The sequence below is a fragment of the Ornithorhynchus anatinus genome, chromosome 4 (assembly GCF_004115215.2).
Source record: "Ornithorhynchus anatinus isolate Pmale09 chromosome 4, mOrnAna1.pri.v4, whole genome shotgun sequence".
Classification (NCBI taxonomy): Eukaryota; Metazoa; Chordata; class Mammalia; order Monotremata; family Ornithorhynchidae; genus Ornithorhynchus; species Ornithorhynchus anatinus.
This window is the reverse complement of record NC_041731.1, coordinates 98,489,737-98,561,825: the sequence shown is the minus strand read 5'-3', so window position 1 is coordinate 98,561,825 and position 72,089 is coordinate 98,489,737. Positions and strand designations below refer to the sequence as shown.

Genomic DNA, 72,089 nt, shown 5'->3' with positions numbered 1-72,089 from the left:
GTATGTTGAAGACTGAACTCTTCATTTTCCCTTTTTTCCTTTTTTCCACCTAAATTTCCCATCACAACTGACAACCCCACCATCCCCTCCCTGTTTCCAAATCCCGCAGCCTTGGCATAATTTTTCTTTGATTCCTTGCCTGCTTTCACCTCTCACATCCAGTCTGTGCTAAATCCTGTCATTTTTTCCTCCACAACATTTCCTGGCTCTCTCCTTTCCTCTTAATCCAAGCAGCCAGCACCACTCCTTATAGCCTGACATGACTACAAGTTTCAGTCTCCTCACTAATCTACTGCTAGCCTCTCCTCACTGTAGTCTATACTTAACTCTGTAGCTTGGATCATCTTTCTAAAATATTGTTCTGCACACATCTTTTCCCTTGTTAAAAATCTCCATTTATCTTCATAGAAAGCAGAATTCCTGACCACTGGCTTTCAAGTACTCTGTCCCTCTTTTGTCTTATGCTGTCGAGTTGTCTCTGACCCATAGTGACTCCTTGGACACATCTCTCCCAGAACGCTTCACCTCTATCTGCAGTCTTTCTGGTAGTGTATCCACAGAGTTGTCTTGGTTTACCATTGCCTTCTTCTCACAGTAAATTTGAGTCTCCACCTTCGACTCTCTCCCACGCTGCTGCTGCTGCCCAGCACAGGGGAGTTTTGACTTGTAGCAGATTGCCTTTCACTCGGTAGCCACTGCCCAAGCTAGGAATGGAATGAGTTTGCCTCTGCTTGAGTCTCCCTCCCTTAGTCAAGACTGATGGAGTACTGGAAACTCTCCAGGTGTGATCCTGAGAGGGTCTGTCCCTCTTACCTATACTCTGTCTTCTTAATCAAAAGTGCTTATACAATCTTCAGCTACTTTACTCCTGCTTGAACAGTCTGGTCTTCCCTATCTCACCATCTTTCACTGTGCCTCATTCTTGAATCTCCTGCCTATGACCCCTGGCTCAAGCCCTTCCTCTGGCCTGGTACCCTTTCCCCACTCAAATCCACCAGACCACAGGATTTGCCACCTTCAAAACCTTCTGGAATCCCACCTTCTCCAGGAAGTGTCCCCCAATTAATTTTCCTTCTCTCCAGATCAATCCTTCCTACTGACATCTCAGCACTCTTGCACCACCTCAGAACTTCTGAGTTCACTTCCTCTCATTGCATTTTTTTCATATTGTTTTAAGTTCTACACTATTTTAGCATTTTTTTCATTTTTATAATTTATTTAATGTTTACTTCCATAATTATATTGTAAGATCCTTGGAGCAGGGATAATAATAATAGTATGTGTTAAACACTTACTATGTGTCAAGCACTGGTCTAAGCACTGAATTAGAAACAAGCTAATCAGGTTGGACACAGTCCTTGTCCCACACGGTGCTCACAGTCTTAATCCCCATTATACAGAAGAAGAAACTGAGGCCCAGAGAAGTGACTTGCTCAAGTTCACACAGTGGACAAATGGAAAAGCTGGGATTAGAACCCAGGTCCTTCTGACTCTCAGGCTTATGCTGTATCCAGTAAGCCTTGCTGCCCTTGGGTTAGCTTGAGTTTCAGTGCAGTACATTAAACATTAAAGCAGTGACCAGATCACTGAAGCAGTAACAGATGAAATAGGTCCTACAGTTTCAGAGGTGCTTAATAAGGTAGGTCAGCAGGATTGGCACTGGTTGCAGAACACTGTGCTAAATCCTGTGAGGATTGCCAAGAAGGAAAAAGATACAGTCCCCTTCCTGGAAATCACTCTCCCTGATTAAAATCTAACCCAATAATCACAGCTGCCCATTAAAAACAATATCCACACCAAATAGGGCAGAAACCCAAAATACAGAAACAAATATATCTAATGACAAAATAAAGCAAAAAGAATCAATGAGTGGCATTTAGTAAGTGTTTCTTGGGCGTAGAGCAAAATACTAAGTCCTTGGGAGAGTGGGATACAAAAGTGTAAATATAAATGATGATTTCCCAAAAGAAACTTACAGTCTATAAGAGGAGACAAGTATTAAAATCCATTATGGATGGTTATGTAAACAAGTGCTCCGTTGCTAGACAAGAGGTGAATATCAAAGGGTTCAAGGGGAACAGAAGAGGTTTGAATGCAAAGATATATACAGTAACTGAGGATTCCTGGAATGATCGCTGTGACTAGAGTGTATGGAGGTTAATCAGAGGAGGATTTGTGGAGCCAGGTGGCCTTTTAGTAGAGTTTCAAGGAGGGAAGAGCCTTTTCGGGAAAGAAAATGATTCGTCAAAGGCAGCGAGGCTGTAGTTTTAGGAGTGGGAGATGGTGAGCTCCTTGTCTGGCCAGGCAGAAACAGGGGGAGAGAGAGCTGAGGCAATTTGAGCTATTTCAGGCGGGTATGTGGGAGAAGCAAGAAGGAAGTTAGTGCAGATCTTAAGGCCTATTGGTCAGGAGGTTTGATCTGATCTAAGAATAACAAAGGCACTGGAAGACTATGATAAATTAGAAACAGGAACAATTTTTTTTAACTTCATTTAATCCTTAAAGTCCATCTTTTGAAAGATATAATCAGATACAAAGATTTCAATCCCTGGGACCAAAACTTTTCTGTGGTGTTGTAATTATATTTGTATATATTAGAATCTTGACTCTTGGCTGTCAGCTTTTAAATGCACATTTTCACTTTAAATCATTTTTAATTAGTAGATGTTATAGACATTCCAAGCTATCCTTCAATGTTGGGTGACCATATGCAATTCTTAGCAAGGGCTAAATCCCATCATATAATGTGAAAATAGAAGGGAATAATTATTGATATGAAGAATTACTGTCAATTCCAAAGTTAAACTCCTCTCATATAAATCTGAATGATTTATGTGCATTCATTCATCCATTCAGTCATATTAATTGAACATTTATTATTGAGCACTTACCATGTGCAGAGCACTATACTAAACACTTGGGAGAATACAGTGTACAGCATTGACTTGTGTACATAATTATTGACATATGATAATAATAATAATGTTAGCATTTGCTAAGCACTTACTATGTGCCAAGCACTGTTCTAAGCACTGGAGTAGATGCAAGGTAATTAGGTTGTCCCACTTGGGGCTCACAGTCTTCATCCCCATTTTACAGATGAGGTAACTGAGGCACAGAGAAGTTAAGTGACTTTCCAAAGGTCACACAGCTAACAAATCGCGGCACCAGTATTAGAATCCAAGACCTCTGACTCCCAAGCCTGTTCTCTTTCCACTAAGTCGCTCTGCTTCTTAATAACAGTACTCATTAAGTGCTCACTTTATGCCAAGCACTGGGCTAAACACTGGAGTAATAATAATGATAATTGTGGTAGTCAAGTGCTTACTATAATGTTGGTATTTGTTAAGTGCTTATTATGTGCAGAACACTGTTCTAAGCGCTGGGGTAGATACATACAGGGTAATCAGGTTGTCCCACGTGAGGCTGACAGTTAATCCCCATTTTACAGATGATGCCTATGTGCCAAGCAGTGTATTAAGTGCTGGGGTAGTTACAAGATAATCAGGCCCCACATAGGGATTACAGTTTAAATAGGAAGGAGAACAGTTATTGAATCCCCATTTGGCAGAAAAGTTAAATGGCTCCCCAAAGGTCACACAGCAAGTAAGTGGGATTAGAACCCAGAGCCAATGATTCCCAGGCCCACGCTCTTTCCACTAGGCCTCTTGCTTCCTAATACGTCAATTTAAGGTAGAACCATAGATGCAAACTTTTCATTTTGATGGTAGGGGAGATATATCATTGTCAGGTCGGACACTGTTCCTGCCGTACTTGGGACTCACAGTTCAAGTAAGGCAGAACAGGTAATAATCTGCATTTTACAGACAAAGAAACTGAGGCACAGAGAAGTTAATAATAATAATTATGGTATTTGTAAGTGCCTACTATGTGCCAAGCACTGTTGTAAGTGCTGCAGTAGATATAAATTAATCCAGTTGGTCAGAGTCCCTGTCCCACATCAGGCTCATACTTTTATCCCCATTTTACAGATGAGGTAACTGAGGCACAGAGAAGTGAAGTGACTTGCCCAGGGTTACCCAGTCGACAAGTGGTGGAGCAGGGATTAGAACCAAGGTCCTTTTCACTCCCAGGCCCACGGTCACACAACAGTTAAGTGGCATAGCTGGAATAGAATCCAGGTCCTCTGACTCTCAGGCCTGTGCCCTTTCCCCTAGGCCATACAGCTTCAATCAATCAATGTATTTATTGAGCACTTACTATGTGCAGAGCACTGTACTAAGCACTCAGTAGAGCACAATACAACAGAATCAGCAGACACATTCCCTGCCCACAATGAGCTTACAATCTAGAGGGGGAGACGGACATTAACATGAATAAATAAGTCATTTATAATATACAATTTAAAGATATGTACATAAGTGCTGTAGGGATTGGGGTGGGGAGGCTGTCCAGAGGTTACAGATTGAGGTGCATAATCAACGCAGACGGGAGAGCGAGCCAGGAGTAAAGAGGACTTAATAGGGCAAGACCTCTTGGAGGAGATGTGACTTTATGCTTCCTAATAAAACATCAGTTTAAAGTAGTGCCAAAGATGCAAACTTTTCATTTTGGGAGGGAGGGATTTTCCGGGGAGTAGAAGGGAAATTTCAAAGAACAAATGGGCCCGAAAGCCACCCTTGTAGGTTTTCTTAACCCTGATTGGGAACTCAGGTGTTGTCAGAGACCCATTGGTCCCCATTATTTCCATCCTCCTCATCCCCCTCCTGTAGTGTGGGCACCTCCGATTAGGACTAAATTTCTCTCCCTACATCCTGATGCGGAGTTCAGTATCAGAGTTCATGTCTCATCTAGTGGGTTATGTATTATTTCCGTTCACCCAGGGTGATGCTAACCGGTTGATGAAAACCTCACGTGTAGTCTTCCCAGATCAGTCCGACGGAAGACTACAGAAAATCAACCAAGAGGAGTGACATGTTAAGCCAGTTTTCAGTAATCTCCGTAAATGGAAATTGTTATCATTAACATCAGGGTTTTTTGAGTTCCTACTGTGTGCAGAGCACTCTCCTGGGGACATTCACAACTTTCATTGGTTACCAATTCTTTTATGCAGCCATCCGGGCAGTTCACAGCATTTACTGAGCACACACTGAGGACAAATTCAGTGAACATTGTGTGTGTGTGTGTGTGTGTGTGTGTGTGTGTATATATTTATATAAATCAGTGGTATTTATTGAGTGCTCACTATGTGCAGAACACTGTACAAAGTGCTTGGGAGAGTACGATGCAAAAGAATTAGCAAAAATGTTTGCTGAACATAAAATGAGTTTACAGTCTAGAGGCATATTGACATATGTGTGTGTGTGTGTGTGTATACTATGTGTATATGTGTGTGTGTGTACTTAATACTGTTGTCTTAATTCTTAATATATAGACATATTGTGCAGTATAGTGTAGTGGATAGATCATGGGCCTGGGAGTCAGAAGGTCATGGGTTTTAATCCCGGCTCTGACACCTGCTGTGTCACCTTGGACCAGTCACTTCACTTCTCTGTACCTCAGTTCCCTCATCTGTAAAATGGGGATTGAGACTATAAGCCTCACATGGGACAGGGACTGTGTCCAACTCAATTTGCTTGTACCCACCCCAGTGCTTAATGCAGTGCCTGGCACATAGTAAGTGCTTAACAAATACCATCATTATTATTATTATTATGTACACTATATATGTCTTAATATATGGACATACTGTGTGTACTTGATGTATACTTAACACAAACACATATATGTGCAACAGTATTAAGTGTTTTCTGAGGACAGAGCACCATACAAAATACTCAAGGAGAATTCACAGGTGGAAATTAGAAACAGTACCTCTTGTTTCAGTTTCAATCCATTTCTTCTTGAGGAGCAGGAAAACAGCTAGTCAATCAATAATATTTATTGTGTTTACTGTAGGCAGAACATGGAACTAAACTTCCTTTAAAAAAATACATTTTCTCTTTTATATAATAACCATTTTTCTTCTCCAAAGCAAATGACTCCAACTCTTCCAACCTTTCCTCCCTGGTCCCATTTTTCAACATTTTCAACATGTTACTATACCTTGTGTTATTCTGTTTTCCAACTTGATCTGTCTTATTGGGCAGAGGATAATTGTATCTTTCTTGTTGCTGCTGGTGGTGGTGGTGGTGGCATTTGTTTTGTTTTAGATTTATTGTTTTTTCTTTTCCTTTGGGGTTATTTTTGAAAGAAAGTTGTGGGGCAGGGGGTTGCCCAGACCCCTATTAGGTCACAGTTAGGGCCATGCTCAGTGATGGCTAATAAAAATAATGGCTTTTGTTCAAAACTTACTATGTGCCAGGCTCAGTACTAAGTGTTGAAGGGAGTGGATTCAAGCAAATAGGGTTGCACACAGTACCTGTCCCATAACAGGCTCACAGTCTCTATCCCATTTTACAGATAAGATAACTGAGGCCCAGGGAAGTGATGTGACTTACCTAAGGTCACACAGCAGACAAGTGGCAGAACTGGGATTAGAATCTATATCCTTCTAACCACTAGGCCATGCTGCTTCTCTAATGAAGCTAATGTAATGAGTGTAGATTCGATACTGTTTGCTGCTGAGAGGGGCTGAGGGAGAGTCAGTTCTGGGACCACAGACTCCATCTCTTCCCCCTCCCAGCCATCAAGTGATGCACGCTGCAGAGCTTGGCAAAAGAGTGTGGATGGGTCAGAGCCAGTCATCACCACTACCGCAGAAACAATTCAAGAGCATGTCCCAATACCTTTTGCCTCTCTACCATTGGCAGCTGAGCAGGGTTCACTCTGAACGGCAAGGGACCGGGAAAGTTCCACCAGTCTAATTTCATGGACAGAGAGTGCAAGAGATCCTCTCACATTACCACTGACACTTCTGCGTAGAATCTCACCTTCAGAAGGACTGTGTTTTTACTCCATCCTACTCTTTTAGGCACACTCCATTTTCTCTCCCTCCAATACAAATCAAAGGTATTTATTGAGGGCTTACTGTTTACAGAGCACAGTACTAAGTGCTTGAAAGAGTGCAGTACAAAAGTCCAATGAGGATATAAGTGATGCCACATGGAGTGGAAAAATTACCTCTTTGGGTCATACAGGTTTCCTTTAATCAATACGTTCCAGTCTCACCATCATAATAGTAATAGTAATAACTGGTATTTGTCAAGCGCTTACTGTGTGCCAGGCACTGTTCTAAGTTCTGAGGAGGATACAAACTAATTCAGGTTGGACACAGTCCCTGTCCCGCATTGGGCTCACAGTCTTAATCCCTGTTTTACAGATGAGGGAACTGAGGCACAGAGAAGTAAAGTGACTTGCTCAGGGTCACAGAGTAGACAAGTGGTGGAGCCAAGATTAGAGCACGGGTCCTTCATACTCCCAGGGCCATGCTCTATCCACTAGTCCACCCTGCTTTCCATCATCACTTAGTAGGGTGCCTGGCACATAGTAAGCACTTAATAAATACCATTATTATTGGCATCAGTAACATTAAATAATGAATAAAGAGGGCCAAGAAACTTTTAAAAATTCATTTTATTAGGCTCTGAGAGGGATTAGAAGAGGAACAGTAGAAGATATGATTTTTGCTTTCAGGAAAATAGCTTGAAATTTAGTAATATACTGCATTGCTCAGTCATATTTCACTTCTGCTTCACTCTTTCAGGTCACTTTTTACCGTATTTCCATCCACCCAATCATTCCCCATCTTACTGATTCAGTAAGATGAGAAGTATAAAATGTGGAGACAAATAAAATCACATCCTCCTGAGGGGCATCCCTCTTCAAAACCTTACTTAAAAATCACCTCCTCCAAGAGGCCTTCCCAGACTGAGCTCCTCTTCCCCCTCTACTCCCTCTGCCATCCCCCCTTTACCTCTCCGCAGCTAAAGCCTCATTTTCCCCTTTTCCCTCTGCTCCTCCACCTCTCCCTTCCCATCCCCACAGCACTGTACCCGTCCGCTCAACTGTATATATTTTCGTTACCCTATTTATTTTGTTAATGAATTGTACATTGCCTTGATTCTATTTAGTTGCCATCGGTTTTTATGAGATGTTCTTCCCCTTGACGCTGTTTAGTGCCATTGTTCTTGTCTGTCCGTCTCCCCCGATTAGACTGTAAGCCCGTCAAACGGCAGGGACTGTCTCTATCTGTTGCCGACTTGTTCATCCCAAGCGCTTAGTACAGTGCTCTGCACATAGTAAGCGCTCAATAAATACAATAAAAAAAAAAAAAAAAGGGACAGAGACCATGTCTAATTCCCACCTCTATACTCTCTCGCAGTGTTTAATACAGTGTTCTGCACATGGTAAGCTCGTTGTGGGCAGGGAAGGTGTCTGCTTATTGTTGTATTGTACTCTCTTGTGCTTAGTACAGTGCTCTGCACACAGTAAGTGCTCAGTAAATACAATTGAATGAATGAATGAATAACTTCTGTGATTATTGCTCTTTGGTGGTTCAGGATCATATCCCTTTTTTGGTCTTCCACCTCCTGGCTTTTGTATATGTTCGAAAAATATCCATATTGTTTCTGGTATAATGAATGGTCAGAACTTTCATATCTCTACTGTCTTGGCAAAGCCCTTTCTTTGGTGTTTTTTTTGTGGAGGGGGTAAGTTTGGGGTCTTCAACCTTTTAGCTGAATAGCTGAGGTCTACTGTTTCAGTAGCGGCGGTCCTGAGACTGCGTTGGATCAGACAATTGACCCAAGCCACATGCTTCCACTTCTCCAAACTACCTATCTCCATCACTAACACTAAAGAAGCAGTGTGGCCTAATGGATAGAGCATGGGTCTGGGAGTCAGAGGGACCTGGGTTCCAATCCCGGCTCTGCCGCTCATCTGCTGTTTGACCTCGGGGAAAGCTGACACTTCACTTCTCTGTGGCTCAGTTACCTCATCTGTAAAGTAGGGATTAAGACAGTGAGCCCCACATGGGACAGGGACTGTGACCAACCTGACGATATTATATCTACCCCAGTGCTTAGTACAGTGTCCGGTACATAGTGCTTAACAAATAACACAGGAAAAGGAATTAGTGGTATTTATTGAGTGCTTATTGTGTACAGAGCCCTGAACTAGGCACTTGGGAGGGTACAAGACATGATCCCTCTCCACAAGGAGATTACAGTCCACAGTTTCACCCTCTTCTCTTTCCCAGAAGCCCGAAAACTCAGTATCATCCTTGCCTTCCCACTGTCTTGCAGTTCTCACATTCAGTCTACTGCCACATCTTGCTGGTTCTTCCTGCATACTCTATCCCGAATTCACCCTTCCCTCTCCACCCGAACAGCCAAACTATGATACTTGTTAAGCGCTTACTATGTGCCAGGAGCTGTACTACGCGCTGGGGTAGATACAAGCAAATTGGTTTGGACACAGTCCATGTCCCATATAGGGCTCACCATCTTAATCCCCATTTTACAAATGAAGTAACTGAGCCATAGAGCACACAGCAGACAAATGGCAGAGCTGGGATTCGAACTCAGGTCCTTCTGACTCCAAGCCCATGCTCCTTCCACGAATCCATGAGATTCTTGCAGTTAGAACCGACCGAGGCTAGTCACAACTACACTTGTCTCTTTCCATACCGATTGGGTTCCCAAACCTTGTCTACAACTCTCAGGCCACCCCTGCTCTTCTATTATTATTATGGTATTTCTTAAGCGCTTTTTATGTGCCAAGCACTAAGTGCTGGGGTAGATACAAGGTAATCAGGTTGTCCCACTTGAGGCTCACAGTGTTAATTCCCATTTTACAAATGATGCAATTGAGGCACAGAGAAGTTAAGTGACTTACCCAAGATCACACACATCCTTGCTTGTCTCCCTACTAATATGTTCATTGAATTGGTTCTGTGACATAGGATCCTTCCTCGCTAAAAACATGCAGCTCTCTTTTGTTTGTTTTGTTCAGCTCTGTTTTTTTTGTTTTGTTTTGTTTATTGGTCAAAGCATTTGAGGAATGTTCTCATTCATTCACTCTTTCATTTGTTCATTCATTGCTTCATTCACTCGGTGGTATTTTTTGAGCACACAATATGTGTGCAGAGCATTTTACAAAGTGAGTGGGAGAGTAAAATACAATTGAATTCTCCCACCCACTTAGATGGTGAGCCTTATGTGGGACAGGGATGCATCCAATATGATTATCTTGTACCTACCCCAGCACTTAGTTCAGTGCTTGGCACATAGTAATGTAATATACTACCATTATTATTATTATTATCACTAGAGTAATTGTATTGTTGTTGTTGTTATTATAGTTGGTAGACACTATCTCTGCCCTCAAGAAGTTTACAGTCTAGAGTGGGAGCCAGACATTAAAATAAATTATAGATAGGGGATATGGCAGAGTATAAAGATGTATGTAAGTGCTGTGGGGATGAGGGTGAATTGAATGAAAGGTACGCATCTAAATTCAAGGGCAATGCTGAAGGGAGAGGGAGTAGCCAAAATGAAAGCTTAGTCAGGGAAGGCCTCTTGGAGGAGATGTGATTTTAGGAAGGCTTTGAAGGTGGGGGACAGTCAGATTTGGAAGAGGAGGGAGTTCCAGGCCAGAGGCAGGATATGGGCAAGAGGCAATTTTCTACGTAGTGACGTGTTTGTCTGGGTGCCCTTTTTCAAAAGAACTGTTCCAATTCATGAGGGCTGAATGGCCACTTTCAGATAACTTAGAGCATTGATCTGGGGTTACTTTGTAGCCTTGGGCAACCCACGGTACAGTCCTCTTTACTGTAAGCTCCTTGTGAGCAGTCAACATGTCTACCATTTCTATTATATTGTGCTCTCCCAAATGTCTAAATGTCAGCACACAGTAAGTGCCCAATAAATATGATTGATTGATTGCTAGGTAGAAGCACTAATAAGAGAGGGATTCAGCTCTGACCCCTCATCTCTCACCCTTAGGTATTAACCTTATTTCTTCTCTTGACTTATGCCGTCGAGTCGTGACCGACCCATAGCGACACCCCAGACACATCTCTCCCAGAATGTGCCACCTTCATCAGCAATCTTTCTGGTAGCGTATCCATAGAATTTTTACCTCTGGGAAAAGAGCCCCTTTAATAATAGTTGTAATAGTAATAGTGTTGGTATTTAAGTGCTTAATATGTGCAGAGCACTGTTCTAAGTGCTGGGGGAGATACAGGGTAATCAGGTTGTCCCTTATGAGGCTCACAGTCTTAATCCCATTTTACAGATGAGGTAACTGAGGCACAGAGAAGTTAAGTGACTTGCCCACAGTCACACAGCTGACAAGTGGCAGAGCCGGGATTCGAACCTATGACCTCTGACTCCCAAGCCCATGCTCTTTCTACTGAGCCACGCAGTAGTGGTAGTATTTTTCAAGCACTATGTGCCAAGCACTGAACTAATCACTGAGTTAGATCAGTCAGTTGTATTTATTGAGCATTTACTGTGTGCAGAGCACTGTGCTAAGCGCTTGGAAGAGTACAACACAACAATATAACGGATGCATTCCCTGCAAACAACAAAATAATCAGGTCGGACACAGTCCCTATCCCACATGGGGCTCACAGTATAAGTGGGATGTCCCCTCGAAAGTCCATTTTCCCCTCTTCCCCCCACCCCATCTCATTTCTCCCTGCTCTGAAATGTTTGGCTTCCAAAGAATTCTTTTTTCTTAAGTGTTAGTTTAGCCTTTTCCAGGATGATAATCACATTTCACTTGAGAGTCCCATCTGGATTGCTGACCTCTTCCCGTAAACATTACATTTTCCAACAGCTGCAATGAATATTTATTTCCAGCGCATCTCAGTTAAAACATCTCCTGTCTTTGTTAACTATGTTTTCTCCTCCTCACTCACTTCCCCATCCCCCTCACTGTGATGAAGTCACGTAATCAACCCAGTCCAAACGGCAAACTTTAGGTCAACCGGACACCAGCCTGATGCTTGATCCGTTGATGTTTTTCATTATCTTGTCTTTTCAGCCACTCAGCCATTCTTTAATCCGCATGACGGTGCTTATAGCGAACCTAATCTGAATTAATGTTTTTAATAGTACTTCAGGAGGAATCTTCTCTTCTTTACTCAAATTACACAAACTACATTTTCATGATCCAGTTCTTTTATAATTCAGTTAAGGGAAAAATAATTATACTGCACTTTATTTCAGTAGCTCTGCTGTCTGCTGGGTACTTAAACTTTTCTGCCCATTTGTTCTGTAATTACAATTAAGCCCCCTGCCTCTCCTGCATGATGGTTTTTTTTAACCATCCAGAGAAAGCAGCGTGGCTCAGTGGAAAGAGCACAGGCTTGGGAGTCTGAGGTCATAGGTTCTAATGCCGACTTCACCACTTGTCAGCTGTGTGACTTTGGACAAGTCACTTAACTTCTCTGTCTCAGTTACCTCATCTGTAAAATGGAGATTAAGACTGTGAGCCCCAGGTGGGACAACCTGATTACCTTGTATTCCCCCCAACGCTTAGAACAGTGCTTGGCAAATAGTAAGCATTTAACAAATGCTATTATTGTTATTATTATTAATAATAAAGTATTTATTTTTAGAAAAGTTGTCATCCTCTTTTCCCATCATTTTTGTGTCCCTGATAATTTTGCAAAATTCACAGATATTTCAATCAGTTGTATTTATTGAGTGATTACCATGTGCCGAGCACTGCGCTGTATTGCAGCACAGTAATTGATAGACACTATTCCTGACCGAGGGAGAGACAGACATTAAAATAAATTTCAGATAGAGGAAATCAAGTGTAAGGATAGGTACATAGGTGCTGTGGCAGATATTTATATTAATGTTTATATGAATATCTGTCTCCCCCTCTAGACCATAAAGTCGTTGTGGGCAGGAAATGCATCTAGGAGTATTGTACTCTCTCAAGCACTTAGTGCAGTGTTCTGCACACAGTAAGAACTTAATAAATATGATTGACTGACAGGGTGACCATCAAGTGCTTAAAGGAGACAATTTCAAGTGAAAGGGGAAGGCAAAAGGAAGGGCATAATCAGGTAAGGCCTTTTTGGAGGAGTTTTAATAAGACTTTGAAGATAGGGAGAGTGATTTTCTGTCATAGAAAGAGGGAGGGAGTTCCAGGCCAGATTGGGGACATGGTCAAGGGATGAGCAGCGAGAAAGGTGAGATGGAGGTCCGGTGAGTACGTTGTTGTTAGAGGAGTGAAGTAAGCAGTCTGGGTTGTAGTAGGAAATCAGTGAGGTAAGATAGGAGGGAGCAAGCTAGTTGAATGCTTTAAATCCAGTGGTAAAGAGTTTCTATTTGATGAGGAGGTGGATGGATAACTACTGGAGGTTCTTGAGGAGGGGGGAAATGTGAACTGAATTTTCTTTTTTAAATGATCTGGTTAACAGAGTGAAGTATTGGGGAGGTCAGTGAGGAAGCTGGTGTATAGTCAAGGTAGGATATTATAGGGCTTGAATCAACTTGGTAGCAGTTTGGTGGAGAGGAAAGGACTGATTTTAGGAATGTTAGGACAGTAGAACTGACAGAATGTGGAGGCAAATTGTATATATGGGTTGTATGAGAAAGATGAGTTGAGGATAATGCTAAGGTTATGGGCTTGTGATACGGTGAGGATAGTGGTGTAGTCTTCAATGGGATGGGAAAGTCACGGGGAAGACGTGGTTCGGGCTGGAAGATGGAAAGTTATGTTTTGAACATGTTTAAGTTTGAAGTGTCATTGGGACATCCAAATAGAGATGTCCTGTAAGCAGGAAGAAATACAAAACCGCAGAGAAGGTGGGAGGTCAGGGCTGGAGATGTAGATTTGGGAATCATCCACATAGAGATGTAGGTGAAGCCATGGGACCAAATTAGTTTTGTGAAGGAGATGGTGTAGATAGAGAATGGAAGAGGACCAGAAGTGAGTTTTGAGGGACCCCCGTGGTTAGAGGGTATAAGGTGGAGGAGGAATCTGTGAAAGAGATGGAGAAGGAGCCACCAGAGAGATAGGAGGAGAACCAGGAGAATATAGTGTTGGTGAAGCCAAGCTTAGATTAGATTGTAAGCTCCTCGTGGGTAGGGAACATGTCTTCCAACTCTATATTGTACTCTCCCAAACATTTAGTACAGTGCCCTGCACACAGTAAGCACTCAATAAATACCATTGATTGAGTGACTGATAATTTGATATTACTCATTTTAGATCTGTTCTACTGAACATTCTACCTTAAACTGTAAGACTGATCAAAGAACGTTATGTTCACTCTAATATCTCACATTTTAATAATATAAAAGGAATGTGGCTCAGTGGAAAGAGCCTGGGCTTTGGAGTCAGAGCTCATGAGTTCGAATCCCAGCTCTGCCACCTGTCAGCTGTGTGACTGTGGGCAAGTCACTTAACTTCTCTGTGCCTCAGTTACCTCATCTGTAAAATGAGGATGAAGACTGTGAGCCCCACGTGGGACAACCTGATTCCCCTGTGTCTACCCCAGCGCTTAGAACAGTGCTCTGCACATAGTAAGCGCTTAACAAATACCAACATTATTATTATTATTATTCCTTATAATTATTTTTCTTCAGTTCGGCTATCAAGGGTGAGATTAAGAAATCTTTTTTGGAGAGAACTGAACTGTTTAGTATTCATTCAATTGGATTTATTGAGCACTTACTGTGTGCAAAGCACTGTACTAAGCGCTTGGAATGTATAATTCGGCAACAGATGGAGACAATCCTTACCGAGCAAGGGGTTCACAGTCTAAAAGGGGGAGACACACAGCAGAACAAAATAAGTAGACAGGCATCAATACCACCAAACTAGATAAATAGAATCATAGGTATATACACATCATTAATAAGAGTAATAAATAATATATACAAATACACAAAAGTGCTGAGGGGAGGGGAAGGGGGTAGAGCAGAGGGAGGGAGTAGGGGGAATGGGAAGGGGAGGAGGGGCAGAGGGAAAGGGGGGGCTCAATCTGGGAAGGCCTCCTGGAGCAGGTGAGCTCTCAGCAGAGCTTTGAAGAGGGGAAGAGAGTTTGGCAGATGTGAGGAGGGAGGGCATTCCAGGTCAGTGGTAGGACGTGGGCCAGGGGTCGACGGTGGGATAGGCGAGAATGAGGCACAGCGAGGAGGTGAGTGGCAGAGGAGCAGAGTGTATGGGGTGAGCTGTAGAATAATAATAATAATGTTGGTATTTGTTAAGCGCTTACTATGTGCAAAGCACTGTTCTAAGCGATGGGGGGATACAAGTTGATCAGGTTGTCCCTCATGGGGCTCACAGTATTCATCCCCATTTTACAGGTGAGGTAAATGAGACCCAAAGAAGTTAAGTGACTTGCCCAAAGTCACACAGCTGGTAAGTGGCGGAGCCGGGATTAGAACCCATGACCTCTGACTCCCAAGCCCATGCCCTTTCCACTGAGTTACACTGCTCCTCTGAGGAGAGAAGGGAGGTGAGGTAGGAGGGGGCAAGGTGATGGACAGTGTTAATGAACAGCTCTCACTTGATTTCACCAACACATTTAAAAATGAACCAAATCTAAAGATAAAATGTAGGAACAGCTTTTCTTTAGGACCTGCTTCTTGAAAGGGCTGAAAGAATTATTCAGCAATTAGTCTCTCTCTATCTTCGAAGTCCTTCACTGATAAAATTCCATTGAGTCTTAAAGATAAGGAATTCCAAACCTCCGCTTTCTCATGGGAGCTAAGTGAATGGAATTGAAGTTTTACTTCAGGAAAATGTTTTTTCTTTCTGTATGTGGCTCGATTTGCTCTTCCCTCTAGAATGCAAGCTCACTGTGGTCTACCAACTCTGGTATATTGTAGTCTCCCAGACGCTTACCTACTACAGTGCTCTGCACACAGTAAGTACTTGATAAATATGATTGGTTGACTGAAGAGGAATAATTGTGTTTTTTCTGGTTCCTTTTGTGATTCCCCACAGTATCAGAAAATCACCTGATTATGCTTTCCCCCAACACGCACACTTCCACACTCAGAAAAAATTTCAGAGGCTGGCTCAGCTCAAACCATCCCCTTTTTCCATTCCCTTTTTCCTTCACATGTAAAAAGACAACCTTCCAGGATTCCATCATACCATGTGGCAGGAGGATATAACCTACAAGGGGAAATATCAATCATATTTATTGAGTGCTTACTGTGTGCAGAGCACAGTGCTAAGAATTTTGAAAGTACAAGATAACAGTATAACAGAATTGGTAGGCACATTCCCTTCCTACAAAGATCTTACAGACTAGAGGGGGAGACAGACAAATAAATCAATTTCAGATATGTACATAAGTGCTGTGGGGTTGGGGGGAGGACAAATAAAGGGAGCAAATCAGGATAACACAGAAGGAAGTGGGAGAAGAGGAAAGCAGGGCTTAGTCGAGGAACGCTTTTGGAGGAGATGTGCCCTTAATAAGGCTTTGAAGTGGGGGAAAGTAATTATCTGTCAGATATGAAGAGGGACGACATTCCAGGCCAGAGGCAATGTGTGGATGAGAGGTTGGCAGCAAGATAGACGCAATCAAGGTACACTGAGAAGGTTGGCATTATAGGAGTGAGGTGTGTGGGCTGGCAGTAGGAGAGCAGCAGGCAGTGAAATATAGTTGTCCCTTCATAGTCAATCAGAAGTATTTATTGAGTTCTTATAGTATACAGAGAATATTTGGGAGGTACAAAAGAGTAGGTAGACATGTTCCCTGCCTCAAGAAGCTTAAAATCTAGCGGGAGAGACAGATGTTAAACTAAATTATGATAGGGGAAGCAATGGAATGTAAAGATATGAACATAAGTGCTAGGGATGCAAAGTGCTTTGTGTATACAGACCACAGTGGTAGGTGACACAGTAGAGAGGGAGAATAGGGTAGGGAGATGAGAGATAAGGGAAAGTTTCTTGAAGGAGATATGATTTTAATAAGGCTTTGAAGATGGGGAGAGCAGTGATCTGTTGGCTATGAATTGGGAGGGAGTTTCAAGCAGGAGGGAGGGCATGATCAAGGGCTCAGTGGTGACAGAGACCACCAGATCGAGGCACAGTCAGTAGGCTGATGTTGGAGGAGCGATGGGTACAGGCTGGGTTGTAGAGGGAGAGGAGCAAGGTTCCATAAGAGAGGAGGAGCTGATTCAGGGTCTTAAAGCTGATGGCGATGAGTTTCTACTTGATAGAGAGATGGGTGGGCAACCATTGGAGGTTCTTGAGGAGAGGGGAGGCATGCACAGAATGATGATGAATTTTATGTGTGTGTGTGTGTGTGTTTGTGCATGTGGGTGTTTGTGTCTAAAAAGACCAGTGGGGAACCCACAGTCCCTGACAATTTGTGCAGACAAAAAGACCATCCCATGTTGTATTGTTTAATGTTTGCATCACCTGGTGCTGTTGTCTTTTTTCTTTTGCTGCCTCCTGTCACATTCCTAATGAAACTTTCTCAAATGGTCTTCTTTCTTGATTACCGACTGCCATGCCGGTATGTTCTCAGCAATTGACTCCCTGTTTACAGCTGGGATGCAGCACTGAGACTTTGTCTTACTCTGTGTCCTTAAAATGTTTGCTCTGCTCTCCTTGCTTCCAGTTTCCAATTTCAGAACTCCAAACAACAGCTGTGTGGTTATCCCACTGTCTTTTTTTGTTTAAATGGTATTTGTTAAGCACTTACTACCTACTGAGCACTCTACTAAGCTCTGAGATAAATACAGGCTAATCAGGTTGGACACAGTGCATGTCCCACATGGGACTCATAGTCTCAATCCCAGTCTTATAGATGTGGGAACTGAGGCACAGAGAAGTGAAGGGACATGGCCAAGGTCACACAGACACAGAGTTGGAGTTAGAACCCAGATCCTCTAACTCCCAGGCCCATGCTCTATCCATTAGGCCATGCCGCTTCTAAAGAGGAGAAGCAGTTCTTGCTCAACAAGAAGAAAGAGTGTCAGAGGTCATGTCCTTCCCAGGGGTTATCAGTTCTCTACCTGCTTTCTGATCTGGGAACCTAACAAGGAAGGGCATAGCTAAGTGAATCAATCAGTAAATCATATTTATTGAGTGTTTATTCTTATTGAGTGCTTATTCTGTGCAGAGTACAATGCAACAGAGTCGGTAAGACACATCCCCATAGCTTTATGCTCCTTGAGGGCAGGATTCATACCCTCCCTTTTCTGGGACCCTCCAAATCACTTGGGATTAAAACAGAGCCTAGAACTCAGTGGGCGTCACAAATATTTGCTACTGGTGGTTAATTCTCTGGAATGTGCCATTCTAGTAGTTTCTTCCAACGGAAGCTTTAGTGCCAATCTTTTAGTGAGAGAGGAGATCGAATTGGAGGAGGGTAAACCTCAATCCCTTTGAGTTCATTTGGGTAATGAAGGATGAGGGAGATCTCATCCAAAACAGTGATTACAGCTATGGGTCAGTGGCCCTCCAGACCTAATGGCCATGACCAAAGGATTGAGGAAATGAACAGGACACAAACAGGACACCTTTCCTAAATTGCACTGAAAGTTGCCAACCAAAAACAAAAATACTCTGGGATAGGTTTAGTTTAAGAAAATACATTCCTGTGCCCTTAGAGTTGAGACTCTGGAAATGAAAACATCATTTAGGGCCCATGAAAGATCTCTGGTGAGAGAGACAGAGATCGTATGGATTTTATTTACAACTTTGGAGTCTCAAGTGACTACAGTGGAATGAGGAGGAGGAAGAAGATGATTCCACTCGACTGGGGAGTTGTCAACTTTAGCCCATTCCATACGTGCGACTTATTTGTAGAAGTTAGAATTTGAAGCCCCAGGCACTTAATGCCAGGAAGACTGAAAACAGACCTCACCAGAATTCATATCTTTTATGGTATCTGTTGAGCACTCATTATATGGCAGTTATTGTACTAAGCGCTTGAGTAGTACAAGATAATCGAGTTGGACATAGTCCTTGTCCCACAAAGGGTTCACAGTCATAATCCCCATTTTACAGATGAGGTAACTGAAGCACAGAGAAGTTTAGTGACTTGCCCAAGATCACACATCAGACAAGTGGCGGAGCTAGGCCCTCTTACTCCTAGACCTGAACACTTTCCACTAGGCTATATTGCTTCTTATCATTTTTATTCCCTTAATCTAATAGGTACATCTTTTCCTCACTTTATTGTTAGTCCAGAATCTGACTGAAGCAGCCATTTCACATTCATTCATTCAACTGTATTTATTGAGCACTTACTGTGTGCAGAGCACTGTACTAAGCACTGGGAAAGTACAATTCAGCAATAGAGACAATCCCTACCCAACAACGGGCTCACAGTCTAGAAGGGGGAGACAGACAACAAAACAAAACAAGTAGACAGGCATCAATTACATAGTAAACATGTATCAGAAACATAGCACATGAGGTGAGCAGCATGAAGATGAAATGCAGCTGAAACCTTTCTACAAAAATACAGGAAAAGTCATTCTTGGACTCTAGCCAAAACTCAGAAATACAGTATTCTAGCTCATTAGTGTCTGCACTAGACTTTTATGTACGAATCTGTTTTCTGTCAATGGTTTCTTAATAGATTATTACATCTGTCCTTGAAAGATGCATAATTTATCAACTCCCTTACTTAGTTATAATCTAAGTCCTGGAAAAGAGGATGATCAATCGTCATATCCTGTTAGGGCTGATGGCAAAATATTGGTGTATTAAAATAGCAATCTGTGCATTATTCCTGTTTTTCTTATCTCCTCAAATATTCTACCCATCTGAGGATGGAGTTAGAATAATCATAATTCAACAATTTTGTAGGGGTGGAGCTATGTGAGAATATCTCCTCAGTTGCTTTTGTTGAGATTTTGACCGTTTTCCTCTTTGCTACTGTGTCTTTGGAAAATAGTTTTCTCTGGAATCTTGAATGTACTTTATTTTTAAAAGGCAGAAGTTTTAATTTTTTTTAGCTTCTCAAAAGAAACAGACAAAAACATCTATTCCCCAGGTCTCTGGCTGATGCAGATTTTAAGCCCCAAACTAGGGAACATTGGTTCGAACCATCACCTCTATGGTCGAGAAACTGCTTTCCAGAGTTTTAATTCAGACTTTTTTAATGCCTTGTTCTCATTCCTTCACTTCTACTCGAAGCACATGTGAACCTAAGTGTTCAACTGTGAGAACAGCAGGCAAAAATTGACTACAATATAGCAAGTCACCCTCCCTTGAGAACGATTTCAGTTTAGTTCAGATGAATGGAGTAATTTGTCATTTTGTCCATAGCCGTCTATGTGGAGTCATTGTGTGATGTTTTCAAAACCCATGAATAAAATCACTCTTTCAAATGTTTTTACAAACGGCAGTTTCTAGGGTGAAATCCAAGGGTGACAAAACTGGCTCTTGAGCCGCTGGCGGCCTTTTTAAAGTCATTTCCAGAGAACAAGCCCTTGATGACTTTCTGCCTGCCAGATGATTCTGGCTGAGATTCACACCAGTCCACCACAAAGGTTTCTTCCAGTCTGATTCACTCCTCACCCATCACATCAAAGTCAGGTCTGCCCCACTCATCACCATGAACTTCATATGCAGTAGCAAACTGTAGCTCTCAGAATAGTGGCAGAAGGTGAGGATTCCCATAGCTGGAAGCTCTATCTGTCTATCTCTCTCTTTCCCTAGCTCTCTCCCTAGCCTTAACCCTCTCTTTTCCTCTCTCTCTTCTCCCTTCTCTCTCTCTTGCTCTGTCTTCCCTCCCCACCCCCGAGATCCTTTTTAAATTGTGAAGGTAATCTTATGTGGTACCCCAGGCCCCGGCTAATATTTTGAAAGAACGGTGTGTGGCAGAATCCTATAGAATCACGGTACAGAATCATGGCTGTGTTTGTGTGTGTATATGTGTGTGTAACAACTACAAAATAAATCCCAGTATGGTTAGCCATCTTTCCAGACATGCTCTTCTACTAAAGATATAATTGCAAAAAATCAAAGGAAAGTGAAGGAATGAGATGGAATATCCTATTAAAAAAAATAACAGATGAGCCTCGTCTTAGTCATTCAAGCATTGAGAATGAAAACCCACTCGAAGGAATTGATTATTGGGCCAGGAGATTACACAGTGCCACCTGCCCTCTCTCACCCCTGACAGCCGTGTTCCCGCCGGGCAGGGGATGTAACGAGAGGGAAAGTGGATAGTGGCAAAGCTCCTGCAAGAATCTGAAGTACAAAACCAACTTCCAGGCAGAGTGACTGTAGCGTCATGCTGATTCTGGGCCCTCGGTGGAGACCAGAAGGCCGGTGCCAGGTTTAGCTGCCTCGGTAGCTGCTGTGGTCTCATCTGCCCACGTTTACCAGCTATAATTGGGATTCCTATTGGCTGGTGCACAAGCGAGCTAGCCTTTAGTCAGAAACCTTCCCTTCTATTGGGATAGCTCCTGCAGCCCCTCCCCTCCTGGCTGTTTCTGGAAATAAAGCAGCAGGTAACAACTTCTAAACTAACTCAACTAAGTTCTTACCCGTGATCTGCTGTACAATGTGAATACATTACCAGTTATACTGCAGCGATAAATGCTTCACAAACTCACTAAGGCATGAGTGAGGAACTGCAAACGTGATCCTCTCTGACTTATCAAACAGTTCAAAGCTCAGGGATTCCACTTGCTTTGATGAGCAACCTCAAATGCGCAGGGCCCAGTGATTCGGCTTTAAAGCCAAGCAGTAAAATTAGTGTGACTGATGCAGACTACTCAAATGGGGCCTCAGAACTCAGATCCAAATTCAGATTCAAATTAATAATAACAATAACAACAGTGGTACTTGTTAAGTGTTTACTATGTGCCAAGCATTGTACTGAGCACTGGGGTAGATACAAGGTAACCAGGTTGGACACAGTCCCTGCCCCATTATAGGGCTCACACTCCTAATCCCCATTTTAGAGATGAGGTAACTGAGATCCGGAGAAGTGAATTGACTTGCCTAAGGTCACACAGCAGACATGTGGCAGAGTGGGATTAGAACCCATGACCTTCAGATTCATGGGCCCCTGCTCTATCCACTAAGCCACGCTGCAGTATTTGTTCACCGATCGGTGGTAGCTGTTTTAATTTTTTTAACAGTATAGTTAAGAGCTTGCTGTGTGCCAGGCACTGTTCTAAGCACTGCTGTAGATCATCATGTTGGTATTTGTTAAGCGCTTATTATGTTCAGAGCACTGTTCTAAACGTTGGGGTAGATACAGATAATCAGGTTGTCCTACGTGAGGCTCACAGTCTTCATCCCCATTTTACAGATGAGGTCACTGAGGCATAGAGAAGTGAAGCTGACAAGTGGCAGAGCTGGAATTAGAACCCATGCCCTCTGACTCCCACGCCCGGGCTCTTTCCACTGACCCACGCTGCTGTTCTTATATTCTACTCTCCCAAGCACTTAGTGCAGTGTTCTGCGCACAGTAAGCGCTCAATAGAGGCAAGCTAATCAGGTAAAATGAAGTCCATGTCCCACATAGGGCTCACAGACTCAATTCCCATTTTACAGCTGAGGTAACTGCGGCATAGAGAAGTTAAGTGACTTGCCCAAGGTCATAAAGCAGATAAGTGGCCCAGTGGAATTAGAACCCAGGTGCTTCTAACTCCCAGGCCTTGACTCTTTCCACTAGACCACTCTGCTTTCCAATGTGCTATTGGTGCTTAATGTGGGCAGAGCAGTGTACTCAGAGCTTAGGAGGGTACAATACAAAAGCATTGGTAGACACTTTCCCTGCCCTCTAGACTCTAAGCTCATTGTGGGCAGGGAATGTATCTGTTTATTGTTATATTGTGCTCTCCCAAGCACATAGTACAGTGCTCTGCACACAGTAAGTGCTCAGTAAATACCTTTGAATAAATTAATGAATACCTGTCCTGGCACGTAGTAAGCACTTAACAAATGTCATAAGAAAACAAAATAAACTAATGCCATGATCAAGCTCTGAAATCAGGAGGGCCAGGCAGACTGCTGAAGTCTCCTAACATCTCTCTCAAGGAAGAACAGACACCTTTAGCTGTGTGATTAAAACAGTGTTCTGCATGCAGTGCTCTTAATGGAGTAAGTGCTTAATAAATATGGCTGAATGACTGAATGAAGGAGCTTGCAATCTAGTGAATAAAAATATGTGCTTAAACAGATTGCCTAGCTCCCTTTTTCCAGGATTGCAAGATGTTATTCATTTGTAAAATTCTTCCTGGTAAGCGATGTTCTCGTATTCCCAGAGGCAGATGATCAGACCTCTGGTAGCAGAGAGGTATAGCCTCGTACACTTTACTGCACTTTTCTTTAAGAAAGGCTTTCCCCATTAATTTATATTTCCCCACCTACTACTTCAGCACGTCTATATCAACTATACACTTGTGTACTCAAAATTACCCTTAGCCCTTCTGAAAATAGCGTACATAGCCTACATTTAAGCGCCAACTCATATGCATATTCACTTCTTCCTTCTGTATATGCATTATTTCACCATCTGTCTCACCTGCTGGATTATAAATTCTTTGAGGGCAGAGAATTAGCGAGGCCTAGTTAAAAGAGTATAGGCCTGGGAGTCAGAGGACCTGGGTTTTAATCTCAGCTCCACCACTTGTCTGCCAGTGATCCTGGGCAAGTCACTTAACTTTTCTTGGCCTCAGTTTCCTCATCTGCAAAATGGAATTAAATCCTACTCTCTCCTACCTAGACTGTGAGTCCTATGTGGGACAGAGACTGTGTCTAACCTGATTGTCTTATATCTACCCCAGCATGAAGTACTTAAATACAATTATTATTATTACCTAAATCTCTGGTACTCTCCCAGATGTTTAGTCACAGTACGCTGTATCCAGAGTAGCAGAGTAGATGCTCAGTAACTACTCTTAATTGTTTGATGGAGTTCAGGATTTTGGCCAGTAAGGATGCATTATTTTTGCTGTTCCTTGCCAGCCACTTCTACGAAAATCTGAAGTAAAGAACAAGGAACCTAATTGTTTCTGTTCCACTGGGGATCACATTGCTGTTGTTGCATAAATCAAGAAAATGTACAATACCTCCTTCTTCTTGCTCCCTTCATGAACTTCTGGAATAAGTATGCTCAATTAAGAGGAGGCAATTTGTATCTGATAGAGGAAGCAAGAGGACTCTGTTTCCACGTATCAGAGAATTGAGGCTTTCTCCTCTCCCTGGGCCAGAGAGCCAGTTTCTGCCAAAACTTAATATTGAGCGATGGGTGAGGTGTGCTTATATTGAGCCCCACAATATGCGTCCCCCCTCAAACAGTAAGGGGAGACAAGCAGGACCAAGATGGCAAGGCATTTCTGAGCCTTCCCATTTGCCGCTATCCTACCCAGCTCAGATGCTTTTCTCCTCTAAAGCCAACCTACTCAGCGTACCTCAGGCTCATCTCTCTCACCGCCAACCTCTCACCAACGTCCTGCCTCTGGCCTGGAATGCCCTCCACCTTCCTATCCAGAGACTCTTCCTACCTTTAAAGCCTTTTTGAAGACACATCTCCTCCAAGAGGCCTTCCCTGACTAAGCCCTCATTTCCTCTTCTCCCACTCCTTTCTGCGTTGTCCTGATTTGTTGGCTTCCCCTGCCCAGCCAGTTGTGACTCGGTGGCCAGGAGGCTTGAAGGAGGGTGTGGGGATAATGCAGCACAACTCGTCATCACTGACCTCCTGTGCTTCTGGAACCACATTTCCCAGCAGCCCTGGAGAAATGGCCCATGATAAGTTACTTGGGTTCAGTTCCATCCATGTTTTTCACCTATGTACTGGGGGCTGGAATGAATTCTGAGCCTCACTAGGCTTAAGCACTGCCTAATTTGGGTCAGATCCCAGATCTCTATCCTGTACAAGTTTTACTTTTTTTAATGGCATATGTTAAGTACTTACTATGTGCCAGGCCCTGTTATAAGGGCTGAGGTAGACACAAGGTAATCATATTGGACCCGGTCCATGTCCCAGATGGGGCTCAGAGTCTCAATCCCCATTTCACAGTAGAGGGAACTGAGGCATGGAGAAGTTAAGTGACTTGCCCCAGGTCACACAGCAGGAGAGTGGTGAGGCTGGGATTAGAACCCAGGTCCTGCTGACTCCCAGGCCACTCTCTATCCACTCGCCCACACTGCTTCTCAAGGAGAAACAAGTAAGCCTTAAGAAACCTTAAGGAGAAACAAGTAAATGAAGAACACCAGCTGACAATTAGATAATTGCATTAGTAATAGTGGTGGCATTCATTAACACTGGGTACCAAGCGCTGTACTAAATCCTGAGGATATTTTGAACCCAGCTCCTGACCCACATAGGACCCGCAATCTAAGAGCTAGGAAAAGCAGATACTTTATCCAAGCAGCGTGGCTTAGTGGGTAGAGCACGGGCCTGAGAGTCAGAAGGTCATGGGTTCTAATCCTGGCTCTGCCACTTGTCTGCTGTGTGAGCTTGGGTAAGTCACTTCACTTCTCTGGGCCTCAGTTACCTTATCTGTCAAATGGGTCAGGGATTGTATCCAACCTGATTTTCCTGTATCCACTCCAGTGCTTAGTACAGTGCCTGGCACATAGTAAACATTTAACAAATACCATAGTTATTATTACTTATTATTAGACGAAGGAAACCGAGGCTCGTAAAGGTTAAGTGACTTGCCCAGGGTCACTCAATAGGCAGAGCTGAGACGAGATCCCGGGTCTCCTGAGTCTGAGTCCTAGGAGCTTTCTACTAGGGCTCACTGCCTCCTCATTGAAGAAAATCTATTCAATAGTTTATGGGCATGTACATAAGCAATGAGCTAGCTGTAGTATGTGGCCATATATTACTGTGTCATCAAGTGCACATTCTGTGTGATTTCAGAACCAAAAGTCCCCCTGGTCAAGAGTGCTTAGTCACAGAAGGGATTGCTTAGTGATTGCGTAGTCACAGGAGAGAGAACAGCGCTAGTCAGCAGCTCCCTGGGCCTCCGAGAAGGCCCATTTTTAAGAGCTTGCTGTTCATCCCATAGAGGATGAGACTAGAAAACAAGTCCTAAAAATATCTGATCCCACTCAAACTAGCTTCACTAGGGGACCAGGGATGGTAGGTTTAAAGTTTGAGGTGCAAAATCAAATAGAAAATTAAGTTCCCATCATGGGATGTGCAAGACAGCAAGAGCAATCCTTGCCCAAGATAGGAAGGTACTTATTCCACACAAACCATCTGACGATAGAGCTACCATTTTAGTCCAGATCGCCAGCCTGCGGGGTGCTGAATATTCATTTTTCTGGAGAGTTTTTTTTTTTCCTCTTCAAAGCCATGATTTCCTGGCATGGATTGCAATAAGACTGCTGCCAGGCTCTGACCTCCCAGAATTGGCTCAAGTAACTAAATAACGACCCTGTTCTCCACACTAAATCAAAAATGCTTTGTCAGCATCATCACGGACCTATGCCATCATAATGCTGAGTCCTGGTGAACAGAAAGAGAGATTCTACAAGGATCTGGAAAGACTCACTATGGTGCTACCAACAAGCTATCTTAAAGGGAGTTTTCCATGCTCAAGTTGATAACGATGCAAAACTTGGGAGACGCCAATCATGATGTCTTCAGTTTAGCAATGGAGGAGCTAAATAGCAATGCTCTACTCCTGGAAAACTGGTGAGGGCAACAGGCAGAGGAACAGAGTTCAAAATAAAGTCACAGTCACCCCGAAAGTGGCAGCACTTGAGCTTCTTCAAGAGAAGCAGCTTGGCCTAGTGAAAAGAGGACGGGCCTGAGAGTCAGAGGATCTGGATTCAAATCTTGGCTCTATTATTTGTCCAACCTTAATATCTTGTGTCTACCTCAGTACTTGGTATAGTGGCACATAGTAAGCACTTAACAAATACCCTAATCATTATAAGTATTATTCTCATAAAGCAGAAGCAGTGTGGCCTAGTGGATAGTGCACGAATCTGTGAGTCAGAGGTATCTGGGTTCTAATCCCAGATCTGCCACTTGTCTGCTGGGAGAATTTGGGCAAGTTATTTCACTTCTCTGTGCCCCAGTCGCTTCATCTGTAAAATGGGGATTAAGACTGTGAGGCCCATTTGGGACAACTCAATTCACTTGTATCCATCCCAGCACTTAGAACAGTGCCTGGAATATAGTGTTTAATGAATACCACATTTATTATTATTACCTTGGGCAAGTCATTTAACTTCCCTATGCCCCAATTTCCTCATTTGTAGAATAGGGATTCAGTACCTGTCAATCTCTCTCCTACATAATAATAATAATAATAATAATAATTATGATACTTGTTAAGTGCTTACTATGTGCCAAGCATTGTTTGAAGCCCTGGGGTAGATACAAGTTAATTAGGTTGGACACAGTCCCTGTCCCACACGTGTGAACCCTGGTTAGGCAGGGACTATGTCCAACCTGAATTCCTTTTATCTACCCCAGTGTTTGGTATGGTGCTTGACACATAGTAAGCGCTTAACAAATACCATTATTATCATTGTTTTTCCTGTTCAAAGTGCCATTGCTTATACCTGTGAAGGAAAATGTTGGATAAACTAGTAGAAAAAAATGGGTTCTGTGTAGTCTTGCTCCAACAGGAAATAGTTCAGGTGGTTTAAAATAACAGGAAACATGTAAGATTTGATTTCTGAGAAGGCCTGTGGGAAGGGGGAGGTGAAGGGGAGGAGGACTATGACAGTAAGGAGAAATGTACAGACTGTAATTGTTTTTTAATGAAATGACTTGAGAGACCCTGTTCCTCAGTAAGAGCTACTAATCCCTGATGGAAAGAGTTGGGCTGGCAAGGAGGAGAAGGAGGAGGGAAGCAGGGTAGTCCTCAAATAAGGATCAATCGATCAGTCGTTTTTATTGAGTGCTTGCCTTGTTCAAAGCCCTGAACTAAGCACTTGGGAGAGTACAGTACCACAGAGTTGGCAGACACGTTCTCTGCCCGCATTGCACTTACTGTCTAGAGATGTGGATAACTGCTAAAGGAGAATGCATCAATCAATCAACCATGTATCAATTCCTTGGGCTGGCCCTTACTCCTCCCAGGATTGCTTTATTTTTTTTTTTCAACTTACCGTACCATTTAGTGCATCACAAAAAATAATTAGCAAGATCACATTGCAAGCAGACATGCAGCTTTGCATTACATAAGATAAAAGAAAAAAAAATCTGCTCTCTCCAAAGAGTTTAGGAGTTAAGCAATCAAGTTAGAGATAACTTTATAATAGCCCAGAGAGGCTTGCAGTCATTTCAGCCAACTGGATGTCTATAAGCCCAAATCACATCTTCTGTAAACTCTTCAAAAGCTACATTTCCCAACAGCCTGAGACAAGGAAACATTCCATATATAACCCTACCAGTGTCTGATGATCTCCAATCTGTTTCATCGGTTCTCATTTTAATGGTTCATTCATTCATTCAGTCACATTTACTGAACACTTATTGTGTGCAGAGCACTGTATTAAGTACTTGGGAGGGTACAGTATAACAGTAAACAGACACATTCCCTGCCCACAGTAAGCTTACAGTCTAGAGGAGGAGACAGCATTCATATAATTACAAATTCATATAATTACAAATATATACGTAAGTGCTGTGGGGCTGGGATGGGGGATGGACAAAGGGAGCAAGTCAGGGTGATGGAGAAGGGAGTGGGAGAAGAAGAAAGACAGGCTTCTTGGAGAAGATTTGCCTTCATTAAGGCTTTGAAGCAGGGAAAAGTAACTGTCTATTGGATTTGAGGAGGAGGGTGTTCCAGGCCCGAGTCAGGACGCTTCTGAGGAGTCAGTGGCAAGACAGACTAGATCGAAGTACAGTGATAAAGTTAACATTAGAAGAGCGAAGTATGCAGGCTGGGTTGTGGTACGAGAGTAGTGAGGTGAGGTAGGAGAGCGCAAGGTGATTGACTGCTTTGCAGCCAATGGTGAGGAGTTTTTGTTTGATGCGGAGGTAGATGGGCAACCACTGGAGGTTCTTGGGGAGTGGAGAATCATGGCCTGAACTTTTTGTAGAAAAATGATCCAGGCAGCTGAGTGAAGTATGGACTGGAGTGAAGAGAGACAGGAGGCTGGGAGGTCAGCAAGGGGACTGATGCAGTATTCAAGGCAGGATATGATAAGTAACTGCATTAACGTAGTTGCATTTTGGTTAGAGAGGAAAAGATGGAAAGGGTATGTCCCTTCTGAGGACCCTCAGCCTCAGCTGGTGAGCAAATGAGTCTATATGGGTAATTTAAGAGAAATTACAGACCTCCATTTTCTCTTTGAGAAGCAGCGTGGCTCAGTGGAAAGAGCACGGGCTTTGGAGTCAGAGGTCATGGGTTCAAATCCCAGCTCGGCCACTTGTCAGCTGTGTGACTTTGGGCAAGTCACTTAACTTCTTGGTGCCTCAGTTACCTCATCTGTAAAATGGGGATTAAGACTGTGAGCCCCACGCGGGACAACCTGATTCCCCTGTGTCTACCCCAGCGCTTAGAACAGTGCTCGGCACATAGTAAGCGCTTAACAAATACCAACATTATTATTATTATTATTATTATTATTATCTTTGAGATCCTTGGACAATCAAGGCAGAAGCAAAATCTTCATGCTAAATACAAGTCAGCTCCAGTTTGAGCTCCAGTTCAGATTTAGTTCCTCTGTCCTTGACTGCATTGTTCCTAGAACCAGTCCAAAGTACTTAGTACAGTGCTCTGCATCTAGTAAGCACTCAATGGTAGGGTATGGATGGAATTTGATTGATTCACTGATTGACTGAATGGGTCTTGGAAACAAAGCCACACCATGCTCCTCTCCTCTGTTCTCCTCTCTCCATGTCTTATCCCCTGAAAGTAGGAAGGAAGGAAGAACCAATTCATGAAACAATTGAGAGAGGATTGACTGGTAATGGAAAGAGCCCAAGAGTAGGAGGCAGGAGTCCCAGGTCAAACTCTAGCTTTTCTATTGGCCTACTGTGTGACCGTGGACAAGACACTTAATCTCTCTGGGCCTCAGTTTCCTCATCTGTAAAATGGGGATAAAATAGATTGTGAGCCAAAGTGAGACAGGGACTGTGCATGATCCTAAAATCTTGCATCAACACCCACACTTAGCATAGAGTATGTGCTAATAAGTGCTGTAGCTGTTACTATTTTGTTATTGCTAGTATTATTATTTCAAGTGACATCAGTGGAATTTGAAAGGCCACAAGCTACTGTAGTTAGTGGTGGTTGACATGATCATGGAGGTTTCCTGGAGTTCAGTGACAGTGTGGACTGAAAAGTATTATATTCAAGAATAATGTCCAAATAAGGTATACAGTGACATGTTTTAATGATATGCACCAACTCAGCTTGTTCTATCTATGCAATAAATCTATAAAACAAAAATTGTCCTCCAACTCAATAATTCTGTATCCATGTGTTATTTAGGGGTCTTTCTGTTTTCAAACATATGTTCTGTTCAGTTATAGAAAGGAGGGGGTCTGGATTAGGAGAAGATCCGGTAAAAATAATTTGAACCAGATAAGCAGAAAGTATTCTACCTTTCCCCACGTGGGTCTCTACCAACCCTTCACACAAGTGCTTAATACAGTTCTCTGCACAAAGTAAGCGCTTAATAAATACTATTGATGATGATGATGATGATACCAGGAAGCTAGGTCTTTTCCAGATGCTTTGACCATCACTCTCGCAGGCCACTCGTAACACCAAGCATCCAAATGAATGATAGGATGGCAGTTTTCCATTGAATTCTAGCTGTGAAGGTATCCAATTTGGAAAATAGAAACTTCAGGTCAAAAAGCTCTCCTGTGACACTTTTCTATCCCCATTTTACAGTCACACATTTGACAGGCAGTGGAGCCGAAATTAAAACCCAGATCCTTCTGACATCCAGGCCCATACTCTATCCACCAGACCACACTGCTTCTCAATAACGGTCAGGTTAGCGCAGTCATTGGAAATACCATGGCAACAATCAAACTTGTAGTTCTAGTAAACAGAAGCTTCCCTTCCCTTTTTACATTCGCCTCCTCATCTCACCTGACAGATAGCAAAAGAATGCAAAGACTTTTCCAAAATCATATTCAGACTCTGCATCTCTCCATTTTTCTCTTAGAATCATGATTCCGGTAACGGAATTCCGACAGTTTTCTGAGCAGCAGCCGGCATTCAGAGTTCTGAAGCCGTGGTGGGATGTGTTTACCGATTACCTCTCAGTAGCCATGCTGATGATTGGAGTGTTTGGATGTACCTTACAGGTAAGGAAATAAAACTTCCATTTAGAGTGGGGCACATGGGAATGACAAGGCAAAGGAGATCTTCAGCTCTTCTCTGTTAACTTCTACTTCTTATTGATAATTATGATTATTATCATTAGTCTACTTAGGTAGACTTGATTGCTGCTTTTTCACATTATTTCATTTATCATTTGATTTTCAGTTTACAGTGTTTTCTGGTGAGCTCTGTTGAAAATGAAGCCATTTCAGAATGTTTTTTATTTCTGTGGATCTCACCAAAAAATTACTGGTCTTAATTTGAAAGATTGAAAAGGTAAATATACTGTTTGTTTGGTCATCAAAAACTTTGTGGTACATTGAGTTTTTTGGTGGCAAAATGTTTATATCATAAAAATATCGAACATTTTTTTATTTTGAAGAGAATATCCTATTAGTGAAGCTGCAAGTAGTGCACTTTTAGAACGGGGCACATGTGAACGATGAGACAAAAGAGATCATCTTCAGATGTTCTCTATCGACTCCTATATAATAATGATAATTATTATTTTATTAATTAGTCTACTTAGGTAGACTTGAGTTGCTGTTCTTTTAACATTATTTTGTTTACCATTTGTTTACAGTTTACAGTGTTTTCTGGTGAACTCTGTTGAAAATGAAGCCATTTCAGAATGTTTTTTTTATTTCTGTGGAGCTCACCAGAAATTACTGGTCTTAATTTGAAAGATTGAAAAGGTAAGTATGATGTTTGTTTGGTCACTGGTCACTGAAAACTTTATGGTACATGGAGTTTTTTGGTGGCAAAATGTTTATATCATAAAAATACTAAGCAACTGTTTTATTTTAAAAAGAATATCCTACTAGTGAAGCTGCAAGTACATTTTTTTTTAATTTCTGTGGCACTTGCCAAAAAGTGCTGGTCTTAGTTTGAAAGATTGAAAAAGTGAGTATGATGTCTTTTAGGTCACCAGTTGCCTAAAACTTTATGGTACATTGAGATTTTTGGTAGCAAAATGTTTATATCATAAGAATATCAAGCATAACTTTTATTGTAAAAAGAATAGCCTATTAGTGAAGCTTCAAGTTGTACACTTTTAGGAGGGTGTGTTTGTTTTTTTAAAAGTGGAATACATTTCTGCTATATTCCTGAAAGTCCTTTCCTCAGAATAGATTTCAGGCAAAGCTACTGGGTCTGATCAGAGTGAAGTGAACCATCAAATTAATTTAGTGCTCAGATGAAGATGATGGTTTTTGCTGCTGCTATACTAACTAGGGAGAGTGGGAAGAGATCTTCCATTTTAGTAGTTTGCAGGAGGTAACCTAACAGGGCACAGAGCTTATTTTCCAAGCCCAGGAAAGTAGTTGCAGCTATTTGCATATTCAATCAATCAATCAGTGGTATTTACTGACTACTTAGTTTGTGGCGAGCACTGTACTAAGCGCTTGGAAGAGTACAGTACAACAGAATTAGCAGACACGTGTCCATTCCACATCAGGATGGAAGAAGCAAAGGTAGGATTGTGCAAAACCCTTATAATTAAAAGAGTCACTCCTATGCGGAAAAATGGTAAAAAAAAAAAACAGAAAAAAACCATCCAAAAGTACTTCTTATCTACAGTAGTTGAGGGAGCCGATTCACAGCAAAATATCAGGCCTGGTTTCTGAATCATCTGCCTATGTTTTTGTCCCTTGGGATGGTAAGTAATATTCAGGTCTTCTATATCATGGGGGTTGCAAACTTGAAGAATCTTATTTCAGGTTTAAGTAAGCTTGTAAGTAAGAATTCCAAAAACCTGACTTCTGTTTTCATTTCCATCATGTACTCATTATGGTTGGAGACATATCCGTTCTCTTTATTCCTCTTTGAAATGGGAATATAATTTAAGACCTCCTTGCAAGCATGATTGAAATTCCACTTGGTACTATAAGTACCAACTCTATTGTGTTGTACTCTCCCAAGGGCTTAGAACAGTAGTTCACACACATTAAGCACTCAATAAATACCATTGATGGGTTTTAAGGAAAACTTGCACTACACTACTCACACCTCAGTGAAGCCACATTCTTGTGCAATGAAGCCACATTCTTGTGCACAACCATATCTTCCGATTACACATCGAATTCCACCCAGACTCACGTAATTGGGAGAAGAGTCCCCAGCTCTGCCACTGCCTTCCGTCCAAAATACAGATTGGCAACATGCCTTATAGCTGGTCTGTCACTAACCTGTTTTCTGTTGAATTTAGCAAAAATCCTCTGCTGTCTTCCAGTGATGGAAGGAGGCCTGGTTACAATAATAACGATAGTATCTGTTAAGCGTTTACTATGTGCCAGGCACTGTACTAAATGCTAGAGTGGATACAAGCAAATTAAGTTGGACAAAGTCCCTATCCCATATGGGGCTCACAGTCTCAATCCCCATTTTACAGATGAGGTAACTGAGGTGCAGAGAAGTTAACTGACTTGTCCAGGGTCACCAAGCAGACAAGTGGTGGAGCTGGGATTAGAACCCATGACCTTCTGACTCCCATGCTATATCTACTATGCTTTTCTGCAGTCACAGGAGGCATGGTGGGGAAGTGGGGAGGTGAGCAGGACTTATTGCAGCCAAAGCAGAGTCTCTCGCCAATTCCAAGGGATTTGGGGCTGAAAGGGTGGGAAAGGGGTTGGGTTAGGGTGGGCAGAATTTCCAACTATACTGAACTCTTATGCTCCAAAATGACCATGGGAAATTTCGTGGCAGGGAACAACGCTATGAGAAGCACCATGGTGTATTGGATAGAGAACGGTCCTGGGAGTCAGAATGCCGAATTTTCACTGTACCACGATCTCATCTGTCTTGGCCCCCGACCCCTTGCTCATGGAGAAGCAGCATGGCTAGAAAAGCAGCATAGCTTAATGGAAAGAGCACAGACTTGGGAGTCAGAGGATGTGGGTTCTAATTCCAGCTCTGCCACTTATCTGCTGTGTGACCTTGGGCACTTAACTTCTGTGCCTTAGTTATCTCATCTATAAAATGGGGATTAATAATAATAATGTTAGTATTTGTTAAGAGCTTACCATGTGCAGAGCACCGTTCTAAGTGCTGGGGTAGATACAGAGTCATCAGGTTGGCCCACGTGAGGCTCACAGTCTTAATCCCCATTTTAGAGATGAGGTAACTGAGGCACAGAGAAGTTAAGTGACTTGCCCACAGTCACACAGCTGACAAGTGGCGGAGCCGTAATTCGAACCCCTGACCTCTGACTCCCAAGCCCGGGCTCTTTCCACTGAGCCACGACTGTGAGGCCCCATGTGGGACAACCTGATTTCCTTGTATCTGTCCCAGTACTTAGAACAGTGCTTGGCACATAGTAAGCTTTTAACAAATACCATAATCATTATTATGATGATGATGATGATTATCTTCCTTTTGGCCTGGAACTCACTCCCGCCTCACAGCAGACAGGCTACCTCTCCCCCCACCTTCAAAGCCCTACTAAAATTACATCTCCTCCAAGATGCCTTCCCTGACTAGATCCTCATTTCTCCTATTCACCTCCCCCTCCCGTACCTTCTGTTTTACCTGTGCACTTGGAACCCCATAAAATATTCACTCCACCACAAACCCCACAGCACTCATGTCCATATCCTTATACACTGCTGCTTCCCTTTTGTGTATTTTATTTTAATATCAGTCTCCCATTCTAGACTTTAAGCTTCTTGCGTGCTGGATCATTTCTACTAACTCTTGTTGTGGAATACTCTCCCAAGCACTTGGTAAAAGTAGAGCTTGGAATACAGTAAAGGCTGAAGAAACACCATTGATTGATGGAAATTTTACCGCGTATTTTTACTCCCTCAGCCTCGCTACACTGCAGTAGCTAGCATTCATGTTAGTTCATTGCAGTGTGGAGTTGACGTATGTTGGAAATCCACACTGATTTGTCATGGGTATTTCAGTATCTCCTGGTTCAGAAGAAATCATAATATTCTTCTTGGGAATTTTTCTACCTTCACTGCAGTAGACACTGTTTTCGTAATGGGAGAGCAATTATTATTTATTTACGAGGTGGCTATTTAAAACAGGGTCTTATCTAACTCCATTTTGCATTAAATTTTAAAGGCGTCACTGTTTATAATAGGAGCCTCCCATAGATGCAAATTACAGAATGATCAGTAGTATTGAGAAAATAGAAAACAAGGACAAGTTCATTACTGTTAATTTTGGAAAGTAAAATGACAGTCTTTATTTTGGGAGGAAGCATGGTTGAGCCTTGCCAAATAATCCACTAAAATTTGACAAATGATTTATGATTATATAGGCAGTAATGGATATTTTGTGAAATGAGAATTCAAAAAACCTGACATGTTTTCATTTCCATCACGGACCCATTGTGATTGGAGACATATCCAATTCTCTTTCTCCCTCTCTAAAATGGGAATACACCTTAAAACCTCTTTGCAAACATGATTGAAATTCCAGTATTCTAGCCAGACTAGATCTAAATGAAAAAGAGGCAAGCACACCCAAGTAATAAACTGCTTACCATCGACTATTTTGGAGCAGCGAAGCACTATTTATTAAATTTCTTCTTCCAGGTCACCAGATAATTAATGAATTACCCATTTACTTCCAGAAAGTAGACTCATTTTTGGAAAGCTTGAAAAATAAATTCAATTTTTTTTAACTTATTTTATTTTCTCACTGAAAAACATGCAGATAATAAAATTAATGGATTTGGTGCCTTTTTTGTTCTTGCCTGGCACAAGTTGTAGCTCATCCCAGTCAGGTGGCTACTTGCACGGCTGCGACATGATGAAGCCACATATACTATAAAAGTGGTATATATTGGAGATCATATCAATCCAAAGCATCAACTCTCATAATAATAATTGTGGTGTTTGACCAGTGCTTACTATGTGCCAGGCACTGTGCTGAGCTCTGAGGTAGATCCAAGATACTTGGGTTGGACACTGTCTCTGTCCCATAGTCAAAGTCTTATGCCCCATCTTACAGATGAGGGAACTGAGGCCCAGAGAAGTTAAGTGACCCGCCCAAGGTCACACAGCAGACAAGTGGCAGAGCCTGGGTTAGAACCCAAGTCTTCCTGACTCCCAGTCCCGTGGTCTATCCACTAGGCCATGCTGCTTCTCATCAGAGTACATGCCGAGTCACTTTTTTTCAGTCTGTCAGTCAGTCGTATTTATACATCATTCATTTATTCATTCAATTGTATTGATTGAGCACTTTCTCTGTGCAAAGCATTGTACTAAGTGCTTGGGAGATTATAGTATGATAATAAACAGACATATTCCCTGCCCACAAGGAGCTTACATATTCCTTTGAGGCAGTACTCCTTTCAGTTTCAGCTGCACAAATGTCCAGATTCATGCCGTAACCACCCCTATTTTAAAATTTACCAAGGTTAAGAGAAGTAGTGTGGGCTGGTGGGGACAGCACAGACTTGGGAGACAGAAGGATCTGGGTTCCAATCCTAACTCCACCACTGGTCTGATGTATGACCTTGAGCAAGTTACTGAACTTCTCAGTGTCTCAGCTACCTCATAGGAAAAATAGGGATTCAAACTGTGAGCTACATGTGGGACATGGACTGTGTCCAAACTGATTAGCTTGTATCTACCTCAACAGTTAGTACAGTGCCTGGTATGTGGTAAGCATTTAATAAATGCCATTTAAAAAAAAAAAGGTTCATATAAAAGACCAGAACATAAACTCAGGATGGTACTATCTGGAAAATTCAGATTGTTTCGTCATCATCGATGGTATTTTTCGAGCACTTACTGTGTGCAGAGCACTGTACTAAATACTTGGAAAAAGATAATTCAGCAGAGTCAGTAGACATGTTCCTTGCTCACAACAAGCTAACCTAACATAGGGTCTTTAGGATATTTTCCTGTGTCCAAATAAAAAATGAAAAAAATAATACACGCATAATCTTACCAAATATAGTTAGTGATTATAAACTAGAAACAGGAAGTGGAAAGCTCAGCAGGACAGGCCATGCAAATGTTGAGGAAAAACATTTCCTGCTTCCTCTTTACAAAACATCACTGGGCATTTTGTTCTAAGAGACTGCAATTTGCGTTAACGTGAGGTCAATAATAATAATAATGATACTTGAGGTATCTGTTAAACGCTTACTATGTACCAGGCACTGAATTAAACTCTGGGGTAGATACGAGATAATTGGATTCGACACAAGTCCCTATACCACATAGGGCTCACAGTCTTAATCTCCATTTTCCAGATGAGATAACTGAGGCACAGAGAAGTGAAGTGACTTGCCCAAGGTCACAGAGAAGACAGGTGGCAGAGCCAGGATTAGAACCCAGGTCCTTCTGACTCCCACGCCTCTGCTCTATCCACTGGGCTTCTCTTCTCTCCAACAGGCTACTGTTGGAGAGGCCCTGGAAGCATCAGATGGCTTAGTTAGAAGGAACTGAACATGTGGTCGGAGCTCCAGAGGCTGGACTGCGTCCATTTTGAATGTTGAGGTCAGGAGAGGAGCCAATCTTAACCTAAGCTCCTCACAACAGATAAAAAGCTTGTTCAGGCACCACTGCTAATAATATTCAGGTCTAAATCCCAGTGAACTGGGTCATTATTGGTTCTATTGTATAGTACTCTCCCAAGTGCTTAGTAAAGTGGTCTGCATATAGTAAGCACTCAATAAATACAATTGATTGATTGGTCTCCCAGGGGTTATCACAGGGCCAAGGCATGAAATGTTGCAACATGCCCAGAAGACCACTGGCCTTATCTTTCCCAGATCATTACCAGCAGGACTTCCTTCATTTGTTTCTGGGAATGGTTTCCCAGTAATTTTCAGTTGGAAAGGTAGGCTTTCCTAATTGAAATTACAGCTGAGGTGATATGGCAGTGGATCTTAATGGGGACTCTTAAAACGAATCAGGTATATACATGAGTCATTTAAGGTTACCGAAAATGTGATTCTCTTTTTATGCCTGGTATGAGTCAACATTCTAGAACTCTTTAGTGACTGAGAGAATTGTGGAAAGTCATTTTAGATTTGTTTTCTTTCGTCTCAATAGATGGATTGAATGTTTTGAGAGGCAGGGTTTTGAAATATGTATTAACATCCAGATATTCAAATGCGCTTTATTTGTATGCCTTATATGCCAAAAATGTCTTGTTGCCCTAATGAAGCATATAGTTTAGATCTTCCCCCAAATTTCCTTTTCGATGATTAAATATCTCATCATTTAAAGTCACAAGACTCCTTTTGCCCATCTTTTGCAAATTAACAAGCAGCATGTTTGAGTACAGAACAGACTTCCCTTGATTTGACATTTGACACCAGACATTTGACTGCCGTCAATTAGGGAAAATAATTGATTGGTTTTCATGATTGTCACAAATTGCCATCAATACAAATCTTATCTACACAGATTTTAGTCGCATCACTTCTTTCTTTGAATTCTCAGATTTTTCTAGTACGCTAACATCCATATATGGTCAGTATTCATTCATTCAGTCTTATTTATTGAGCACTGACTGTGTGCAGAGCATTGTACTAAGCACTTATTTCATGTTACCTGGATGAGATTCTTTTTTTGTTTTGGGAATGATTCTCAAATCTATATGTTTTGAGGCTGAACACTGAGTAGGTTCACATTTGATGAAAAGGATAGGCTGTTTTTCCAGTCAGGACTTCTGACCCTGATCCTGTAGAGAAATGGGAAGCATCACTGGGACAGAAATTGGTACCATATGGGTGAAGCTTTGTCCCCATGGGCTTTGCACAGGGTAGGCAACAAGGCCATCCAATCTGTCCTTCCCTTTGAAAACAAGTGAAAGCCAGCCAGAAATAGAGCCTCAGGATGGTGAAGTAGCTGAGAAGCAGCTTGGCCTAGTGGATAGTGCAAGGGCCTGGGAATCACAGGGACCTAGGTTCTAATTCCGGCTCCATCACTTGTCTCTGTTTGAACTCAGGCAATTTCTCTCTGCCTCAGGTACCTCATCTATAAAATGGGGATTTAGACTGTGAGCCCCATTTGGGACATACCTGTCTCCAACCCAATTAGCTTTATCTACCCCAGTTCTTAGTAAAGTCTTAGCACATGGTAAGCACTTAACAAATACCAAAAAAATAGAAAAGATGGTGGCTCCATTTCCTGTTAGCCCTCCGGACATCTCTGTCAGGGATTCTGGGGCCATGACTTCCCAGATTTTTTCCCAGTGGCCTCAAGGGCAGACTCTAGTCCTTCCCTAACTGGGGCTGGAGTCAGACTTCCCAGACCGTTTACCAAGTTGGACTAGAGAAGAGGCAATGAACAATTCTTCCCAGTTTCAGCTGAGGAAGAACCAGAAGAGCCAGGCTCATGTCAGGAAGGGCCTGGACAGGTTTATTCTGTATCTGGCTGCTTCTGACCTGTCTCTGTATTGGCCTCTGCCTTGTCTTATTTCTTTCTTTGTCTCTGGCATTGTCCTGGAATCTAGTGGCCCTCATCTCTATCATCCTTAGTCTCCGCCATCGGTGCGTCTCTGTTGTGTCTTTGGTCTCCGTCATGTCTCCGGGCACAGTTTTTGGTCTGCTCCCAGATGTCTCATCCCCCCAAAACCTCAGCCCCAGAGGTTTTTTTATGGTATTTGTTAAGCGCATACTGTGTGCCAGGCACTGTACTAAGCACTGAGATAGATACAAGTTAATCAAGTTGGACATTGGACATAGTACATGTCCCACCCACATAGGGCTCATTGTCTTAATCCCCATTTTACAGAAGAGGTAACTGAGGCCCAGAGAAGTGAAGTGACTTTTTTATGGCATTTGTTCAGTGTTTAGTATGTACCAGGCACTGGGGTAGATACAAGCTAATCAGGTTGGATATGGTCCACATCCCACATGAGGCTCCCAGTCTTCCTCCCGATTTTCAGATGAGAAAACTGAGACACCGAGAAGTGAAGTGACTTGCCCAGTGTCACACAGCAGACAAGTGCCAGAGCTGGGATTAGAACCCAGGTCCTCTGACTCCCAGGCCCGTGCTCTACCCACTAGGCCACGCTGCTTCTCACCTCCACGCTGAAGATGGAAAGTTTATCCCTATTCTGTGACCTCAGTAGGACTTTATCTCTGTTCATGATGCAGCAGCTGGGGTTCTGCTCGTGTTTCTGCTTCCCCCTCCCTCATCTATATCGCTTGCTGTTGCAAATGGCCATTTCAGCTGAATTCCTCCTTGGTACCACAGATAATTTTTCATGTGTGGGGGAGGTGGTAGCAAACTCATTATCCTGGGAACTGGCTGCCTTGGGGTATCACATCTTGTGATCTGGATGTACCTTTTTCATCCTTCGAACTCTTCACTCTTATTTCTGGTTTGCAGTTACTTATCAATCAATCAGCAATATTTATTGAGCACTTACTGTGTTCAGCGCACTGTACTAAGCACTTGGAAGAATATACAGTCGATCAATCGGTGGTATTTATTGAGCGCTTACTGTTTACAAAACACTGTACTAATTGCTTGGGAGAGTAAGAAGCCTACAGTCTAGAGAGGGAGACAGATATTAATATAGAAAAGTATTTTGTAATGTATAATTTATAGATAGGTACCCAGATTTGGACAAGCATACAGCCTAGAGGGTTGTATGATTCTTGAAGACTACTTAGTAGGTGGGAACTCTGTCACACCGATGTGGCAAGTCGTTTTTACCCAGAGTCAGGGATGCTCACACCGTTGGACCCTCTGTTGTGCCGAGAGACTGATCGGACCTCCTTGCTGGAGCTAGGAGGAATGTTCCCTAGGTCAAGTTTCAACCTCTAACTGTATCTCGATCTCATCTATCTCGCCACCGACCCCTCACCCATGTCTTCCCTCTGGCCTGGAAAGCCCTCCCCCGCCAAATCAACAGACAGTGACATTCCCACCCTTCAAAGCCTTATTGAAGGCACATCTCCTCCAAGAGGCCTTTCCTAACTAAGCCCTCCTTTCTTCTTCTCCCATTCCCTTCTGCGTTGCCCTGACTTCCTCCCTTTATTCATCTCCCCTTCCAACCCCACAGCACTTATGTCCATATCTGTAATTTATTTATGTTAATGTCTGTCTCCCCCTCCAGACTGTAAACTCACTGTGGGCAGAGAATGTGTCTGCTTATTGTTGTGTTGTACTCTCCCAAGTGCTTAGTACAGAGCTGTGCACACAGTAAGCGCTTAATAAATATGATTGAACTGAATGAATGAATGAATGTCTGGCTGCTGTGGGAAGTTGCCTTCATGAAGGGACAACGTTGTCAAGAGATTTGGCTAACAGAGTGAGAATTAGGCATCCTGGGATTATCAATTAATCATATTTATTAAGCACTGTACTAAATGTTTGGGGGAATAAGTAGAACAGTTGGTAGACCCAATCCCTGGACACTTGGCTCCTCCACTGATTTGTCTGAGCTTGGGCACGACTTTCGACCTGTTGACATCCCTATCTTTAAAAAAAGGATATGTTATTTAGAAATGTCAGAAAATCCCAAGCCCGCTGCAGTTTGAACTCAATAAACATTATCAATTTAGAAAGTAATAAAAATTATTGCACACAGGCAGGAGCCAAAGGAAGTTAAGCTGACAGAAATGCAACTCTGCACCAGGAGATCATGACTTGTAATAACCACCAAGATTATGTGTGGCCCACAGAAGTGGGAGAGTATTTCTTCAGGCTGTCATTAAGACCTTGCAGAGCGTAAACCCGTCAAAGGGCAGGGACTGTCTCTATCTGTTACCGATTTGTACATTCCAAAGGCTTAGTACAGTTCTCTGCACATAGTAAGTGCTCAATAAATACTATTGAATAAATAATCATCAATCGATCAATGGTATTTATTGAGCGCTTACTACATGTAGAGCACTGTACTAAGCGCTTGGGGAGAGCACACTTCAACAAAATCGGTAGACACATTCCCTGCTCACAAGGATCAGCTAGTTAGAGTGTTTTGCAAGGCCCCGAGCTGCTTTGAAACTTATCTGCCAGGCATTGCAGTTTTGGTTTTGTACTCTCCCAAGCGCCCAGTCCAGTGCTCTGCCCATAGTAAGCGCTCAGTAAATACAATTGATTGATTGATTGAAGCTGTGAGTCCGTCATTGGGCAGTGATTGTCTCTATCTGTTGCCGAATTGTACATTCCAAGCGCTTAGTACAGTGCTCTGCACATAGTAAGCGCTCAATAAATACTATTGAATGAATGAATGAATGGTTGCCGGAGCCTGCCCCACAACACAGCTCACAAGGGGGAGCAGTGCGGCCAGCTGGAACCAAGGACTGCCAGAGGTCCATGAGATCATAATATTTATGTTACTTAAGTGCTTACTACATGCCAAGCACTGGTCTAAGCACTGAGTAGATACAGGTTAATCAGTTTGGATACAGTCCCTGCCCCACGTGGGGCTCACATTCTCATTTTACAGATGAGGTAACTGAGGGCCAGAGAAGTTAAGTGACTTGCCCAAGGTCATCCAGAAGGCAAGTGGAGGAGCAGGGATTAGAACCTAGGTCTTTAGGACTCCCAGGCCCTTACTCTAGTCTCTAAGCCATACTGCTTCTCTGATGAGATGAGATGACATCTTCCAGTACTGCTGTAATTCTAGAACTCTCATGAAGAAGTGACACCTGATCTCAAATTATCCAACGGAAGGGATGGGACCCTTTGGCACGGATCGTTTGAAACATCATTGTTCACATTGTCCACATTCTTTATTCCTCCGGCATGTTTCCCAAATGCCTAATTTTGTGTTTGGGCACAGTGGGCCCTCAATCAGTAATGATGATGATGATGGTGATGATGATGGCATTGCAACTCTGTCAAGTGCTTGGCAGAGTGTGGTTCAGTAAATATTAAACACCCAAAAGAGCTATTGATTCTGGTAACGCCAGCTTGTAGAGGTCAGGGTTTATGGAATTTCCTCTGTATGGTGGGCATTTGGGTTAGCTCTGCCCCTTCTGGAACCCCAATCAAAGCTCCACCTGCAACAGTTGAGCCCCAGAATTTGGATTTGCACTGAGGGCTCTACCTAAATCTCTCGTTTTCCCTTTTCCCTCCATCCAGTTTAATGTAGAAAAGGCTTTACTTCACTCTGCTGCCCAGATCATTTTCCTACAAAAATGTTCGGTCCACGTTCCCCACTCCTCAAGCATCTCTAGTAGTTGACCATTCGCCTCTGCAACATTCAGAAACTCCACACCATTGGCTTTAAAGCACTCAATCACCTTGCCCCCTCTTACCTCACATCCCTACTCTCTTACCATAACTCGGCCCACATACTTCGCTCCTCTAATGCTAACTTTCTCACTGGACCTCAGTCTTGTCTATCTCACCGCCAACCTCTCGCCCTTTTCCTACCTCCAGCCTGGAACACTTTCCCTCCTCAAATCTGATGGACAGTTACTCTCCCCAACCTCAAAACCTTCATGAAGGCACATCTCCTTCAAGAGGCCTTCCCTGATTAAACCCTCCTTTCCTCTTCTCCCCCCCCCTTCTGCATCACCCTGACTTGCTCCCTTTACTCATACTTAGTATAGTGCTCTACACACAGTGAGCATTCAATAAACACAGATGTTTGACTGACTTACCCAAGGCAATCATATCCTCCTGCCAACTCTGCAAGCTAGAAGGCTTCTGAAAATATTGCTAGCAGGCACTCATTTTTCCAGGCTGGCTAGGTCGAGCTGGAAGTGCAGGTCCAATCCGTTCCCCAGCACAGATAGGGTGAAGTAGGGTTGCAGAGTAGACCTGGTCTTGCTCACTTTAATCTACCCTGCCACGGTAGAAGATACAACAAGAGCCAAGGATGCAGGTGTAAGCGTATGGTTCCAGTCTTTTACGAAACTCTCAACAGACTTTGAGCCGAGCCCTTGCCCATATCCTGCCTCTGGCCTGGAACTCCCTCGCCCTTCATATCCAATAGATGATCACCGGCTTCAAAGCCTAATTAAAATCATAACCCCTCCAAGAAGCCTTCCCCAAGTAAACCCTCATTTCTCCCCCCTCCCTTCCCCCAATCCATGACATCCTTGCATTTGGATTTGTACCCTTTATTCACCTCTCTTTCAGCCCCACAGCAGTTATATACATAATCAGTAATTTATTCATTTATACTAGTATCTGTCTCCTCCTCTAGACTGTTAGCTCGTTGTGGGCAGGGAACAAGTCTACTAGCTCTATTATATTGTACTCTCCCAATCGCTTAGTACAAATGCAAGAGTGACACAGGAGGGTGTGCAAGTAGAGGAAATGAGGACCTAGTCAGGGAAGTCCTCTTAGAGATGTGCCTTCAATAAGGCTTTGAAGGTGGGGAGAGTGATTGTCAGATATGAAGAGGGAGTGTGTTCCAGGCCAAAAGTAGGACGTAGGCGAGATAGACAAGATCGAGGTACAGTGAGTAGGTTGGCATTACAGGAGCAGAGTGTGTGGGCTGGGTTGTAGAAGAGTAGCGAGGTGAGGTAGGAGGGGGCAAGGTGATGTGAGTGCTTTAAAGCTGATGATAAGGAGTTTCTGTCTGATGCAAAGGCAGATGGGCAACCACTGGAGGTTCTTTGAGGAGTGGGGAAACATACTGAACGTTTTTGTAGAAAAATGATCCTGGCAGCAGAATGAAGTATGGACTGGAGTGGGGAGACAATTCAGTAGAAGACTGAATCAAGAAGTTCAGCACACTTTTGGGAGACAGTGCATTAGTGTGTGTTGGCACTGTGACAGGCTCCAGACCAAACTAAAGGTCTACAAAGCTGACTACCATCCAACCTTTTCCAACCTTTGAAATCCGGACTACTCAAAACTCCATCATTAACTCCCCATCCTACGTCAGGAGCAGATATATCAGTGTCACTTCTGCCGATATACAACGTCAACTGACAGATGTCCTAGAATGAAATCTCCCAGCATTGAAGTTTTGTTCACTTCGGCACAACTGTGCTGGATGGGACGCGTGAGGAGAAGAATAGAAGAGGAGTGTGGTCCAATGGGTAAAGCATGGCCCTGTGTACAATCTACATAATCCATGTCCCACATGGGGTTCACGGTATCAATCCCCACTTTACAGATGAGGTAACTGAGGCACAAAGAATAATAATGATAATTATAATGGTATTTGTTAAGCTCTTAACAATGTGCCAGGCATTGTTCTAAACACTGGGGTAGATACAAGCACGGACCCTGTCCCCCATGGGGCTCACGGTCTCAATCCCCATTTTACAGATGAGGTAACTGAATCACAGAGAAGTTAAGTGACTTGCCCAAGGTCACACTTTTCCTGCATTGTTCAGCTGTCATTTAATCAGTGGTATTTATTGTTTACTGTGTGCAGAGTACTGTACTAAGCCCTTGGGAGAGTACAGTAAAACAGAGTTTAGAAAATGTTCCCTGCCCACAACAAGATAAAACAACAAGCAGGGTTTGGTGACTGCATCATTCTGGTTGGTTATCTAATTATCCTCCAATTACTATGTGGTTTTCAAGCCTTCACTTAGTGCTATGCATCCCTAGCATTAAGGTAACCTAATTTTTTTTTCCTTTTAGGTGTGCCACTTCTTGCCATTACAACCTGATTTTGTTTTGGATGCTTTGTTTATCAAAAAGGTGGAGGTGCTAGGGATGAACCAAATCCATTTCAAAGAATTATTTCCTTCCCACTGCTAAGGTGTCGTGCCCTTGCAGATATTTCAGAATCTCCTGACAAAATGAATCCTCACAAATCCAGGCTGTAAATTTGCAAATTTTTCATCATAACTTTTAAAATCACTTAGTAGATTATATTGATTGAGCCATTACTGTATGTAAAACACTCTACTATTTGGGAAAGTTCGGTAGAATCGTTAGACATAATGCCAGCCCTGAAGGAGTTTATAATCCAGCAGGGGAGATAGACACTGAAATAAATTACACGTAGGGGAAGCAACTGAATGGTCAGTTATATTTATTGTGCTTACTGTATGTGTATAGCACTGTAGTAAGCACTTGGGAGAGAACAATATAACAAACACAACCCCTGGCCACAATGAGTGTATAATCTAGAGGGGGAGACAGACATTAATATAAATAAATAAAACTACAGATATGTACATAAGTGCTGTGGGGCTGAGAGGGGGCATCTCCTCCCCTGTTCTCTCTCCCTCCAGGCTCGCATCTACTCCTGTCTTTAGGACATCTCCACCTGGATGTCTTTCTGCCACCTAAAACTCAATATGTCCAAGACTGAGCTCCTTATCTTCCCTCCCAAACCCTGTCGTCTCCCTGACTTTTCCGTCACTGTGGACGGCACTACCATCCTTCTCATCTCACAAGCCTGCAACCTTGGTGTCATCCTTGACTCCGCTCTCTCATTCACTCTACATATCCAGTCCATCACCAAACTCTGTCAGTCTCACTTTCACAACATCGCCAATATCCGCCCTTTCCTTCCCATCCAAACCTGCTGCCTTGTTAGTACAATCATTCATCATATCCCGACTGGATTACTGTATCAACATCCTTTTTGATCTCCCAACCTCCTGTCTCTCCCCACTTCAGTCTGTAGTTCACTCTGCTGCCTGGATTATCTTTCTATAGAAACTCTCTGGGCATGTCACCCCCCACTTCTGAAAAATCTACTTCGTATCAAACAAGAACTCCTCACTGTTGACTGCTAAGATCTCCCTCCCTTTACCCCTCCTCCCTCACCTCCTTTCTCTCCTTCTACATCCCAGCCCACACACTCCGCTCCTCTGCCGCCACTAACCTCCTCACTGGGCTTCGTTCTCGCCTTTCCCATTGTCAACCCCTGGCCCACGTCCTACCTCTGGCCTGGAATGCCCTCCCTCCTCACATCCGCCAAACTAGCACACTTTCCCCCTTCAAAGCCCTACTGAGAGCTCACCTCCTCCAGGAGGCCTTTCCACACTGAGCCCCCCTTTTCCTCTGTTCCTCCTCCCGTCCCCATCACCCGACTCTCAACCTCTGTTCTAACAATAATAATAATAATAATGTTGATATTTAAGCGCTTACTATGTGCCGAGCACTTTTCCAAGTGCTGGGGTAGACACGGGAATCAGGTTGTCCCACGAGGGGCTCACAGTCTTAATCCCCATTTTACAGATGAGGTAGCTGAGGCACCGAGAAGTTAAGTGACTTGCCCAAAGTCACACAGCTGACAAGTGGCCAAGCCGGGATTCGAACCCACCCTTCCACACAGTAATTGTGTGTATATATATTTATTATTCTATTTATTGTATTAATGATGAGTATATATCTACAATTCTATCTATTTATATTGATCCCATTGATGCCTGTCTACTTGTTTTGTTTTGTAGTCTGTCTCCCCCGTCCTAGACTGTGAGCCTGATGTTGGGTAGAGATTGTCTCTATTTGTTGCCAAATCGTACTTTTCAAATGTGTAGTACAGTGTTCTGCACACAGTAAATGCTCAATAAGTACAATTGAATGAATGAATAAAGGGAGCAAATCAGGGCGATGCAGAAGAAAATAGGAGAAAATGGGGTACAATTCTGTTGCCAAATTGTACATTCCAAGCACTTAGTATAGTGCTCTGCACATAATAAGTGCTCAATAAATACTATTGAATGATTGAGAAAAGAAAAGGAGGGATTAATCAGGGAAGGCCTTTTGGAAGAGATGTGCATTCAGTAAGGCTTTGAAGTGGACATGGACGAGAGATGGTCAGTGAGATAAATGAGACTGAGGTACACGGAGAAGGTTAGCATTACAGGAGAGAACTGTGCAGGTATAGGAACATATGCACAAGTGATGTGGGGATGGAGGTGTTGAGTACCTAAATGTTTAGGGGATATGGATTCAGTGCGTAGGTGAAGCAATAGTCTGGGAAAATGGGTTAAGGAGTTGAGAGATTAGGGAAAAATTCCTTGAGTGATAAGATTTTCATATACCTTTGAAGATGGGGATAGTGGTCATTTATTGGTTACAAAGAGGAAAGGAATTCTAGGCAGGAGGGAGGGCATGAGCAAGGGGCCAACGGCAAGAGTGAGGCACACTTAGTGTATTAGAATTAGAGGAGCAAGGGTTGGGCTGGGTTGTAGTGGGAGATGATTGAGATAGGTAGAGAGGAGAGAGTTGATTGAGTGGCTTAAAGTCAATGGTAAGGAGTTTCTGCTTGATGCACAGTTGGATGGGCAGCTATTGGAGGTTTCTGAGGAGTGGGGAAACATGCACAGAAGTATTTTTCAGAAAAATGATGATTAGCAGAGGAGAGAGGCTGGACTCAGGGAAGTCAGTGAAGAGGCTGATGCCGTAATCAAGATGGATTACGACACCTTAATCACGTTGCCCCCTCCTACCTCACCTCGCTACTCTCCTACTACAACCCAGCCCGGACACTTCGTTCATCTAATGCTAACCTTCTCATTGAACCTCGTTCTTGTCTATCTCACCGCCGACCTCTCACCCACATCCTACCTCTGGCCTGAAATGCCCTCCCTCCTCATATAATAATGCTGGTATTTGTTAAGCGCTTATTACGTGCAAAGCACTGTTCTAAGTGCTGGAGGGATACAAGGTGATCAGGTTGTCCCACGTGGGGCTCACCGTCTTAATCCCCATTTTACAGATGCGGTCACTGAGGCACAGAGAAGTTAAGTGACTTGCCCAAAATCACACAGCCAAGTGGCAGAGCCGGGATTAGAACCCACGACTTCTGACTCCCAAGCCCAGGTTCTTTCCACTGAGCCATGCTGCTTCTCATATTAGACAGATGATTGCTCTCCCCTACTTCAAAATCTTATTGAAGGCACATCTCCTCCAAGAAGCCTTCCCTGACTAAGCCCTCCTCTCCTCTTCTCCCACTCCCTTCTGTGCCGCTCTTATTTGCTCTTTCATTCATCCTCTCTCCCATCCCCACAGCACATATGTATAGATCTGAAATTTATTTATTTAGTCATCTATTTATTTGTTTTTATTAATGTCTGTCTCCCCCTCCAGACTTTGAGCTTGTGAGCAGGGAATGTGTCTTTTTGTTGTTATATTGTACTCTCCCAAGCTCTTAGTACAATGCTTTGCACACAGTAAGAGCTCAATAAATACGATTGAATGAATGTACACTTGCTTGATACATGACAATAATTTATATGGAGAGAAAGGAAAGGATTCTGAAGATGTGGTGGAGAGAGAACCTGGAACATTCAATGACTGACTGAATATGCAAGTTGACGGAGAGAGATGAGTCAAGGATAAAACCAAAGTTGCAGGCTTATGTGGCAGGGAAGATGGTGGTTTTGTCTAAAGAAGCTTCTTGAATGATTCAGGCTTGGCTTTAAATTTCTCTAGGGGTAAGGTTCTCCCCAGCCAGGTAATCCATATTCGTCCTATTTGGATGAGAAAGATTTTATGAATCCTCCCTAGGTGCTCATAATCTAAAGGCTCTATTTTCCAGGAGCCAGACCTCCCTGCTGTTACTTAGGAGAAGCAGCGTGGTGTAATGGAAAGAGTATGGGCCCGGGAGTCAGAAGGTCATGGGTTCTAATCCCAGCTCCACCATTTGTCTGCTATGTAACGTGGGGATGTCACTTCACTTTCTGTGCCCCAGTTACCTCACCTGTAAAATGGAGATTAAGACTGTGAGCCCCACATGGGACGAGGACTGCGTCCAACACGATTTGCTCATATCCATCCGGATGCTTAGTACAGTGCCTGGCACATAGTAAGCACTTAACCAGCACCACAATTGTCATTCTCCAAATTAAAATACTACCTGTCCCAACCGACGAGAGAACTGCCTTTTAGTGACTGGCATGTCTCCTAATGGAGATAATTAGGAAAACAGTTGAACCATGCAACTTCCTCCCAGGCTAATGATGAGCCATGACCTGAGGGAAACATTGTAATTAAGAGAAAAAGCATGGAGTGGAGGCTGCACTTTCATTTTGGCTTAGGAATCTGCCCACACCCCCACAGCGGATCTCCAGTGAGTCAGCGCTCTGTTTCTTCCTGTAAAGAGTTACCAGGCTGACATTATTTGGGCAGACGCAGGAGGAAGAAGGCGCACGTTAGTCTGTGAAAGGAGAGTCTGTTTCCTCGTGCAAGGAGGTGCAAGTGGCTGGAGACAGAATGCCATCAGTGCACACTGGCATCCGATTATACAGATGCCCTGTGCCCTTGTCACGTCTGGGTTCAAATTAGCTTTCAGTTTCCTCAAGAATATTTCTCCCCGACATCGTGGCTAAGACAACTAGTGCTTTGGGCTTTGCTCGATATTATTATTGTTATTATTATTGGTGGTGGGCATGGTAGGGGTGGTGGTTATTGAAGCAGCGTGGCTCAGTGGAAAGAGCACGGGCTTGGGTTCGAATCCTGGCTCTGCCACTTATCAGCTGTGTGACTGTAGGCAAGTCACTTAGCTTCTCTGGGCCTCAGTTGCCTCATCTGTAAAATGGGAATTAAGACTGTGAGCCTCACATGGGACAACCTGATTATCCTGTATCTACCCCAGCGCTTATAACTGTGCTCTGCACATAGTAAGCGCTTAACAAATACCAACATTATTATTATTATTATTAAATGATTACTATGTGCCAAGCACTGTTCTAAGCACTGGGGTAAATATAAGAGTATCAGGTCGGACACAGTCCCTGTCCTACATGGGGTTTACGGTCTAAGTAGGAGGGAGAACGGGCATTGAATCCCCATTTTGCAGCTGAGGAAACTGAAGCACCGAGAACTAAAGTGACTTGCCCAAGGTCACCCAGCAGGCAACTGTTATATTGTTCTCTCCCAAGTGCTCAAAACAGTGCTCTGCACACAGTGAGGACTCAATTATTCGATTGATGGGTAGAGCTGGGATTAGGACTCAGGTCCACTGACTCCCAGGCCTGTGCTCTTTCCACTAGACCACGCTGCTCTTCAGCATCTTGTTAACTCGTGAATTACCACTTTTGTTCTATCGGGTATGAAAATTTGTAGTAAAATGGAAAAGAGAGGGCTTTTCCATTAGAGCAATGTCTTACCTTCCACAAATGCTGATGTTACTCAGACAAATAAGATCATTTAACATCATTCAGAGATCATTTTGAACCAACAGGAAACTGACACCACACCCATCATTATTATAAACTTAAAGGGGCTAAAAACTTCATCAGGCCAGGTCATGTTACAGCCCACATGGAACTCTGGCCCTGTGCCAGTCCTCTGTTTTATGTAAATATACGCCTTTGTGTTTCTGGAATCTGAATTCAGCTTGCAGGTCATTTCATATATAGTGCCAAATCACCGGAGGAAAGATGAGTAGACAGTAAATCCAGGGTCTTTGCTCCAAGAATTGTAGATGATTTTTGCTGGAGATATGTGAGTAGATCTCTTAGCATTCTAGCATTTGATTTCATTTGCTTTTTTGTTTGTTTTTAACAGTTCACTGCCTTAAGTTGTACTCTTTCCTTGCAATTACCCAGTTTGCAGCTTTGTAATTAGAACCAACCAAGACAATGCTGCCTAAGGCAGACAGGAAACCACCTGCAGCAGCTATTTGTAGACACATGTTTGGAGTGAGCGTATTTCCGTGCCCACTGAAAGCCCAGCATCACTTACCCGGTGCCAACCCCATCCGAGTGGGCAGCGCTGTCTAGGTACTTTCACAGTTTGGCTCCACTACAGCAGTGCCACTGGGAGTGAACTGACTAAAAAAATTGGTCAATCGTCCTCTGGGAGAGGAGGGGACAACAATGGGCTTTGCCCAGATTATGATTTCTCTCTAGGCTTTACTGGATTTGACTGTGATTAGTCCTGACATTAATCTAGCTTTTCCTGAGCCTCATTCATTCATTCAGTTGTAATTATTGAGCACTCATTGTGCACCGAGCACTAAGCACTTGGGAAAGTATAACAATGCAACAATAAACAGTCACATTCCCTGTCCACAATGAGTTTACGGTCTAGGTAAGTCTAGACCATAAACTCGTTCTTAGCTCATCCAGTAGATGTAGCACTCTAATGGATGACTTATCTGCTCTTGGTGGTACCTTGTGGGCAGGGAATGTATCTACCAACTCTTTTATATTGTATTTTCCTGAGCGTTTACTAAGCGCATGATGAATATGATTAATTGATTTCTTCTTCTAGGGCCAAACTCACTGCAGAAAAGGATGGGTCCAAGTGAAATAACCCCAGTAGCCCCAGACCCTCTATTAACTCACCCTCTCCTTGTTACAGTCAGGTTTTTGAAAGAACCCCCTGCTTTCTCATGCCACTCCCCACCCACCATGAGCAACAGTGTGGCCTAGTGCTTAGAACAGTGCTTGGCACATAGTAAGTGCTTAACAAATACCTTCATCATCATCAAAGAGTGTGGGGCTTGGGAATCAGAAGACCTGGATTCTCAACCCCACTCTGCCATTTGCCTGCTGTGTGAACATGGATAAGTCACTTAACTTCCTTTTTGTGGGGGCTGGAGGTGGGGGTTATGGTATTTGTTAAAGATTTACTATGTGTCAAGCACTGTTCTAAGCTCTGGGGTAAATACTTATGAATTAGGGTGGACACTGTCGCTGTCCTGCACGGGGCTCACAGTCTAAATAGGAGGGAGAACAAGAGAACCGAGACATGGGGAAGTTGAATGACTTGCCCAAGGTCACACAGCAGGCATTTGGCAAAACCAGGATTAGAACCCAGGCGTCAAGAGGTCAAGAGGTAGAGGGACATTAGGAAGTTTCTTTCCAATGGAAGGGTCAGGACCTGCTTGCGCTCCCATCTCAGTCCACTGACCAATGTCAGCTACATCTCTGGCATGAAACCACATGTGACATTGCCTCCGTGCTGTTCTAATCTTGATTTTAAGCTGTTTCTCTGAATCAGATGGTTGACTTTTAACTCAATCATTGTCCATCAGTGGTATTTATTGAGCGCTTATTGTGTGCAGAGCACTGTAGTAAATGCTTGAGAGAGAAAAGTACAGCAGAGTTGGTAGACATTATCATTAATATTATTACTATTATTATATTTGTCAGTGTGCCAGACACTGTACTAAGCGCTGGGGTGGGAACAAACAAATTGGTTTGGACACAGTCCCTGTCTCAATGGGGCTCAATCTCAATCCCCATTTTACAGATGAGGTAACTGAGGCACAGAGAAGTGAAGTGACTTGCCCAAGGTTACAGAACAGCTAAGTGATGGAGCCGGGACTAGAACCCATGGGCTTCTGAGTCCCAGGCCTGTGCTCTATCCACTGTGCCACACTACTTGTAACCTTTGATTTGTAACTGGTGTTAACAAGTAACACGTTACTTGCCCACATTGAGCTTATAGTCTAAAGGGGGAGAAAGACATTAATATAAATAAACAAATATGGATCTATACATAAGTACTGTAGGTTGAAGGTAGGGTGAAGAGAAGCAACTTGGCTTAGTGGAAAGAGCGCAGGCTTAGGAGTCAGAGGACATGGATTCTAATCCCGGTTCTGCCACTCGTCTGCTATGTCACTTTGGGCAAGCCATTTAACTTCTCTGTGCCTCAGTTACCTCATCTGTGAAATGAGGATTAAGACTGTGAGCCCCACATGGATCAACCTGGTTACCTTGTATTTATCCCAACGCTTAGTTTATGTGCTTGGCACATAGTAAGCACTTAACAAATACCATTATTATTATTATTATTATTATTATTATTATTATTATATCAGATGTTTAAAGTGTACAGATCCAAGTGCATAGAAAACACAGAAAGGAGAAGGAGTCATCAAGGGAGGCCTATGTATAATATGTATATAATTTGTTAAGCATTTACTATGTGCCAGGCATTGTATTAAGCGCTGAGTTGGACACAGTCCACTTCCCATGTGGGGTTCACAGTCCTAATCTCCATTTTACAGGTGAGGGAACTGAGGCCCAGAGAAGTTAAATGACTTGGCTTGGGTATGGTCTTTACTGAACTTGGGCAGAATTTTCAGCATTTCTACCCTCAATCTCAGCCCTTGCCATCTTCTGCCTCCTAATGATAATCAGTCAATCAGTGGCATTTATTGAGCGCTTGCTATGTGCAGAGCACTGTACTAAGCACTTGGGAGAGTGTGATAAAACAGAATTAGCAAACGTGTCCCCTGTCTACAAGGAAATTACAGTAAAAACCTTCGTTATCTCTCCTCTGTGGGTTACACCCAGTAGTCTATGCAGCGACCTCATGAGCAGGTCTGAGCAAAGCAGATTTAATAGAGCAGAGGAGCCAGAGAAGTAGAGACAGATAAATGGACCCAGAGACTCTCTCTTAACAGTTGAAGGACGGTCTCTGTGTCCATTTTGTAGAGCTGAACCAGTGAGCTGAAAAGCCAGATGAGTGACAGAAATGACTCAGCTTTAAGTCACTACTTAAAACAAGACCGTTAGAGCTGAGAAAGAAAATCATTCCCTACCCGTTTGGAGGGCAAACAACGGAAAATGGAAGCATCACAAAAAAAGGCAATATCAGGGCAGAAGGCAGGGCCGAGGACACATGCTGTCGAGGAAAGTGGGTCACCATGCCCTGGACTCAGCTAAGTTCACAGGGGCTGAGGTTGGAGCCCAGCAGGAAGAAACACTGAGCAGTGGAGCTACACCCTGGGGCCAAACAGAGGAAATGTTTTGCTTCCAACAGAGGTGAGGGTGATGAGATGACTAGGGGATATAGGGTTCCTTTGACTCCTCTGTCTGTGAAGAAAGGAAGAGGGCCTAATTATCTGGAATCATGAAGTTCTCGACTTTGAGGGAAAGTTGAGGGAAGGGGAAATTAAGATCATTTTCCCCTTAGTAAGGAAAGGTTGTATTTTGGCTATACTAACTATTTTTAAACTACTTTCACTTTTAGTTTTCAGTTTAGTTTCATACTAAAGAAGCAAGAAAACATTTTTGCTGCAAGTGAAGGGAAACAGTATATAGTAGGCATTAGGCAGACTGGGGAGAAAAACAAGAGAAAGAGCAACCTAGGAAATAGTTCTCTTCAATACCTCCACTTTTCATAGCAACTGATACGAACTGGAGAGAACTAAACTTCTCTGTGACTCAGTTGCCTCATCTGTAAAATGGGGATTAACTCCCCCTCCCGTCGACTTAGTTTTGAGCCCTATGGGGGACAGCGACAGTGTCCATCCTAACTTGTACCTTCCTCAGTGCTCGGAAACAGTTCTTGACACGTAGTCAGTAAGCGCCTAACAAATATCCTAAAAAAACTAATGCGAAGATCTAATTAAACGTCAATCAATTTATCAATCAAAAGCATTTATTGAGTGCTTAATGTGTGCAGAACACTGTGCTAAGCACACAGATCAAAGGAAATCTGAAGGAGTTCATGGCTATTTCCATGTCTCCAGCTGGCAAGGGTGACTTTTCATACGAATTTTTCCAGAGAAAAATCAATTTGGAATTTTCATCTCCATGGGCCAGCCCTAACGTGGAGTCCACACCCATAGTTTGTGTGAGAATTACGCCTCTCTAGAAAGACCAGTATTTGTGGAGAGGCCCTCCGTCCATTACTCCAGTCCCTGAGCCCCCGGGAACCCAAGTGTCAGGAAGACCACTTATTTGACAGAAAACATTTCAAGGATTCACCTCCCCCAGGAAGTCTAATGAGATATTTTTGTCCCCAAACAAGTTTACATAAATTCCTCTCAACTAGCTGTTCCTTAATGTTTTTGCCCTGTGGGCCTTGGGGGAAGGAAGAAGTTAATAATGATAACGATAATAATAATAATTGTGGTATTTGTTAAGCACTTACTATTTGCCAAGCACTGTAGTAAGCTCTGAGGTAGTGTCACCCATAATGCAGGGATGGGTTCGAGGAACGGTACAGTGAGAGAGACTGAAGTCAGGCTGAGCCATACAAAATGTTTTCCACAAGGTGAATTGAACTCCCTTTTCAGGAGGTATGCACTTATTTTTACTTATTCACATGCGAGGAATTGAACTTCCCTTTCAGAAAGAATACACATTTCATTTTGGCACCCTGCACCCTATGAAGAATTCCCACTCAGAAGGATTACACTCATGCGTTACTCTCATGTGGTGATGCACCTAGCTCCCTCTCGCAAATGCTTCCCACTCAGGAGGAATTCATTTATGTGTGACCCACATGTGGCAGAGCATCAGGAGGAATACACTTACACGTCACTCACATGTGGAGAAGCACCTAGCTGCCATCCCCACGAGCGCTCAGCGGAACACTCCCCTGTCCCAAGGCTCCTCACTTGGTGCAGATGGAGCGGGCATCCGTCCCACGGTCTGGGCAGGGGCAACTCACAGCAGGCTGCTGCTGCGAGTCCCAATCCGCTGCCCAGAATGTCGGAGGCGGCAGATATTTATCACCCGTCCTTCCAGGCCATTTGAGTTTCCGGATCCTGCTTGCCCAATCTCCAAACACACCTCCCCCAATCCCTCACTTCTGGCTCCTCCATTCCTTATTTGGTTGGCACGAGGATGAGGGACACCTTTTTCCACATTCCTGGCCTGGGTGTCTGGCAGCATCAGTCACGGAGGCAGTGCCCTGCCCATGCTTCCGATTTCCACTTTGCTCGTCCGGGAGATCACAACAGCGTTTTGACCTCGAGATGGTGGGTGCCCTTGTTCATCTTGGCACATTCAGGATCATCAGGTCCCACATGGGGCTCACAGTCTGTATGGAGAGAGAACAGGTATTGAATCCCCATTTTGCAGATGAGGGAACTGAGACACGGAGAAGAGAAGTGACTTGCCCAAGTCATCGCTTGTCACACAGCAGACAAGTGGTGGAGAGGGGATTAAAATCCAGATCCTCTGACTCCCAGGCCCGTGCTCCTTCTGATAATAATAATAATTATGGTACTTGTTAAGTGGTTACTATATGCAAAGTGCTGTTGTAAGTGCTAAGATAGATACAAGCCAATCTGGTAAGACACAGTCCCTGTCGCACATGGCACTCAAACGCTTATCCCCATTTTACAAATGAGGGAACTGAGGCACAGAGAAGTGAAATTACTTGAGGAAGGATTAGAACCCAGATCCTTCTGGCTCCCAGCCCCATGCTCCTTCTCTTCCTGGATGAGGGAGCTTAAGCAGCAGGGATGTGACTCCCTTCCTCACCCCCCTATATTTTGGATATTTTCCTCTCACCCTGCAGCACCCTATTTCAGGCTTCCCTCTTGCCCTCCCTCCCAAGTCCTGCCTCCCAGTGCCCCCTGCCACCCTGCTCATCCCCGCTCCAGAGTTGAGGCAGGCCATTGGAAGAGGCCTTCCCCAGTGAAGCCCTCGTTTCCCCTACTCCCTCTCCCTTCTATATCATCTGTACACTTGGATCTGTATCCTGTAAGCATTTGATAGACACCTCATCCTCAACCCCACTGCACTTAGGTATGTATCTCCCCCTTTAGACTATAAGCTCCACTTGGGCAGGGAATGAGTCTGCCAACACTGTTATATTGTACTCTCCCCAAATGCATAATACAGTGCTCTCCACACAAAAACCACTCAATAAATACTGTTGATTTGATTGATTGGTTGATTGAAATGTAGGCTCTACTGCATCCCCAGGCAGTGGTTGTTCAGCCCTTGAGTAATCCCATCTCCTCCAGGAGATGCAGATTCTTTACCTGGCTAACTGTATGCTGTGAGTTTTCAGGTAGATAGTGGGAGGGTATAAAAAATGCTCGAGGTTTCTCATGGGCACTTATTATTTGCGTGGGAATAGACTTCATCGTGGTGTCAGTAAACGATCTCCTCTGAGTCTTTTATGTCGTCTATGCCATGACTTCAAAGGTAAAGATGCATGTCAGCTGTTTTCTCTCTGTCTGGGATAAATAATGAAGATGTAACAGCTGGGCTGGTTTGCATGAGCCTCAAAGGCAGAGTCAGAAGATGTTTCTGGGAAGCTGTATCTTTCCTAGTCTTAACAACATTAGAAAGCCTCTGGGTAATTCAATTGGAACATCTCTTTTCTTTTTTTCAGGTCATGCAAGACAAGATCATCTGCCTTCCAAAAAGAGTCCCGCCTTCTCAGAACCACTCTTCGGTCCCCAATGCCTCTCACGCCGTCGTAAGCACAACGGCCTTGCCGCCCCCTAAGCCCTCCACCAGTCCGGTCACCGTGGAAATGAAGGGCTTGAAGACCGATCTGGACCTCCAGCAGTATAGCTTCATAAACCAAATGTGTTACGAACGGGCCTTACATTGGTATGCAAAGTACTTTCCCTATCTTGTGCTCATACATACCCTCATCTTCATGCTCTGTAGTAACTTCTGGTTCAAATTCCCCGGCTCCAGCTCCAAAATCGAACACTTCATTTCAATCCTCGGGAAGTGTTTCGACTCCCCCTGGACCACGAGGGCCTTATCGGAGGTGTCCGGGGAAGACTCGGAAGAAAAGGATAACAGGAAGAACAACATGAACAGGGCCATCCCCGCCCCTCCGGCCGCAGAAGGCACCTTGGTGAAGAGTCAGTCGTTAAAATCGATCCCGGAGAAGTTTGTTGTGGATAAGGCGACAGCGGGGGCTCTGGATAAGAAAGAAGGGGAACAGGCCAAAGCGTTGTTTGAAAAGGTCAAGAAGTTCCGGCTGCACGTCGAGGAAGGTGACATCCTTTACGCCATGTACGTTCGCCAGACTGTCCTTAAGGTTATCAAATTCCTGATCATTATTGCGTATAACAGCGCACTGGTCTCCGAAGTCCAGTTTACTGTAGACTGCAATGTTGACATTCAAGACATGACGGGCTATAAACATTTCTCCTGCAACCACACCATGGCCCACTTGTTTTCGAAACTCTCCTTCTGCTACTTGTGCTTCGTGAGCATCTACGGGTTCACGTGCCTTTATACCCTATATTGGCTCTTCTACCGTTCCCTGAAGGAATATTCCTTTGAGTACGTCCGGCAGGAGACGGGAATTGACGATATTCCCGACGTCAAGAACGACTTCGCGTTCATGCTTCATATGATCGACCAGTACGATCCTCTTTATTCCAAGAGATTTGCCGTGTTCCTGTCCGAGGTCAGTGAAAACAAACTGAAACAGTTGAACTTAAATAATGAATGGACTGCAGATAAACTGAGGCAGAAGCTGCAGATGAACGCCCAGAACCGGCTGGAGTTGCCGCTGATCATGCTGTCCGGCCTCCCGGACACGGTTTTTGAAATTACGGAACTGCAGTCCTTAAAACTGGAAATCATTAAGAACGTAATGATCCCAGCCACCATCGCTCAACTGGACAATCTCCAAGAGCTCTCTCTGCACCAGTGCTCTGTGAAAATCCACAGCGCAGCCCTGTCCTTCCTGAAGGAAAACCTGAAGATCCTGAGCGTCAAGTTTGACGACATCCGGGAGCTGCCCCCTTGGCTGTACGGCCTCCGGAACCTGGAGGAGCTGTACTTAATCGGCTCGCTGAGTCACGATATCGCCAAGAACATTACGCTCGAGTCTCTGCGGGATCTGAAGAGCCTGAAAGTTCTCTTCATCAAGAGCAACGTGTCCAAAATCCCTCAGTCGGTAGTTGACGTCTCCAGCCACCTTCAGAGGATGTGCATCCACAACGACGGCACCAAGCTGGTCATGCTGAACAACCTGAAGAAGATGGTTAATTTGACCGAGTTGGAGTTGGTCCACTGTGATCTGGAGCGCATCCCCCATGCCGTCTTCAGCCTCCTCAGCCTTCAGGAGTTGGACTTAAAGGAAAACAACCTCAAATCCATCGAGGAGATCGTGAGTTTCCAGCACCTGCGGAAACTGACCATCCTGAAGCTCTGGCACAACAGCATCACCTATATCCCGGAGCACATCAAAAAGCTCACGAGCCTGGAGCGGCTCTCCTTCAGTCACAATAAAATCGAGGTGCTCCCTTCCCACCTCTTCCTATGCAACAAAATCCGCTATCTAGATCTGTCCTACAATGACATTCGATTTATCCCACCGGAAATAGGCGTGCTGCAGAGCCTGCAGTATTTTTCCATCACTTGCAACAAGGTGGAGAGCATCCCGGACGAACTGTACTTCTGCAAGAAGCTGAAGACGCTGAAGATCGCGAAAAACAGCCTATCCGTCCTCTCCCCAAAGATCGCCAACCTGCTGTTCCTCTCGTACTTGGATGTGAAAGGCAATCACTTGGAGATCCTGCCACCGGAACTCGGCGACTGTAGGGCTCTGAAGCGGGTTGGCTTGATCGTAGAGGATGCTCTGTTTGAAACTCTACCTTCTGATGTCAGGGAGCAAATGAAAGCCGAATAACTCCTTTGCCTCAAAGCATCGCCGAAAAGTGCTTCTACCAAATACAGTATAAATAAGGAGGGAGTCTGAATGCCTTTAACGTTTTCTTTTCTTTTTTGTTCTTTCCTTTTTCACACAAGACAAAATGTACAGACTGATTTAGAGTAAGGAGTACCTATATTTTTAAATAAAAAAGTTTACTTGTATTTTTTCAGTGTTAAAATTTTAAAATTTTATTTGTCCTGCACACTAATGTTTCCTTAGTATTGTTTTCTACTGGCAAGAACAGGTGAGTTCTGTCTTCTGTTTTTTCAGTTCTGCTTGCTTTGGTGAAAGGGAGCTGGTTTCGAATTACTTGCCTCAGTTTTGGTTTTAGTAGGGGAAGATATCGGTCAGTCAATCGTATTTATTGAGCGCTTACTGTGTGCAGGGCACTGTACTAAGCGTTTGGGAGAGTACAACACAACGAGAAAAAACAGACACACTCCCTGCCCACAACGAGCTTACTGTCTAGAAGATATTCATTGCCAAGCAGCTGCAGAAGATCTTTTTGTTATTTTTCCCTGCATATGGAATAAGCAGTCTTGTGGGGAATCTGGATTTTCTCCTTCATGTGCTTTCTTGTCCTTTGGGGACCCTCAAATCCCTTCTTCCACCCAAAAACTCCTCCCCTTCTTCCCCGCCAATACCCCCCCCCCCCAGCTAAATTGCTTCACATTCAAGGCTTCGAGTGGCCCTGGGCGGCTAATCATTTGCAAAGAAAAAAAACTGTTTTTCACCATTAGGTTTGGCCAACTTAGATTTTCACCTTCTGCCATAGTTTTCTCAGAAGCCAAATGTAAAAGAGAAGTCCTTAGTGCATTTGGTTTTCTTTCATATCACTACACTGTTATTCTCCTGAAAGATGTTAGTGAGTCTCTATTTGTTTTAATTTTCTAGATGGTAATTTGATTTAAAATCATGAAACTAGAAGCCTGTTTTTTCAATAATTCAATCAACTGTGATATCTTGATAGGAGGGTGCATTGGACTGGAAAATTTAACTACTAAAACTATGTTACATATCTGGTGGACTGTACTATAATGCCTCTTCCTTCCTTCTGGACAGCAGGCCAGTTGTAACCTCTTTTGATTTGCCTGTGTTCAAAAGTAAATTAAAGATTAGCAAAATGATTATTTTCTATTAATGCTTCTCCCTGCAAGTCCCTCTTCATGTGGTCCTCTGGTGTCATGATGCAGGACTGGAAACTAAATTTCTGAGTTAAACTCAAAATGAGGATCATCTTCAAGTAATTCTGTGGTTGCTGTTTTAAAAAGGTGGAATAATTGCTCATTGGCCTCTGTCACCTGGCGGTAGATTGTGCTTGTTTGGAAATACCGACTGATGCCAAGTGAGGTCAGACCAATAGCAGTGGCCTCCAACCCAGCGATTCGCCAATCAATCAGGTTATTGAGTGCTTGCTCTGTTCAGAGCATTGCACCAAACGCTTAGGAGAGTACAGTAGAGGCTCATACCAAAAGATGGCTAGAGGAAGAATTTGATCATCGCCCTTCTTAGCACTCATTCTCAAGGTTAGGGACGTGCCTTTCGTTTGCGAAGATGATGGCAAAATTTACCTCTGGGGGGGAAGGGTGTGGTCGAAGAGAACTGAAGAATCCTCACTTTTCCCGCCAAGCTTTTGTTCTTTACGATTCAAGCAAGTTTGGGGCCGAGGTGCAAAAAGGCTGTGATTGCCGGAACTGTGGAATGAGGAGAAAATACGATGCTGTGATTGGCCTTTAATACGTGGCTCGCTATTGGATCCAAGCTGCCTTCTTGCCTTACTACCAACTTGACATACACTGTACTTTTTGCACTGAGCACTGGGCTATGTTCTTTGTGATGTAGGTTTTAGTAAGAGGGTGAGGAGATTGCTGGCATCAAAGTACCACATTAAAAAAAAGAATGGCCAATGTGACAAAAAGCTCGGTAACTCGAGGGGAGCTCTTTCAAAAGCTGCTTTTATTTATATACGGAATGCATTTATAGGAACTGCTCAGCAGAAATATGTACTCCAATTGTGCTTCAAATATGGTGCCACACTGGGGAGAAATTTTCCATTGCTCTACTAATCCAATTATGTTAAACCAAAGTGCTGCATAGTTCTTGCTAAATGTAAATGGTTTAGAAGGGGGAATGTGTACAGCTAACTTATTTAGACATGAAGTTGATCTAGGGGTTAAAAAACCCAAATGTTTGAGATAGTATTATGTTTACATTTTTTTCCTGTTAGACGTTTCACTTCCAGAGCGATGTTGTGGGTTCTAGCTACACTGGCTTTGAATAACGCACTGTACTTAGACGCATAGAATTGGTCGTTTGAATTTTTAGGGCTGTTGGCCGGATTGCCATTTCAGTACTGAGTACAGAATAATTGTTCCTCCACTGAAAGGTAAGGCCTGGACTAGATAACGGCTTTTTTTTTACCTGGATAAAATTTAGAGCTATTCTACTATAACATTAGATTGTGAGCCTCCCCAAGGGACAGGGATGGAGTCAAATTCCCATCTGTGTATTTTTCCCAGCGCTCAGTACAGTACTAGGCACACAGTAAGCGCGCTTAATAAATACTACTGTAACTATTACAAACATCCCTAAAAAGGATGCTGTCAGATTAAAAGCCGTATTTGAATGATCCTACATCCAGTGTAATTGGAAATATTGTTTGGCATTGAAATAGAAACAAGTTCCACAGTAGTTTGCTTTTCACTTTTTATTGTGTTTTGGTTGAAATTAAATGCCAAATTTGGGTTCTTTTGATTCTCTGTTTCAGTCTCTGATATACCTGTGCTAGCCCAGTGCATTAAAAAAAAATCTAGTTTTTAAAACGAAGTTTCCACTGTGATTTAAAACAAATCATAAAGATATTTCTATTGGATTTTGTAAAACAAAACAAACAAAAATCCTCCAAACCTGCATCCTGAGTCCAAATTTCCTGACTCCGTCTCTTTTTAATATTCTAGTTTTCAGTCCACATTCATGAATGAAAAATATTTCTGGTTACTGTTTAACCTTTATTAGGGAAACTCAGGTAAATGAATTGCTGGCTTTTTAAAAGTCATTTTACTAATCTTGACTCAGTCTGTGGGGTGTATTTATATATCCATATTCAATGCTCTTTTTCAAAAGGCATTGACAATGACTGTGTTTCTCCTCTTTAGGATTCATAGGAGACCGCATATGTAAGCGTGAATGCACTGTATTTACTCAGCCATTTATTTAATCTGTACATATTAGCCTGTCACAGAAAATGGGGAACATTTTATGTCAATTGTAGTAATCTGTTGAAACAAAAGAATTGTTTTCAGTGAAGATAGTGAGGTTAGTAAGGGACATGTCTTTGCAGTTTCATTCCAACTTAATGTGGAGACCCTCCTATGTTCCTTAGAAAAATGGTCTTTTTAGCAGGTGGCCTAATTATTCAGGATCTTGATAGTCTAAAACTCAGTGGGAAGAAAATTCTGCTTTTTAGAGAGACATCCTACCCGGAGAGGGGATTTCCTAAAGCAGGTGAAATGAATATCACACCTATTGAATATTGAACATTCCATTGATTTGAGCAAAGTGTGCAAAGTGTATTACCTCATTGACAATTTACCGACAATATCAAATGGTCAGAGCAGGTATCACAAATTGCTGGTGAAAGATTTAAAAAAAAAATTTTCTGGTGAATATCTTTAATCAATCAATAGTATTATTGAGCGCTTACTATGTGCAGAGCCCTGTAAAAACGCTTGGGAGAGTACCATGCAACAGAATTAGCAGACACGTTCCCTGCCCTTAACGAGTTTACAGTCTAAATATGAGATGCAGTGTTGGCAGAAGGACCTCGGTAAATCAGATTAATGGTTCATGATGGGACTGCCAAATTGGCTCAAGAAAGCAATCAAATAAATGAATTCCTGAGAGGTTGGGGCCCCTGAGGACCTTAGACTGGATAGATGGTGGTGGCCTCAGGGACCCAAAACCCCATAGCCAGAAACCCCAGACTCATCGCAGTAGAGGTCCTTGAGCACCGAGCTTATGCCTCAGTGTCATGGACCAAGAATGCATTAAACTCTCCCACAAGGCCATCTTACCCAAAGGAACAGCCTGGTGGGCCCCGTTTCCTGATTTTCCCAGTGTGGCTGAGGGACAGAAGTACTTTATACATAAGTAACTTTGCACACAATAATGATGGTTTGAACTGAGGACTCGAGCCCAGAAATACAATTATTTTGGTTTTATTTCGTTGCAAATTTAAGGGTTGGGTGATTAATCGAGTGTGAGTCGGATCATTCCATTCACGGTTCTCTTCCCTCTCCATGCCCCCAATCTCAGCTGTTAATGAGTATTTTTGTTGTTTAAATGCTGTGTTTATGCCTTGGTTCTTCCCATGAAAAGTGCTCAATGAAGCCACCATGTTGTCTCTCATTTATCATCACAGAATGTGCTGACTGTGACAAGATCTGTAAGGATGTCAAGCAAAAGTATGAAATTTGACCTGATGGACAATATCCAAACCTATGGCAAAAAGACTTTAATGTGATCTGCCATGTAGTATTATATTACAGTACAGTACAGTACAAAGTGAGTTAAATAAAATCACTTTTGTAAATTTGAAATGGCAATTTGTTTTTTCTGCTTTGGAAGTCTGTTTCATCTGTCTTCCTAAAATGTCAACCCTGACTCTTCTCTTTTGGCCCAATGGAACACTCTGAAATGTACGCTCTGTACTTTTTTGTGCTAGATTTTTTTTCCTCCATTATTCAGCATATCCTATTTTCCTAAACACTGTGGTAGACACCAGTTAATCGGGTCAGGCGCATTCCCTGTCCCACATGGGACCCGCAGACTAAGTAGTAGGGGGTACAAGTATTTGATTCCCATTTATAGATGATAATAATAATAATAATGATGGCATTTGTTAAGCGCTTACTATGTGCAAAGCACTGTTCTAAGTGCTGGGGAGGATACAAGGTGATGAAACTGAGGCACAGAGTATTGATTTTTCCCATTGTCACACAGCAAGCAAGTGGCAGAGTCAGAAGTAGAACCCAGGCCTTCTGACTCCCAGACCCGTGCTCTTTCCTTAGGCCATGTTGCTTCCTACGTCCCTCTGCCTTAGTTTCTTCATTTGTAAAATGGAGATAAAATACCTGTTTTTCCTCACTTTTAGACTGTGATCCCTTTGAGACCAGGCACTGTGACTGATCTTTTCCCCACCCTATGTCTTGGCACACAATGTGCACTTCATGCACATCACATTTATTATTGTACATATACAAATGAATATGCTCATGTAATAAACAGATTGGGTACATACTATTGTATCAGATTCCTTTCTAAATCAATTCTGTGACATTTTGCTGTGATAGATGTCCTCAGGGAAGCCTCACGTGAGCCTCACTTTAGTCACAGACTTCAAAACCAAGAACATGCTCCGCAGAATGGAATCCAGGGCCGGTGGCTAGCGAAAGGCCAGTCCCGCGCTAGTCATTCATTCACTCAGTCGTTCATTCAAATGGATTTATTGAGCGCTTACTGTGTGCAAAGCACTGTACTAAGTGCTGCCGGGACAGTGGGCAAGCAGGCAGTAGCGTAGCATATTGCCAAGTTCAGGTGACAATTTTACATCCACAACCTACGTGCTTAAGTGACGGCAGCCAAGTGTCGATGCTGACAGGGAACCGTCTCGGTAGCTGCCGTGGCCTTCACTGCCTCGGTAGTCAATCAGTTATATTTATTGAGTGCTTACTGTGTGCAGAGCACTGTACTAAGCACTTGGGAGAGTACAGTATAACAGGACATCAGACACATTCCCTGCTCAAAATGAGCTTCATTTAGAGGCAAAACTATTGTAGTATTCCAAGTCAGACATTAGTGATGGGTGACATCTCCCCCTTTCTTCCTAAGGTAGACAGTCATTTGTGTTTACCAGGAATGTTCAATCCATCATATTTATTGAGCACTTACTGTGTGCATAGCATTGTACTAAGCACTTGGGAGAGTACAATATAACAATGTTGAAAGACATATTCCCTGCCTGTGATGAGTTTACAGTCTAGAGGGGAGTGTTGGCAATATTTGAGTCACTACCCCCCTTAGCCAACTCTTTCCAGGATTCCAGCCTTTCTGCACTGGGAGAGGCTCTGGATGATTCTTTAGTCAGAAACTTCCACCGCAACATGTCTGTCAGGCTAGCGCTCTCCCCTTTGTCAAAGCCCTCCTGAAATCATATCTCCTTTATAAGCTTTCCCTGACTTCTCATTTGCACACTCTATTTTCCTTCCCTACTGCCTCACCAATGCAATTAGTCTCACCCCCTAAACACAAATGTCCATCCTTATATCTACCCAGGTGCTCAGTACAGTGCCTGACATATAGTATTAATAATAATAATGTTGGTATTTGTTAAGCGCTTACTATGTGCCGAGCACTGTTCTAAGCGCTGGGGTAGACATAGGGGAATCAGGTTGTTCCACGTGGGGCTCACAGTCTTAATCCCCATTTTACAGATGAGGGAACTGAGGCACAGAGAAGTTAAGTGACTTGCCCACAGTCACACAGCCGACAAGTGGCAGAGCTGGGATTCGAACTCATGAGCCCTGACTCCAAAGCCCATGCTCTTTCCACTGAGCCACGCTGCTTCTCCCAAGCCCTTCTCCCAAGGGCTCCTAGTAAGCCCTTAAATGCCAGAAGAAAAAAATCACGCATTTGTTTGAAAGCACAGACGTGACATATTTTATTAATAATGGTTGTGGTATTTTTTAAGTGCTTTCTATGTGCCAGGCATTGTACTAAGCACTGGGGTGGATACAAATAAATAGAATTGCACACAGTGCCGTTCCCTCATGGGGTTCACGGTCTTAATCCCCACTTTACAGATGAGATAACTGAGGCACAGAGAAGTGAAGTGTCCTGCCCAAGGTCACATAGACAAGTGGCAAGCTGGGATTAGAACCCATGACTTTCTAACTTCCAGGCCTGTTCTCTATCCACTATACCATGCTGCCCCCAGAGCCCTGGTCCTCAATCAGACCTTCCAATGAAAAATCCTTTGGAGGAATAAAAGCGCTGTGCAAATAATGTTGATATTTGTTAAGCGCTTACTATGTGCAGAGCACTGTTCTAAGCGCTGGGATAGTTACAGGGTAATCAAGTTGTCCCACGTGAGGCTCACAGTCTTAATCCCCATTTTACAGATGAGGTAACTGTGGCACTGAGGAGTTAAGTGACTTGCCCACAGTCACACAGCTGACAAGTGGTAGAGCTGGAATTCGAACCCATGACCTTTGACACCTTTGACTCCCAAGCCCGTGCTCTTTCCACTGAGCCACGCTGCTTCTCTAATTCAAGTTTCTCTAATGCAAATTCAAGGTATTAGTTGCCCTGACCCAAAATAAGGACATATTTAAAGAGCAATGTCAACTTAGCTAGATCCTCCTATTTAGAACAACTGTACACTAGAGTTTTTGATAAATTCAGTATTTGTGTGTACCTGCAGTTGTAGTTTTTATAAAAGAAAGTTCTTTGATGTTTAAAATGTTTCACCGAGTTTATTTCACTGAATAACCAATCGTTAAATGTTTACTAAAAAATAAAAAAACATTTCATGTTTGTTTACAAAATCCATCTGTGAGCAGAAACCTTGTTTTATTTAGTGGATTAGTGTCTTTCCCTAAGGTAAAGCATAGAAAATTAATTTGTTTTAAATAGGAAAAATAAACATTTCTTTCCAAACTGTAACTCTGCCAAGTTCCAAGCCCCTAGAGTCTACTGTTTCATGTGATTCATGGACTTCCTCGTGTTTAAATATGAAATCCAAATTGAACAATAACCCCTGGCCAACAGAATTGTGTTTCAAAAAAAGGGTGTTAGTCATCACTTCTGTGGGAACGCAACCTTCACGTACATACGTGATTAGATAACCACTTACGAAGCTGAAAATAACTATCAGTCTGCGTATTTCACTACTACAAGACAAGAGCAATACATCTATCAGTGCCATTTATTGAGTGTTACCGTATGCAGAGCACTGTACTAAGTGTAAGAACTCAATACAGTAGAGTTGGCAGATGGGTTGCCTGGCCAAAACGAACTTACAGTCTACAGTCCAAAACAGCAGGCTAATCGCCTCAATGTTCTGTTTAGGTTATTATTTGGCTGAAATGGCAGGAAAACTGAGAATGGAGAATTTTGCAGCTTACCTACAAAATTACACCATCAGGTCTAAGATCTCAAGAATAATGTACCTTGAAGACTGAGACAATGGCAGTCAAAAGATTCGCAATTGTTTTCATCCATTTGTAGATCCATGGGGCCAACCTTTCATTTTTGAGAATGGGGAAGAACTTGGAGGTGGGCTTTAGGCGCAGGACAGGATTTGACCTCCCTACCTCGTGACTCTCCCCACTCCAGTCCACACTTCACTGCTGCCAGGAAACACTTCACTTCTCTAAAGCCAACTTACTCACTGCCTCTGTCTCATTCATTCATTTAATCATATTAATTGAACACTTACTGTGTGCAGAGCACTATACTAAGCACTTGGAAGGTACAATTCAGCAACAGAGACAATCCCTGCCCATAACGGGCTCATAGTCTAGAAGCAGGGAGATAGACATCAAAACAAGTAAACGGGCATATATACCTCTTCTCCCTCCCACATATGATGTGGAGCTCCATGAAGGATAGGGACCATGACTGACTGTATTATATTGCATCTAACCCAACACTTAGTACATACAGTGTGTGGCACTGTACGTAACACTTACATATAACTATTATTATGAAATCTCAAATTCAACCAATTCCAAAATTCCCCGGGGAAATTTCAAGGGTGTGAAGATTAGACAATGAAAGACATTCAATTAAGGAGGTTGGTGCCTCTAAGATTATTTCAAGCTAAAAATTACAGTAAGTCAAAAGCTGAATCTTCCCTGGAAGTGGTAAAACTTTCCTCTAATTCATAAATTTTGTACTTGAAATACTAACTAAACAAAACCAACACAAAACATTAGTGACTAAACGTGCTTAATGTCTAATGTTGAGAAAGAGAGAATCCCTGCCCACACCGGCCTTACAGCCTAGAATGATGATGATGATGATGGTATTTGTTAAATGCTTACTATGTGCCAAGCACTGTTCTAAGAGCTGGGGTAGACACAAGGTAATCAAGTTGTCCCATGTGGGGCTCACAATCTTAATCCCCATTTTACAGATGAGGTAGGCACAGAGAAGTTAAGTGACTTGCCCAAAGTCACATAGCTGATAAGTGGCGGAGCAGGGATTAGAACCCACAACCTCTGATTTCCAAACCCATGCTCTTTCCACTAAGCCAAGCTGCTTCTGGGGGAAGACAAACATCAAAATAAGTAAACAGACATCAATATGATTAAATAGAATTATTGATATATACACATCAAAACAAGTAAATATATACATATATACATGCTTATATAAGTGCTGTGGGGCGGGGGGTAGAGCAAAGGGCGTGAGTCAGAGTGATGGGGAGGGGAGGAGGAGCTGAGGAAAAGTGGGGCTTAGTCTGGGAAGGTCTCCTGGAGGAGGTGAGCTTTCAGTAGGGCTATTAAGCAGGGGAGTATGACTGTATGGCAGATTTGAGGAGGGAGGGCGTTCCAGGCCAGAGTTAGGACATTCGTGGCTAAGTGGAAAGAGCATGAGCTTTGGAGTCAGAGGTCATGGGTTTGAATCCCGGCTCTACCACTTGTCAGCTGTGTGACTGTGGGCAAGACACTTCACTTCTCTGTGCCTCAGTTACCTCATCTGTAAAATGAGGATGAAGACTGTGAGCCCCACATGGGACAACCTGATTCCCCTGTGTCTACCCCAGCGCTTAGAACAGTGCTCTGCACATAGAAAGCGCTTAACAAATACCAACATTATTATTATCTGATGGACAATTACTATTCCCCTAATTTCAAGGCCTTATTGAAGACACATCTCCTCCAAGAGGCCTTCCCTAACCCCTCCTGTCCTCTTCTCCAACTCCCTTCTGTTTTGCCCTGACTTACTCCCTATATTCATTCCCCCTCCCAGCCCCACAGCACTTATGTACATATCCATAATTCATTTATTTATATCAATGTCTGTCTCCCCATCTAGACTGTAAGCTCATCGTAGGCAGGGAATGTGTCTGTTTACTGTTATATTGTACTCTTCCAAGCACTGAGTACAGCGTTCTGCACACAGTTAGCACCCCATAAATACGATGGCGTGACTGACTGACTCACCGAGAGAGCCCACGAGAACTATGAGGTAGTTCCCATTTGACTTTCCCAACTGGGCAGCTGGCCTCCAAGGTCTTCAGCCAGAGAGAAGGGCCTTTGGTCAGAAAGGATCCAGGCAACAATGGCCCGGCAATGGCGACATCCTCTCGCCATTCATTCATTTATTCAATTGCATGTATGAATGAATGAATGAACGTGAGCCAACTTTACAGGGTCTCCCACCTGTTGACCTTGGGAAGGGTGAAGAGACCTCCAAGCAGACAAGATTTAATTTCACACTCTGCTTCCATCCTCTTCCGATATGAGATTGTAAGCTCTTTGAGGGAAGGGTTCGGGTCAACCGAGTCTGTTGTATTGTACTCTCCTAAATGCTTAGTACAGGACTCTGCACACAGTAAGTACTCAATGAATATCATCGATTGACTGATTCCCAGAGACTGTTGACCTCTTGCTTTCTTAATGAGGACCCCCAGGGTGGCGGGGTTCTGTTGGGGGGAGTGCACCCTCTGAGTTCAGGAATCATGGTAGCAATCTTGAATCAAGGGTGGTGGTGGGTAAGAGGGGGCACTGAGGGGGGAAGTACAAGGTCTTGGGAGCCCTGTGCACGGAGGAAGCATCAGTCAGTGTTTATTGAGCATTTACTGTGTGCAGAGCACTGTACTAAGCACTTGGGAGAGTATGCTATATCAATATAAAAGACACATTCCCTGCCCACAGCAATCCTGTAGTCCAGAGGGGAACAGACAGACAGAGAGACAAAGTGACCATATGCTTGCTTGGTAAATTCCACTTCTGGAAGAGTAGTCTTCTAACCTTTCTGGATCACTCTGTGGTGTCAAAGGATTTCTAGGGAATAATTGCATGTGAGAACTGAGGTCACTGAAGTTCAAGGGAAGTTTCTCTAGAGAGTCTTTGGGTAATAAATTGCAGCTGGATAAGCTAATCCCCTTACATGGGACATCAAAAGTTTTCATGATGATGATATTTGTTAAGCGCTTACTATGTGCCAAGCACTGTTCTAAGCCCTGGGGAAGGTACAAGGTAATCAGGTTGTCCCACGTGGGGCTCACAGTCTTAATCCCCATTTTACAGATGAGGTAACTGAGGCACAGAGAAGTGAAGTGACTTGCCCAAAGTCACACAGCTGACAAGTGGCGGAGCTAGAATTAGAACCCACGACCTCTGACTCCCAAGCCCAAGCTCTTGCCACTAAGCCACACTGCTTCTCCTTCATAGTCCAGATGCTCCTGCAGTGCTCCTGCAGTGCTATTTATGCCTCTGTGTATCTCTCGCTGCTTGGGCCATGAATTCAACAAAGAAATAATAACTGCATACCATAGCAATGAAAATTTTTAAGGCTAGCTCCCTGAAGTGAAGATTGAGGCAAATTCATATAGCAGGGATTTGTTTGGGAAACTTCCTCCCCTCAGAATTAAGCAAATCAGAATTGGATTAACTGCCAACATTTTTTCTTAATCTCTCCACCCCCCTCCCCACAACACACACACACTCACACTCTGAAAGCATTCATTGTTTCATTCCTTAACCTTCTCAGACCCCCATTCCACTTCTCTCAATGTTTTTTCTTTGAACGAAAGGAA

At 43.2% G+C, this 72,089-nt stretch overlaps 1 protein-coding gene and 1 non-coding gene across 3 annotated transcripts; one reads left to right on the top strand and one right to left on the bottom strand.

Annotated features, from left to right (window-relative positions):
• Positions 1-662: 662 nt before the first annotated feature.
• Positions 663-800, bottom strand: LOC114811440. The gene has a single exon (XR_003759143.1). It is a non-coding gene; the product is annotated as a small nucleolar RNA SNORA7 (small nucleolar RNA).
• Positions 801-30,936: 30,136 nt separating this feature from the next.
• Positions 30,937-64,860, top strand: LRRC8C (leucine rich repeat containing 8 VRAC subunit C). Of its 2 annotated transcripts, none has more exons than XM_029063022.2 (2): positions 30,937-31,111; positions 57,968-64,860. In XM_029063022.2, the coding sequence occupies exons 1-2, from the start codon at positions 30,974-30,976 to the stop codon at positions 60,236-60,238; spliced, it is 2,409 nt and encodes an 802-aa protein (XP_028918855.1). In that variant the 5' UTR covers positions 30,937-30,973; the 3' UTR covers positions 60,239-64,860. The 2 variants fall into 2 exon arrangements, with proteins under 2 accessions (XP_028918855.1, XP_028918856.1); XM_029063023.2 differs by lacking the exon at positions 30,937-31,111 and adding an exon at positions 31,759-31,822.
• The last annotated feature ends 7,229 nt before the right edge of the window (positions 64,861-72,089 follow it).

What these genes read in the sequence shown, in the direction of transcription:
- LRRC8C (XM_029063022.2), top strand. Translation starts at nt 30,974, where the DNA reads ATGATTCCGGTAACGGAATTCCGACAGTTTTCTGAGCAGCAGCCGGCA. An exon ending in TGTTTGGATGTACCTTACAG is followed by an intron (nt 31,112 to 57,967) that starts GTAAGGAAATAA and finishes TCTTTTTTTCAG; the next exon opens with GTCATGCAAGACAAGATCAT.